This window comes from Astatotilapia calliptera, chromosome 20 (genome assembly GCF_900246225.1).
Source record: "Astatotilapia calliptera chromosome 20, fAstCal1.2, whole genome shotgun sequence".
Classification (NCBI taxonomy): domain Eukaryota; kingdom Metazoa; phylum Chordata; class Actinopteri; order Cichliformes; family Cichlidae; genus Astatotilapia; species Astatotilapia calliptera.
Window position 1 is genome coordinate 19287802 of NC_039321.1, and position 72089 is coordinate 19359890.

Below are 72089 nucleotides of genomic sequence, written 5' to 3' on the forward strand. Positions count from 1 at the left end.
AATACATATAAAAATACAACTAATCCATTAGTCACAGTACAGAAACGAGCACTGCGTATTATTCACAAGGCTGGTTATCTAGATCATACTCACAAATTCTTTCTTCAGGCAAAGTTACTTAAATTCCAGGATCTGGTTAATTACAATACATCCATAATTTTGTATAAAGCTTTTACTAAACTTTTACCGGCAAATTTACAAACTAGATTTGAAATTCGAGAAAAGGTTTATAATGTGAGAGGCTTTGGAGAATTCAAATTACCCAGAACTCGAACAACCCGTAAAGGCTTTTGTGTGTCTGTATGTGGTGTGAAAATCTGGAACAGTCTGAGTTTACAATTGAAACAATGCAAAAATATTCATAGATTTAAATTTCTCTACAAACAGTTGGTCTGGTCACAGTATACTCAATGATGGGTTTTAGTGTGCTCTGTAATGTCTGTCCTCTTACCATTGCTGGTATGGATTCCAAAATAAAAAATAAAAAATAAAGTGTGCGTATGTATGTACATATATGTACTTGTGTGTGTAGATATATATGTATGTATATGTATGTGTGTCTGTTACTTGTAGTTATTACTGCCTGTTACCTGTGGTAATGCAATTTATAATTTATATATTCTGTATTCAGTTATGAAGGCTCTAATTGTTGGTTGCGAGCTGCCGCTTAGATGCTTGTATCTGCCCGGGGCTGTTGATGGGTCTGTATGCAATGATGGGCGTAGCTGCGGGAAGTTTGTTTTTTTTTGTTGATGAGTGAGTATAGGGGTGGGATTTAATAAGTTTTCTTCGTCCCACTCCTTTTTCAGGCAAGTTTTGTTTTTTGTTTTGTGTATTTTATGTTCAATATAGGTATTTGTTGTGCCTGAAAATGAATAAATAAAAAAATAAATAAATAAAAGTGTCCTTAGCAAACTGGCTAAGCCGGGGATTATGCCGAATGATGGCCTCCACCGCGCTCAGCCCCACTGCCATGGTCCTTAAATCCGAGGACTGGGCGATGCGGTCGAGCAGGCTCACCAGCCGCTCCATCTCGCCGCTGAACTCTGAGAAAAAGGAGTCTGCAGGGTCCATGTTCTGGTCGCGATCTTCTGTTAGGTGTGGCTGTGTGCAGACAGGAATAGGACCCAAGGTGCAGACTCCGGAGACAGAACTTAAACCAAAACAGCTTTAATGCTGAACTCAAACATAACATAACTGGGGAAAAAAGGTCAAAAATAAACTAACACCAGCGGATTGACAAAACACACAGCAAAATAAACGGTAGATCGCGACACGGACACAGAGAAACACAGGGCTTAAATACACAGAGGGAGCAATCAGGGAATGGGTAACAGGAGGGAAACACAGCTGGGGCAAATCAGGCCTAACGAGACAAGGGGAAGCAAAACCAGACACATTAACATCAGACATAGACTTTCAAAGTAAAACAGGAAACACATAACACAGACTGAACAAAGACACAGACTCGCACGCACTGCAACAGAGGGAACAGAGACGTGGGACCAGGGCAGACACAAACACTGACTGGACACGGGGATATAGCCACTAAGGACACACAGAGACGCGAACTAGACAAGGGGATACAGCTGACAGGGGAGACAAAGCAGCTAGAGAAGACAGAGACATAAACTATAAGACAGAACTCAAAGAAACCAAAGACTAGAAAGTGTAAATAATATAATAAACTCAAAACCCCTGGGTCAACGACCCAGGCATCCTAACAAGTGGGGGAACACTAGGATCTGTTGTAGTGGCTCAGCGTGGGGAAAATACTAATAGCTCACAATAATAATGGGCTGTGATCAGCTGACCTGCTGTTATTTGTGGATTTACACAAGTGAATTCAACAAAATGTAAGCAGATGTTTCACATCTGGGCTGAGTTCCAACATTTTTCTGTATATTGTCTTTATATCAGACAGTATGAAGTTGGTTAGTTAGTTAGTTCTTTTATGTCAAGACCCAAAAATATCTCAAGCACTGTTGAGGCCATGCCAAAGAAAATGAAGAAACTTCAGTAAAGACAAAGCCCATAAACAATAAAAAATGATGTCAGAAAATGTGATAAAGGTGCAAACATTTCATGTTGCGAGACAAACACTTTTTCTTGTCCATGTGTGAAAAAAGAAACTGAGCTTCTGAAAACCTTTTCAAAATGAAGTTTTTTTTTCCGAATGCTCATTTTTAAATGATCCAAACACTGTTTATGTGATCTGCCATCACCATTTTCTAAGAATGAAACTTAGCATGTTGTCCTTGCGATCCTGCGGGTCCTGCTGCTCCTCCTTCTGAGACGCCCTGAGAATTTGAGGGTAAGATACAAACAGTTAGTAAAGTTAAATAGAAAAGGGTTAGTTTTTATTTTAAAAAAGAAATGAGAAAAAAGCGAGAACCTAGAGAGACTGACCGTGATTGGGTCTCAAAGGCAGGCGCTGTGCATTTCGTGTGTCTGATGGCGGAGAATAAGAAGCGTTTCTGGGGCTCCGATCGGCCGGAGCATCGGGAGTGAGCTCGGAGAGCAAATCTTGCCTGTCCCCGGCGGACAGGCGCAAGTTTTTCCCAGAGGGTTGCGGGAGAGAACAAGCTCCGACGGGAATGGAACTGGGGCCAGACCTAGCGTAGAGAGCAAATGCTGTCTGTCCCGTGTGGAGAGACGAATATTCTTTCCTGTGGATCGCACAAGCACTGGTGGTGAAGAATTCGGGGAACTCGTACCAATAAAGGTGTCCAAGTCAGAGATATCTAGAAAGTTTGATAAAAATGAAAAAAGAGGGTAAATGTTTTGTTTTTTCTTGTACAATTAGCTGTTAAGAAGGGGAACAAGAATGAACCAAACCTACCAATTCGATCGAGAGACTCAAAAAAAGAGGAGTTGAGCAGGTTTATCTCAGAGTCTGAAAAGAAATAACATCGAGTATTTACAAACGGGGAAAAAACAGTAAAAATATAAACATTATATGAACAAGAGTGAGAAAAAATGAGGTACCTGATGAGGCCATGATCGCTGCTATAGTTTAACTTACAAACGCACTTTTTAGCTCTGAGTGTTAGAGGGGAGCTTATATATGTTTTAAAAAGTGTATTCCAAGTGTTACAGAGCCTATTTGCATGGCTTTTTTGAAGATGAAAGGATTGACAGAATGGTAAAAAGGAAAATGCGAAAATGTAGTTAGAGAGGAAGATTAACACTTACCGAGTGATATGCACATAGGGCACGCGAAGGTAGTTGTTGATCCCTGGTTTCATGGCTGTTGAGCTCGCAAGCAGTCTGAGCGGTTCCAGTTGTTGATACGTCTGAAGTCAGATGTCTTCTGGGGGTTCGAAGATAGTCTTAACATCAGCGGGAGATCGTAAAATCAGACCTGGAGCGGATTGGCTAACCGGGGTGCGAAGGGAGCGGTGCAAGGGTTATGTGATTGGCAGCGGGGCGCAGTGAGGCGGAGTTGGTCTAAGGGGGGAATTTTCAAACGAGGTAAGCAGCGCATTAGGGAGCAGAGCGGGGAGCGAACAAGCAGGAAAAAATTGTGCTCTGCAAAAAGTTGTGGATCGGAGATTAAGAGCGAGGTAGAACTTAGAGTGTGGGTTGAATTTTAGAGCTTGCTAGTAAGAGGGAAGTTTTTGAAGGAAAAAAGAATAAGGATTTTCCCTGTTATCGAATATAAGGTTTTTGGGAATAGAGGGGTAGCTAACAAGTTATTCTAGGGGTTTTGGAGAAATCGCGGAGAAATTTTTAAAAGGAGTTTTGGCTTTGTTTGGCTGAGCATGAAGGGAGCCGCGGGGCGCTGAATTTGAGAAAAAAGACTAAGGATTTTTTCAGGATTTCCCCTGTTATCGAATATAAGGTTTTGGGAATAGAGGGGGTACCCTAACAAGTTATTGTAGGGTTTTGGAGAAATCGCGGAGGGTTTTTTAAGGAGTTTTCCCTGCTTATGTATCTAAGGAGGGTTAGGGGATCGCGAGTTTTTTCTGAGTATGAGTTTTATTCTAAATCTACAAATGCATATAAATCGAAATAAAGTTTTCCCCCAAGGCATGCAGCATGTGTTTGTGGCCATACTGAACGTTACAAAAGCACAAGTTTAACTAAACAATTTTAATATGGTTTAATACATTTTTAAACACATGAGCACGGAGCCCGAGAGAGCACAGTCCGGAGACACAGGCGCGCGCGGGCGCGCGCACACACACTGACCCGCCACCAGATGGCGTTTTTTGAGCATAAAAAAAAATAAAAAAAAAATTTAATTGCTTAAAGAAATAAAAGAATGCTATTTTGATATATAAGAAACTTTCTAAATAATCAATTATATTTTTATGAATATCATATTTTTATGAATATCATATTTTTATTACTTAATTACTTCCTACTTCCGGAGCTCATGAATAATTTAATTACTTCCGGACTTCCGGAGCTCATGAATAATTTAATTACTTCCGGAGCTCCGGAAGTAACCTGTCACTTTTTTTGACGAAAGGGGTATAATATCACTCTCTGTGAATAAACAAACAAATGAACAGCAGCATGATCTGAATATGATCATGAAAGCTTAAAGTATTTTACGACGGCAGGTAAGATATGCTGTTAATGCTAATCTTTTAACATTTTACTAATAAATATGATGCAAATCTCATGGTCCACTACATTCCAAAGATGCTCTGTTGGGTTGAGAGCTGGTAACTCTGGAGACCCGAGTACAGAGAACTCAATGTCATTTTAAGGGAACTGCATATTTTCTCTTTTTTGGACTACTCTCTGTAAATCATGCAGATGTTTGTGCTGGAAATTTAAACAGATCAGCAGTTTCTGAAATACTCAGATCAGCCAATGTGGCACCAACACCCACACCATGATCAAAGTGATTTCAATCACCGTCACTGATCGCTATATGCTGAAATGCATGGACTGCTGCCATCTGATTGGCTGATTACATTTTGGATTAAAGAGTAGTTGAACGGGTGTAGTTAACAAAGTGGCCGTAAGTATGTTTACATAGATGCAGTGTTAGGGAGTAACGGCATACATGTACCGGCGTTATGCATTTAAAATACAAAACATGAGTAACTGTATTCCGATATCCATCCATCCATTCGCTTATCCTTTTCAGGGTCGCGGGGGGCGCTGGAGCCTATCCCAGCTGTTATAGGGCGAAAGGTGGGGTACACCCTGGACAGGTCGCCAGTCTGTCGCAGGGCTAACACATAGAGACAGACAACCATTCACACTCACATTCACACCTAGTGGCAATTTGGATTATCCAATTAACCTATCCCCACAAGCTGCATGTCTTTGGACGGTGGGAGGAAGCCGGAGTACCCGGAGAGAACCCACGCAAACACGGGGAGAACATGCAAACTCCACACAGAAAGACCCCGGCCTGATGGTGGAATTGAACTCAGGACTTTCTTGCTGTGAGGCAACAGTGCTAACCACCGTGCTGCCGATAGTTACCGATAATTTGGTAATAATTAGAATACAGTTACTTCTAAATAAATGGATTACACGATGGTCTTTTCCTGTTTCATATGTCAGGCTATACCCTCTCTAATTTTGTTGATTTCACGCATTACCGGAAACCCAAACAAAACACGCAACAAGAAGCTCTAGTGTAAGTGTCTTGGTAATGTTGGTGGTGTCAGTTATACAATGGACCCAGAAACCGAGCTGCTCTCAACTATAAAGACTCCACCCGAAAGAAACATCTGGAAGTACATTCTTTTTTTAAAGACTAACATTAGCTAGGGCTGTGCGACATGACCAAAATCTCATATCCCAATATAAGACGTTTCTCGTCCCGATAATGATATATATGACAAAATAGTGCTTTTTCTGTAAATTCTGTGAATATCGGGCAACTTGACTTTCATGAAGTGTTTTCAGCTGGGTGTCGTGTACCTGGAGTCGAGTATTTTGACCAATGCACTATATATTTTTAGATATATGTTGTAACGGCCGCCATTTTCTTTCTGAGTATTTATTACACGTGGGGGAAAAGCCTGTTCTAACGTATGAGTCTAAGGTTTATTTTGAGCACCTGATGGCTCTTTTTTGCTTCTCATCTATAAACTCTCTCCACAAACTTTCACATGATTCATGCGTAGGTGGTCGAAGAGGTTTGTCGTGTTTGAGTCCGTGGTGGGAACCAGTCTGGGCATAATTTCCATAGTACAGTTTTCTGATCCGTGTCAGACTTTTCATAACCAAACCATGTCCATGCAACAGGGGGAGCCCCTCATTTAGGAATAACATCCTCAATTTGTTTTGACTGGTCCTTCTGTTTGGAGCTACCAGGTTCTGCCTCATCTTTATTGATTGTACAGCCCTAACGTAAGCCTACTACAACTACCTTGTATTAGTTTATGTAGCTATCTAGGTTATGTCTCACTTCAGAATCTTCGATGTACTATTGCTGTGTGACTCATTACTATTACTGAAGGCTGCATTACAACCTGCTACTTGCAAATAATTATGTGCAGTTCTGAAAGCAAACAGAAAGAAAACCTATTACTGATACAGAAATTGTGTTCTACACGAGATCGCTGCAAAAACTGCAGCCTTGCCTAATGTCCACCCTACTGTTACTCATTTTACATCACGATTTAAAAATTTACTTGAGATTGCTTTCAGAACTGCACATGATTGTTTGTAGCTAGCAGGATGTTAATGCTATGAATCAAGTCTAACAGTCTTTAGTCTATGAAATAACTTTAGCTAAAGCCAGCTAACAATGTTAGCTCGGTGGCTAGTAGCCTTCAGTTATAGCAATAATTCACACAGCAATAGTACATTCAAGTAGTTGTAACAAGCAAGTAATAAAGTAATAAAGTAATCCGGACCAAAGTATTCAGAATACGTTATTCACATTGAGTAACTTAATGGAATAGTTACAAACTCCATTTGGGCCATGTATTCTGTAATCTTTCGTGGAAAACATTTTAAAAGTAACCTTCTCAACACTGCACAGATATAACTTCATACACTTTACTGTGGTGTATTACTAGTTCAATGCATTTAGATCATGCCCACGTGAATCACACGATGATCCCGCAACCCTCACACCTCCACACCTGTATTGTGTGACTTTATCCCGGGTCTGATATCAAGCAGTCTTAGCTGACGGATCTCTTCCTCATACCGGACGATCGTTTTTTCAAACTCTGAGAAGATTTCTTCTGCAGCAGAAGTTAATCTCTCCTTGATAAACTCTCTAAGATTCTGAACTGAAGACATTATTGCAACAACAACCGACACGGCCAAACCAACATCTTCAAACTTAATTCAGGATCGCGATGGGATCTCTCAATGGCGCCATTGCTGCTATTCTTCTTCTACTGACTTTACGGTAGGCTGGAGGTATAAAAGGCGTAATACTGCCCTCGTCAGGTCTCCTGATTTCTCTAGTACAGACTCTGCTTTGTCTTTCTACAAAGAGTTGATGACATTAAATACAGATGTTTTAACAGTGCTTGAATGTTTTATTTTGTTTACTCTAGCCTCCAACTCAAACTTTGGTTGCTCCTATGCCCACGTCACTTCCTCCACCAATCAGAATGAGGGTCCGGGTTCAGGAAGACGTCTTCCTGATCCCAGTTCCACAAAGGTCGGTGAAAACTTTTAAGTTTGAGCAGTATATAAAAATAAATCCCAATCTGATTGGTATAGTGTTTTTTTGTTGTTGTTGTTGTTTTGTTTTTAATTTCTGTTTAATCGCCGGTCATTGCTCTGCATCCCAGTGAGGCCAACTCCTGCTCTGTGTCGTGGCTGTGTGAGCAGGCAGCTCAGCGTTACCAGAAATGTGGCCTCCTGCCTTGTCTCTCTCTGCAGAAAGAAGGCGCTCTGCTCTCCCCGCAGGACCAGCTACTGGCCGTCCTGCACACAAATGAAGAGGTGAGGTGACACTGAGGAGAGCCAGAAGTGACCATACTTGGACCACAGACAATTTAAAAGATGCTGAAGACTACCATGATTGGTTGATGAAGTCTGATCACGAGTGTTTAAGACAAATGTTGTCACCGTTGCTATCTTGGATTTAAAAAAAAAAAAACCCACAGTGACAAGAGGATGGCTATGACTGTGAGACAGCTTGCATGTCAGCCAGTGAGCATACTCCTTTTCTTAGGCAAAGTATGGCCCAAATTCATAAAATAGACTTTCTCATAGACACAGAGGTCTTTTTTAAATCACTGATAGAAGGAATGGAGGTTCTAGGTCCTTCCACAATGACTTCATCTTTCATTACCCAGATGAGGCGTGCAGGTTTTAGACTGTATGATTCTGGTAAGAAGGTGAAGGGCTGATTATGTTAAGCTGCCTGAGAAACTACAATCTGAGAAACTGTAAAGATTAGAACCATTTCTATTACCAGACTGGATGCTGACTTGCTTTTGGAGCCAGCTTCCAGAAGACACTGAAGGAATCACAGTTTTTGGGATTGAATCCTTGGCTTCACTTTCCTGCACCAGTGCAGGATAACTGATGGGTTTGTATTGCAGGTTCTGGCTGAAGTTTGCTCGTGCACTCTCAGAAATAGAGGTATGAGAGAAGAACATTTTTGTACCTATAGGTACATTTTTTTAAAATGTTCCCTTAAAAGTACAATACTGGCCTTTAAAAGTCCAGAAATGCCCCTTTAAAGGTACAATTTAAAGTACAAATCTGTACCATTTTGACCTGTACTGCAGTGACAGTGGCAGAATGTGGTAATGGGTCAGCATGGGAAAATCTGGATGGGCCTGGTTAATTGTAAAATTCATATGAGATGTGAGTGTGCTCATAAAAGCTACATGTTATAATCAAATCTGTTGGTCCTCTCCTCTGTACGTAAATTATCCTATGATGCAAAGAATATCTGTAACCTACCTTTGTGTAAGTTATGTTAAATTATATTTTTTAAAAAACACACAATGACATGCAGGCACAACCAAATGATGTTAAAAAAAACTGGTCCATTTCCATTTTATTAAGTTCCAGTTATAATTTTTAATGTTTTAAATCTTGGTTGTAGCCTTCAAAAACGTGAAATCATATTACTGTTATGTTTGGCCATTTACTTTTTCGCTTTTACTACATCCTAGAATTGTTCATTAATTGGGAGGTTTTTATGGAATTTGCAACATCAAGTTAAACCGAGGTTCTTTGGAAGTTAAAATGTCAAGCAGATGTTTATGTTACGGTGACTACACTTTGTAAGTTACAAATATAGTTCGCCAAGACAGCATAACGGTTTCTAAACAACTGCGCATTAATACCACAATGTTGTATTTCCATGTATCAAGTTCGCAACGCGCATTAATCCCAAAGGCTGAAAAGCCAGCAGCGATGAGTGCTCCGCCTCCGCGCTGACTAGCGTTGACGCTGAAAATGACTCTCAGGGGGTTATCGATGGAGGAGCTCCTTATAAAGTTGATGGAAGAAGGCATTGATGTGTCAGACGACGAGGCGCAAAGGTTTAGAGGTAAGTCGGGTGTGATTTTGTGTTGTTATAAAAATTACAACGTGTAATTTTACAGTAGAGTTAGCAAAAGTCCGAAGAGCTAGCTTTAACATGGGTGAATGCTAGCAGTTAGCTAAGTTTTAAACAAAGAAAGGTACAAATGTGGACTATTTAGACTGTTGGTGGAATCGTCAACGTCTGTCTTCCCGCCGTATTCCAGTGCTTTATCAATAAATAGTCACTAACCTTGTACAACAATGTAAAAAAATCAATAATTTCTCAAAACATGCTTGTATGTAAATATAGCTATTAACAAAAACGTTTTCTAAGCAAAATTTATCGCATCTAACTTGTTTCCCGCTCAAAGGGATTTTAAACAATGGAAGGTACACATTTGCACCATTCCACCTATTTAGTGGGATTTGGGATTTTCGAATCTGAGAGCTGTAAGCTCTGCGCAGGGACACTGTCTGCAACCCAAGAATTGTTAAGATGATTGGGGAAACAGCTAATGATTTTTTTTTTGTCTCTAAATCTGATTATTATTATTATTTTCTGTACTAGCTGATTAATCAATCTGTTTATTAGCTTTAGAATTTTTTGATCAAGGGTTAAAGTACTTTACATTTATCTCCAGTCTGTGTCTTTAAACATGTCAAAAGTTTAAATCCTCAATGTAAAATGTCATCCTTTTGTCTATTCTGCTCTTTTCATTTCCAGTTGTGTGATGAGGTTGATTTAATGCATCCCTGCCAAGACAACATCTGTCGCCGCTTTAGCAAAAACTTCACTGCTGTTCTTCAAATGACCAAGGATTTGCCACTGAAGAAGGTCTACATGGAGGGAGAATGCACTGGCTGAAGACATTACAGGTGCTAATTTGACCGCATACAAATAGTAAATTTTGTGACAATTCATTTGCTCTCTCTTCCAAAGATAATTGATGTACCATAGTGTCATGTGAAGAGCATGTTAATGGGAATTTGCATGCTATCAAAATCTAATGAAGTGCATTTGCATCTGTATGACCTAGGAATTGACTTCAAGGGGGTACTTCTCTTGCCATCCATCTTCAAGGAGAAGATAGAAGATTTCATCATCCTTGGAGAGGTAAATGCATGATGCAATGCATAGCCTTTGGCCACAAGTTTCATTCTCGGTGTTTTGTTGGCATGGAGCTGAATTCAGCTGCGGTTCAGCATCACAGCTAAGCTAATGTAGGGGAAACACTGCTGTTAATCCACAGTGCTGCTGTGCTCTTGGGTTTTGTCTGGTGTTTATATAGATAGATAAACCTTTATTGTCCCCTTAGGGAAATTCTTCTTCACAGGTACTGTCACTGTCAGGGGTGATTACTTTTGCCCTTGAATATTATGTCAAACTTTAGCAGCTTATCAAACACTACCACGACAGTCATTGGTCAAGAAGCTTTTTGTTTGGAGTAGGGGCCATGTTTACAGGTTATCAGAATAGACAGTTTTGTTTTGCTGCAAATAAAGAAGGTAATTTGAGGAATCTGTTGAAAATCCACTTGGCACATATTGCTTAAACATACTGTATACTAATGTTTTTCTTCCTCTTCTGCAGAATACTCCCACGAGTCCATACCCAACCATTCGAATGAAGGATAAGAGTTGGACAACTGCCCTCTTAAGACAGTTTCGCTGTGTTGTGACAGTTGAAGGAGTGGATGTTTGCTCGTGCCGCTCGCTGGATGAGGCCTACTTCTCAGCATTCTCCACCTTCTTCGTGTTCAACATGACCTACCCTGCATACTTCAAGAAAACATTTGTCTTTCTTCAGAACTGCATTGTCAACATAGGAGACCAGGGAGACAAACCCCTGCCAGTAAGTGTCACCAGGGTACTTAACCAACTCTATTAAATATGCCCCCACCCAAGTGTCACTACCTTATTCACTACCCAAGGCTGATTTTGATGTATGGTCCTCTTCGCCCTTTGTGGTGTATGGGATATGAAAGCAAGCATCAATATTTCAAAAATCTAGCGAGTAAATGCAAAAACTTTGTAAACATCACTGCAACTCTTAACAATCGTCATCAAATGAAACAGTGCTGGGAGTTTTCTTCAGATAAGTTGCTTGTTGACTTTGAACATTCACTCCAGGTGCCAGGTGACTTACAGAATGCTCTGGAAATGAACAAAAGTTTTACAGATGTGCATTTTCAGGATAAAGTGCTTCAGTGTGTGTCTGCTATATCTGTCAGCAGTAGGGCTGGGCGATATGACCCAAAATTCATATCTCGATATTTTTTAGCTGGATGGCGATATAAGATATATATCTCAAAATTTTTTTTTTTTAAAGCCATAAGTTAAGAACAAAAAGAGAGTTCTTAGTCACACTGTGTCCCAGATGTCACACGGGCACTTTTATTTACATACAGCGTAGATGTACATGAAAAAATTACTCAAAAATAAATTCTCAGCATTTATTAAATAATCATGGTCCATAAATAAAAGAAAACTGTTCTTTTTGTGCATAACAAAAAGCTCACAATTGTGCAGTCAAAATGTAAACTAACAGACGCTGAGCATAATAACAAAGAGACAGATTTCACAGCTGCACCACGTCTCTGAACAGGTGCCATTTGTGGTCCTTATACACACACAGTACGGTAATATTACGTTGAAGCACAGTATGTATCACTCCACGAGGCTCCTCCTCGGTAGCCGTAATCATCCGACAATCCATCAAGCGGTGCAGCTCCGTAGCTTAGCAAAGTCATATTAAAACATTTTTTGACAGATTGCTGAGCGCTGTGTACCACATAAAATCGGTTCGCGGTCAGTAAGCACAACCAGAATTCATACATAGGGCGCACTGTCGAGTTTTGGGAAAATGAAAGGATTTTAGGCCGTGCAGCCCGGTTAGCGCGGTTAGCTCGCTAACACGTTGACGCCGTCCAGCCCCACGCACGGGGCGATCCGCGGTAACTCGCTAACGGAGATTTTCCGCTTTCATCTTGTCATTGCCTGCAGATGAAGCTATGGCGGAGGGGCAGTTGTGTTCAGTGAAGGAGAGGCGAGGCCGAGTAACGCAGCGTAGAGACAAAAGTGGACGAAAGAGAGGCAAACCTGCGGCTCCACAAGTATAATTATAACGTAACATAGACTATATCGATATAAACGATATTGTCGCATCTTATATCTCGCATGAAAATATATCGATATTTTTAAAAAACTCGATATATCGCCCAGCCCTAGTCAGCAGTGTCAAATATGAACTTGAGGATGTTTTTGTAGTTGGCCATACACACACTGAAGCCATACCTATATTCCTTAAAATCAAGTATATTTTGAATGTTGATACTTGTTGGGTATTGTGTGGGAAACTGTTACTTCCTTGCACTTATGAATGTCATTTCCATGCTTACCAAGTTCAGTTGACAATGACTGGATCCTGTTCAATCCAGGAAATGAATTAGACTTTCAAGCTCTAGACACGTATTTAGTAGATGATAGGCTGTTTGTGTCCTTGAGGTATTCTGTGTGACGTGATTGCAAGCACATTTTCCATTGTGTTCAGGTGTTTAATGTCTTTATGTGATTGTTTACTTTTTTTTTTTTTTAAATGAATGTATTTTTCTTGACATGTCCTATGGCAATATACGAAAGTAATCAAGGATGTATTCCTGTGGTTGTTTAAATGCTTTGATGTGATTCTATTATCGAGAATAAATGGTTAAATAACCAAATATTTTGGAATATTGGGGGTACATTTTTGTCTCTTTAGGTACGAAATAGGTTGTCGCTGGGGGGGTACCCTCATAGGTACCCTACTGTACCCTTTTCAAGGGAACATTTCTGTACTATAGTTTCAAGGTACATTTATGTCTTAGGAAAGTACATGATTGTACTTCAGATGGTACAACTTCATAAGGTACAAAAATGTCCTTCAAAAAGGAACACCCCCAGCGACAAGCATTTGTACCCTTTTTGGTACACTTTGGTACCCCTATTTCTGAGAGTGTGGGGATCTCCCTCCTCTCCCTGAGCGATACAAGAAGGCCTGTCAAAGTCTAGCAGTGGGTGAGCAACACAGAGGAAATGCATTATAAAACGGACACATGTGCATTCTTGTATTCTGTTATGAAGTACCATCTCTTTCTACCTGTAGATGAGAACAAGCGTGTCTCCCGGCTATGAGGTTCGGGACCGGGGTTCCTCCGTGTCAGGACTCCAAGTGTCTCGGTTTGGCCGCCTCTTCCCTCGGCCCGCTCCTCCGTGCCCTAAAACTTCAGGCCAGCCTCACGGAGCTGCGAATTTCTGGAAACCGTATGTCTGACGACCTTCTCCCTGAGCTGATTGCCACAACGCTCACATGCCTCGTCTGCAGCTGCTGGACATTTCTGCCAACTGCATTACAGGGGACGGCCTGGAGAAGGCTGTAAATGCTTTAAAGGGACAGAGTGCACCTGCATTCCCGGTAAGGGCCTCAGCTAGCCAATAGTGGCAGCTCCAGGTTTACCATCTAACCTGTATTTAAGTACCTCTGGTCTTAATAACTACCTTAGATCTTAATAACAAGCTAACCTGATTCGTATCAATGATATCTGTCAGAGAGAATTGGCTCTCGTGATCATTTGCTTTTTCTGCTCGTTTCCACTCAAAGTGCCTGGAGGAGCTGGACCTCAGTATGAACCCACTGGGGGACGGCGTGTCTGAGTCTCTGTCCTGTCTGCTGTCCTGCTGCCCTGTGCTAGCCAAGCGGTCTCTGCAGGCCTGCGGCCTCACTGCTCGTTTCCTTCAGCAGCATCGACTGCTGCTAGCCAGCGCGCTCACAGGTGACTCTAACAAGCAGCTGACTGAAGCCTTAAGCTTCACTGAACTCCCACCCATAAGCAAAACTGCAACTAACTTTACATCTTCTGAACGTTCAGGCACAGGCCATTTGAAAGCAGTGTGCCTGTCCCTCAATCCCCTAGGCTCCACCGGCTTTGAGCTGGTGTTAAAAAGACTGCCCCTCCACTGCCTCCCACACGTGGACCTGTCAGCTGTCTGCAGAGGGCCTGCTGATTACCCGGCACTGGAACACCTCGCCAAAGTCCTGTCACAGGTGTGCATGCAAAAATCATGCAATGTCATTTATTGTCGAAAGATATAATTGTGCAATCAGGTTAAGACTTTTGTGTTTTTGCAGGACGAGTGCTCTCTGACCCACCTCAGCCTGGCTGCAAATGGGCTGACAGACAGCAGTGTAGCTACCTTGGCGAGGTGTGCGTGTGTGAGAGTCAAGACCTGGACAGTTTGTCAGAGCTGGTCCAGGATATCCGTCTTTGCTCTCAGGCCCTCAACAAGCTGGACCGACAGACCTTGAAGCAGAGCTGGGACAGGACTCAGTCACACGGACACTTTCTCTGCCACCTCTACTTGAGGGTGGCAGGTGTGTTCATAATAAATAATTAATAATGAATTATTAATTTCCTAATAATTCATAATAAAAGTGGTCATTTTTATAAACATTTTGTTTAATGAGGCTACACCAAAAAGAAACAAGATAAAAACAAAATAAAGTGACATGGCGTCCACCGACAGTCTGTGGATAGCTTGTGTTTTATGCATTTTTGTCTGCCTTATTTATACATGTAAAGCTCTGTATCTGTATAAAGAGTTTGTGTTAGTGTGTGAGAGGTTTTGTGTCACAATGGTCCTGTTTTGGAGGATTTGATTAAAAAAAACCAAACATAATTAAAGTAACCAACGATGCTATACGTTGACATCGTTCTTTCACTGTAAGACAAAGCAGGCTATGGTGAATAATCACAGCGATTTTCAGGTCTCTGAAGAAATCTATCTAGGAGCTATGACAGTGTAAAGACACCCTGCAATTTTAAATGTGTGGCGACATTTGAATGAGGCGCATACCAGTAGAGGGAGCCAACGCACCACGAATGGTACACAGCCACAGATGCGCTAGAAAACTGAGAGAGGCCGACAGTGATCGCTTACTTTTTGTAAGGGGCTTGTTGAGATTAAATAGAACAAGTTACAAAGCATTAAAACATGTTAAAAACACAACAGCCTTATTAAACGCAGAGTAGTTTGGGCCCAGAAGTAGGATTGATCACGTCATCACTTAAAGACCGGATAGACACACGGTGAAGTTACTCATGTTTACTGTTGTTGCCACTTTCTAAATGTAGCAGGATGAATATTATATGTACTGGTTGATCCCACTTTTTTGAGGAGAAATAACTTTGCTCGTTATCAAATTATCAGTATCTCTGGAAACATTTAATACATTGTGATGGTTTAAATGCTCAGTCGTTTTCTCTTGTAGAATTCATATTCATAATAATATTTAGACAGCGGCACTATAGGTGTTGGCAGTTTTTGCAGTTTTACAAGCCCTCACGGTAAAAATATGGAATTAAATGTCACTAATGGGCTCTTCTCAAAAAAATCAGCGTCTGTGTCACACTGATTTTGATTAACTGACTTATTTTATTGTAATCAAACCTATTTTGATATTGTTGTCTTGTTTTTCCTTTAGCGAGGTGGTTTCCTTCCAATTGTAGCAGTACCAGTACGTCTGCCAGCTCCAGGTAGAGCTCCAGTGACCAGGAAGACCTCAGCATTCACCAATTCCTGCTGAATTACCGCAAACAGAAAGAACTGACAGAGGGCATTGGAATAGAGGATGATTATAACACTGAAGACCAAGGTAATAGGTCTGTCTAAGGGCCAGTGGAATATAAGCTATATGTTGTAGTGGTGATTATTTTAGATTAGGGCTGCCACGATTAGTCGACTAGTCACGATTACGTCGACTATCAAAATCGTCGACGACTGATTTAATAGTCGACGCCTCGTTTGAAGCATCACAAAAGACGCAGGAATAAGTAGTAGGATTTAAGAGTGTAATAACGGACTGAAATAGAAGATGGCAGCACTGTATGTACAAGGATGCCAGCTGCCGTTAAACCCCAAAGAAGAAGAAGCTGTATCCCAGAATTCATAGCGCAGCGCAGCTCAGTTTACAACAATGGCGGCAGCTAGTTAGTTTTAATATTACTCTTATTATTCTTTCTGGGTCACAAAATAAACGATTAAAATATTTTCAGGCGAGAATGTAGCTGTGTAAACCTCAAATATTTGCTCAGTTTATCAAGACACCACACGTTTTCGGAGACGTCTGTTACCCACTAGTTCGATAGCTAACTGGGGGCAAGGCTCACTAGGGCTGTATCCCAATTCAGGGTCTGCAGCCAAAGTACGCAGCCTCAACGATCCTCAAGGGCCGCGTACTTAAAGACTGCTAAGGCCGGAAGTGCGAGGCTTGTGAAATGGGACGGTCTAGCCCAGGTTTCCTAGCAACCATGATACTAACAGCTGGAAACGTTTCATACAGCTTTGTTTGACAGAAATGAAGGAGAAAATCTTTTGTTCATTTGTTTGTTTGTTTCTACATGAGCTTTGATCATTCTCTGTAAGATTAAGCTCAGCTATTGAACGGCGTATATTTTAAAGTAAAGGCTTTAAAACCAAGTTAGTACAAACGTCACTAATGTCACATAACTTTGCCGACATGTGGCCAACAGTAATGTTTTAATGTTCTTCGTTATTAAACATTTGCACATAAATAAGTGACATAATATTCAGTACTTAAAGTTTACTCTTCGGGCGCCCCTCATCCGCTGTTTTTTTCGGCAAAATTATCCACACCCACCGCCGCGCTATGCATTCTGGGATATGTTGGGCCAACGAAGTCTACACCGCCACGTCCTTAAAATTCAGGGAAATGAAGGACGCATTTGAGGGCCGCATTTCGAGCAGCCTTCGAATTGGGACAGCCTTCGTCGCGTCGCGGTGACGTAATCGGCCTTAAAATGCGGCCTTTAAGGCTGCAGACCCTGAATTGGGATACAGCCTAGTAGTGATGTGCGATACCACTGATTTCCTTTCCGATCCAATACCAAGTAATATTCAGGGTGGTATCGACGATACTGATCCGATACCGATACTTTATACAAAAACGTATTTTATTTATTGTATCTCAAATTATAGCATCATAATGATTACAGGATATCAGATTACTTGTTCTTATCACTTAATAATGCAGAATTATCATGTAGAAATAAAAAAAACTGAAGTTGTGCGCTATTTGAACACCTTGCCTGCCTGCAGCACTAAAGGACTCCATGAGAGAGGTCTGTCTCGCCCTAGCAGCACCTGTCCCCTCCTCCTCTTCAGTTCGTCTCAACATACGCGCCTCATATTCTGTGATATGATTTACTCTGAGGTGTTTGACAAGGTTAGTGATGTTGCCACAACCATACATGCCAACCCTCCCGATTTTTCCGGGAGAATCCCGGAGCCACCATTCTCCCAAATTTCCACCTGGACAACAACATTGAAAAACCATATTGCAGCATTCATAGCACGGCCCAGCCAATTCCAGTTTACAACAATGGCGGCAGCAACTTAGTTTTAATATTACTCTTATTTCTCTTTCTGGGTCGCAAAAAACAAAAACAAAACTTTTAACATATTTTCAGGTGAGAATGTAGCTGTGTAAACTTCAAATATCTGAGCCGATCGACACATCGTCTTCAAACCCCCGCGATCTTTCACCACTCGGGTTAAACATGATATATAAGTCACTTTGATAACTTAAAAATGTTATTGTTTGGCTTTTTCAGTGTTTTATTTGTTCGTGAGTAAATCGGTTTGGCTGAGATTAAAGTTATTAGATTAGATCAAATTAAATTTAACTTTATTAATCCCTCGGGAGGGTTCCTCCGGGGTTTTCACACAGCTGAATAAACATCAAACAGAAAACTAATTAAACAAAGTGTGAGACGGTCGAGAGTTTACGCCAGCGCCCGGTTATATTTTAGATAGCAAGGAGCAGACGGCAGTTTCACTCCACCGAGGGAACTCATGACGTACCACCCGGCTTTCTTTAGACCGCGAAGGGCGGGTCCTCAGGTGGAAGCAGCCTCTGAATTTCGACACCCCCGCTGTTTCCGGGCCGGCTAATAATAACGGTGACATTTAACGTATTTTATCCGATAAATAAACCCTGTAAAATGTATTTATCACCCCCCCAACAGCCCTTTTGAATGTCTCCCTAATTCTGAGGTCTCAAGGTTGGGAAAGTATAGCCACCACACCTCACTGTTGGAGCACTTTTTTGCCACATGTATTGCAAACCATGTCTCAGCTGTTTGTGGAGGTAAAATACGTCCGCACAATTACGCTCTGCCATTGTTGTGAGTGCGCGCGCCAAGGGGCTGCGAGACATTTATACAGCCGTATTTCGCACATGACTATGAAAGGCGGAAGTAGTTCCTTTGAATGTAGACAATCCGAATGTTATAGTTTCTTTCCACTGTGTTGCTGTTAATGATAAACTACAAATTTACCCTAAATTACTAAAAAATATCGATATTTTAATGTGAGAATCGATTCTAGAACATAAATGACTGGTATCGGAGGAATCGATATTTCAGGATTGATCCGCACATCACTACAGCCTAGAGCCTGTGAGAACACCGGACTCCTGCAAATCGTTTTCAAACCCTTTCGCTACTCAGGTTAAACATGATATATAAGTCACTTAGATAACTTAAACATGTTATTGTTTGGCTTTTTTTGATAATTTTATTTATTCCTGAGTAAGTCGGTTTGGCTGAGATTAAAGTTATAGTTTTTACACAGCTGAATAAACGTCAAGCAGACAACTGATTATCAGAAGTGTGAGATGCTCGAGAATATACTCCAGTGTCCTGTTATATTTTAGATAGCAAGGAGCAGACGGCTGAGTTTATTAAACTTCACCGAAACAATCTGCAAATTTCATTAAAATTTAATAAACTATCATCTTGTCTTTATTTTTAGTTAGCACAGACCTTAAACACTTAAAGCTGTAAGCTAAAGATAGTTATATAAGAGCAGATGCTGCTGGTGGAATAAGCTGTACGTTTTACGTCCAATGGATGCATGATCTGATTAGTCGACTAATCGCAAAAATAATCGGTGACTAGTCGACCATCAAAATAATCGTTTGCGGCAGCCCTATTTTAGATTCAGAGTGTAGAGGAGATGGATCATTGTAATTAAGAGTCATAGAAATCTGAACCTCACTGCTAAACTGGCGGTCTAACTGTACATGTGCTCCATTGCAGAGGTCCTTCCCCTTGAGTGTGAGGATGTTGAAGATACTGGTAGTCCTGATGTGAAAGCAGAGCTTCCCTCCCACCTCAGCATCACTAAGGATGTTATGGAGCGCTGCATTCATCTGCTGTCTGATCCCAGCCTCAGGCTCCGACTCAAGGTACTGTATCAGTAGTTTTATGTAGAGTCAACTGTTGGACTAATAACAAAAATAATCATTCTTGTGAAGGTAGGACCGCCAGCGTTGGTACAATTCATCCTGTCAGAACTGTGTGGAGGACTGTTCAGTGGTGTAATGCTCATCAAGGAAAAACATTCAGTCTGGTCCAGGAGTGAAACAGAAATAAGTCTGTGCTGAAGTCGTGCCTGCTCAGGAGTTTGGGCTCTCAATGAAGACCTCAATAATTAGTTTCAGCTCACATATAATCAGGATCAAAACAGAGATAATTGTTAGGTGTGTTGTGTTTCTTTGTCCTTAGGTACTGGACGTGCTGGAGTTGTGCGTTCAGGTGCTGAATGACAGGGAAAATGAACTGCTGCCTGTGGCTCATCACTGCTGGCCAGCACTCCTGCAGAGACTCACAGCTGATGACCCATTAGCAGTCCTCAGAGCCTTCAGGGTAAGTAAAACAAACCTCTCTTTTCATTACGTGAGTCAAAATTATTCAAGTCGTCTTTAGTTTTAAACTCTTAGTAGTAGTGATGGGCAGATGAAGCTTCATGAAGCACGGAAGCTTTTCATCCAATTGGTTCACCCCAGTGCAAAGCTTCTTGAAGCTTCATTTGCTCTAGTAGGACATCTACTGGATGTAAAAATAATAGTTGGCATGAATTTGAAGAGTGTGGCCTTTTGCACACAGCCTGTAAATGTCAACAACTAAAGGAGTGTGTAAAACATGTATATTGTAGTGATGGCAGCATACTGTGTATATTTATACTGGCAGTATGGAAAATGATCATTTGGAAATGCTTAAAATGGAAATGATCATTTACTGTGAGGTGAGGTGTGGTTGGGGTGTGGACAGTGGTTGTGCTTTTGTAACGTTGAGGTATGGACAGCTACACACTGAGGCTTTGAGCCTCAGTCCTGCCTGTTCACATTTTATTCTGTAAAAACAAAATTTTCACTGCTTTTATGACCTTTTAGTGGGGAGAACATAGCTAGGATTTAATGATTTAACAAATCTTTTGAATCCTTTGTCCTCCACAATGCTAAATGGCTGGGAGTCCTCAATCACCATGCTAACCAGGTCTTCATCTATTTGAGATTGTTCTCCTGAGGAAAGACAATAAAGACAAAGCAGAAATATAAATATCACACACGTAACTTATTACAGTTGTATAATATTGTTATATCATTTAGTAACATTACTGCATCCTATATTATCATTGCATTTGATGGCTCACCTGGTCTTGCTCCACAATCGGTGTTCCCCTTATTCTCATGCAAAGCTCTGTAGTGCCTAAGCATGGATGAGGTGTTGTTGTTATATCCCAGCTCCCTGGCACATAGCAAACACTTCACCTTGTACAAAAGTACAGACAGCTTAACATAAATTGTATTGCACCATCAGTATTATGAAAATACATCTTCTGTGGAAATTTACATACCTTGTTGGGAGGAATAAGATCAAAATGTTCCCACACAGCGGAGGACATCCTCCTCTTCTTAGCTGGCTCCATTCTCTCCTGACTTTCTCTCTAAACCTCCAAACTCTCTCTAACCGCAACTCTCCATCAAACACCTACATTTTGAATGAAGTCTGAGGGGTTTATATCGCTGTCATAGCTCGCGGCAAAGTTCGAACCACTTCATGAACCAGTCACGTGGTACAGCCGGGCAGCGAGGCTTCGGACGTCATCATTTTCAGCTCTTCCCATAAATGAAGCAAGCCTCGATACGCGCATCGCGGAAACGCCCCCTCCATTACTCGACACAAGCTTCGAAGCCTCGATACAGAACGTCACATCACTACTTAGTAGTCAAAAAATGAAAGATGGTGCCCAACAACAGGCTTATTTCATTCAGAAATAGTTCTGTTATTTTCTTTTTTGGGTTGTAATGTGAAGACTCTTTAAACTAACATTTCTTCTATCAGCACAGAAAGATCACTGTGTGGATGCCTTCTTAGAGGCTGCTTTTCAAACTGTCTCAGAGAATCACAAAGTAGGACTTTGTGATAAATGAAGCTGATAGTTTTTTGTGATCTTTGGTGCAAGTGTCAGCTGATTCAACTTGTCGGTGTAAATTAGGCTACTCGTCAGCTCCTGTCATCAGCTGGAATATTTTTAAATTTGTTATTCATATTTTCATTGATGAACTGACAAATACAGACACATTAAGTCTGTAAACAGTCATTTATTCACTCAGAGCTGCTGCTGGGAAATTGTTTCATCAGCTTTTGGATATATACGAGTTTTGTAAATACTACAATTCATCCAGGAGTATACAACGGTAAAGTTTTATTGAATTTTGACAGCTTGCTGCTTTTGTACATTACATTTTTGTACATTACATGCCAGGTGCTGTTTGTGCTGGGTGAAAGATGTGGGGACTTTGTGAGGAGAACTGTACCTGGGCTCTGGCAATGATCAAAGCAGCCACAACATGGACAAATCAGAGCAAGACAACTATTCTTAGTATGACGCCTCACTTTATGGAGATTGGTGCAACAAGAAGCCCATTTATGTAAAACCACATTGAAGATAGATTACCTCTTATCTTATCTTATCAAAGCCTATTTGATTACACGGCTGTAACTTTCTTGTAGGAATAAACTTAATGGTTCTTCTTAAATGAATGAGTTATAGTCAGCTTTCTTCCTGTGATTGAGACAACAGCAATACAAGTTTGTGTCTGTACATTAGTACAGAGATGAAGACGTCTCTATACTAAGGTTAACAATTAGGTTGTTAGCCTGATTTGACATTAAAGCTGTGTGTGGGGAGATGCGTCGTCAGAAAAAGCCAAAAAAGTCAAAGAACTCATTGAAACTCTTTCACCACCAGGTGGAAGTCTTGTATAACAATGAAAATCAACCATTGGTATCATCGTCAGGGCATCTCTGTTTTATTATAAAAACCTTAAACTGTGAAACAGTTTGACATCCTAAATGCATGACGGTGATGTTATTACTAAAAATGCCTCTTCACTGTGGCAGCTCTGTCATTCAACATATTTTAAACATGACTTTGATGATACGGACCACAGCCAGCTGTGCCAGCAGGATGCTGCTCAGGTCCAAACTGCACACACAGCTACGACTGCAAGCAGCTCTTCTTATACCCAACTGAGAAACGTGATTGTTCAATCAGCGAATCATGAGGTGACAGCGAAGGAGGCCGTTTAATTGATAAGATCAGAGAAGTTGTTGTTGTTGTTTTTGTTTACTTTGTGCTCAACATACTCCCATTAGCATGTTGAAAATATTCAAGGCCTGCAGGCTTCTGCCATTACATTCCCAATTATGCAATTATGAGCTGCTTGTGTAATTTTTGGTCACCTGCGCAGTGTATTAACACAACTGATCTGAAATCACAGAAAAACAAAAAATCCGAGTAGTAGTTAGTAGTACCACAGACACGTTTAGTGAATTATTTTCATAACTTGAAATGCAAATATAAATTGTAAATTTTGAAAACTTGTGCACAAACTTTGTAAACAATAAAGTTATATACAACTATTTATCTAAAAATGCAGCCAGTGCATGTAGTGGGTTTTTTTTGGACAACCATTAAAAAGTACTACGATAGCTAAAATGAGAGAACGATCAAGTGTCACAATAAGATGCCACACAAATTATTTGTGCCTGTAAAAAAATAAAAAAATAAAAAAATAGTTTGTCTGCCACAAGACAGAAGAGAACTCCACAGGGATCCAGTTTTCCATTTGGAGACAGTGTTTACATTGCAATCTGCTTTTGTGACATTCATTAGTACCCTCACCGACACTCAAAACAAAGCAACGAACACACAACACACTAACTATAAGCTCCATGCTAAACGTCACAAATCTTTCACATCTCAAAACTCTCTCTCGCTGCCATCACTCCCAAAACTTTCCCCTCTTCCTAAACAACCAAATCTCACGTGTTGCCATTTTTTTTATTGCTCAACATGGTACTTTTTTCCACCAATAGGAAAGAGGTGGCTTTTTTTTTCTTTCTTTACTGTTTCAAGTAATAATTTTACACAGGTAAAACCATTACTTGAAAATGATTACAAACACTGATGTGAAGCTATTGGATGCCTGACAAAGGATAAATGGGGACAAAATACAACACGTGGAAATAAAGACAGAGCCTTTAATGGTAAAATAATGTCTTATCACATTATAATTAAAAATCAGAATAATCAAATAAGTACAGTTGAAGATCACATGAAGTTGTCTAAGGAGCTTTGAAAAGAAAGCAACTAGACTTTGAATAGTGGGTTAAAGACCCTCTTAAGTGACCATCCCCACTAGCGTTTAAATACACGGGACTCTGCACCATTTGGTCTTAGAAGAGAAGAAGCCTTCTGAACCAGGTGAAACATAGAGGAGTCCAGTTGTTGTTTTTTTCATGCTCTTAGACTACTGTGACCTGGATGACTGAGAACCTACACTGACATTACATGAAGCTGTTTGCTGATTACATAAATTTTAGTTTTAACCTTTAGGGCCCTACATGGTCAGGCTCCTCAGTATATGTCTGACCTGCTGAAACCTCATTCATCTTCCCGAGCTCTAAGGTCATCAGGTCAGAGTCTGCTAGCTCGTGGTGATCGGGCCTTTCAGGCAGTGGCACCACGGTTGTGGAATTCTCTTCCACTGTTTTTACACTGCACTGACTCCATTGTTTCTTTTAAAAAGCAGCTAAAGACATTTTTATATACACAAGTTGTCAACTAATTAGTTGTTTTTATGTTGTTTTACATTGTTATTTCTTATATTTTCATTCTTATTCATTTTCATTCTCTGTATTGTGAATCACTTTGTGATTTTTATCTGTGAAGCATGCTATATAAATAGATTTTACTTTACTTTTACTTACTTACTTTGCCTTTGTACATAAAAAAACAAACAAACATCCAAACTCTTGCTAACGATAACCATCTTAGCTCTTATCTCCTCACTTTCAATTTTTGACAATTGTTTTGCTTACACCGAAGTGTTGTATGTAATATAGAATATATACAATACCAGTTATTGAACATGAACTGTTGTGCACATCAATTCATGACACAACAGAATGACAGCAGGAAGCCACATACCAGTTACAATACCAGTTATTGAACATTACAGAACATTACAGAGTAATAAAATCCAGCCTCCAATAAACAGATTATCACAGTATGTTGCTTTAATACCTAATACTCCTCTAAACCTGGCTTGTTAGGACATGTCTTCCATCACCCTAACAATGATTATGTGTAATATGACAGAGGGCTGTCATACAGTCCAGTACAGCGATCAAGAAAGGTAACAAATATGTAGTGTTGTCTCCCTCTAGTGGCAGGAAATAAGTCTTAAAATAGCATGTGCCAAGACCTTTTTGTTTTTTTCCTCTTAGTCTTCATAGGATTAGTTTGCAAGTTCACTGTTTAAGTTTTTATTGTGAAAATGAGATAAATGTTGAAAAATAGTGGCAAATAAAAACTAGTCCCTTTGGCTAAAATAACATCAGTTGGTTGGTGCACAGCAAGAAAAAAAAAGGTGTGTGTGTGCAGGGGTGTAAGGCCCAGGGGCCAAGCAAGGACTAATCCGGCCCAAAGGAAAATGTGAGGGAGAACACAAATGTTGGACATTTAACTGTGTTTTATAAGTTTTGCATTTTCCTCTGCTGATAAAGACCTTCCTCACAGCTATTTAAATTATACCAAAGTAATAAATAAATGATTAAATGATAGAAATCTTCCTGTTATTTCACAACTATAGAAATTTCAGATTTTACAGTGATTAAAAGCTTTCTCTTTTTTAATTATAATGAGATATCTCTACCACATCAAGGCACAAGCAATAGAAAAAGCCTTGTTAAAGGGATACCTGAACTTTTACACGTGTATTTCCTACACTTTATGCCCCCAAAACGACTTAAAATTATCTGTGCACAAGTAGTACACAAGAGCATTGATACATTTGATTTTTAATATTCTTTTATTGTCCGCAACTCATAAACTATACTAAAACATAATGACAGCATAACCTTTTTGTCAGCTTGTGCTCATGTAAATGTGTTCATATACATTCAAGTGGCTTCAAAGTGCTTTCTTCAAACATGACACCTGACATACAAAAAAGTGAAACAATATTTGCACATTTAACAATATCCAGACCACTGCTGTGCTTGTTTTGGCTCAGCCAAACAGTTAAGGTGTGCTTTACATCCATGTCTGTCCACTCATGATATACTATACATATGTAGTTAGTTATGGCTAAAAACTCTCCTTTGATTACTGACTTGCATTCGCTTCATCAATGAATCAGAGTGAACATTTGTCCTAGATTAACACTGTAGGGTCTTTACCTTACAATATGACGTGCCTTGATAAAAGATTTGTTGACAGTGGTGCTATATGAATAAAACTGAACACATCTAAAAGTCTTCCGGAAATTTGGCTTTATTAGAACAGGATGGATTGATGACCACAGCCCTCTCAGCACAGGGCTGACAGGACTTTTCCCCATATAGTAAATAAAACACAAAATAGATTAAGACAGAATACTATACCAAACTTAAAGATAAAAGGGCATTAACTGTTTTATCAGCTCTTGCTTTTCAAAGACAATGAGGAGCAAAGTACAGTTAGAAGTGTTTGTTCTGATGGAGACTTTTAAACTGTAAACAGCGGCTAAGTGAACAAGAATCTGTGTCCACGAATCCTGGGCAGTGACAACACTTAAACACCATCGTCCAAAATCCTCAGTGCAACCCCTTATCAAAAAGTTTGACATATTTTGCAACCATTAAATGTTAGAGAAGCCTCTGAAAAAGAGGTCACAGTTACTACCTGAGCAAAAACCTCTGCTTATGCTCACAGACCCTAAATCGTAACAAATAAGACAATAACAACAACACGAGTGATGACAAAGTGACACCAAAGGTTGGTGAAGAGCAAGCATGAAGTGAGACATTGTGTGCACACTTTCTCTTTTAAAAAGTATAATGCTAACTCTTTTTGGAGCTGGGTAGGTATACTACTGTATATGCTGAATTTACCAAACATGCTCAGCTGCTGGAAATTGATAAGCAAAGTGAGAGTGAAGACGAGGTGAAACCAAAACAATTAGCTGAAAGAATCTAAAATGTCCTCTGGGTTGTTCAACATTTAGAACAACTCCCTAAAATGTTTAGATCACAGATTCTGTGGGTTTAAGATTTGTGATCATTTCTGTGAGGAAAACAGAAGAAAAATGTTTCCCGTGTGAGCTTGGCTACTATTGCCGTGCGAATTGTGAAGACTGTTATTTTTAGATAAACAGTCAAAGTGTCCCAGTGGAGGAAAGCATAGCTGTGACATGTAACATTTTAAAGCTTGTCTTTATTTATTTTTAAGACTGTACATGCCACATTAAAGACCCATGTATTTTGAACATGCGTGTGCCATGTGTGTGCATTCAACCTTTGCGTTTGATAACATTCTCCCATTTCTGTTGTCGGAAATATTTATGGTAAGTCCTCATTTGAGCATGAAGCTCAGACGGACAAGGTACGGCACGTTTTTCTCTTTCTAAACACAGGATCTGGGAGGCCTCCCCGTGCACGCATGATCTGCCTCTCCCCTATACCCTGCCCCAATTTATATGTTTATAATTTAGGCCTGATATTAATTTCCATCACCACCATAGCTTGGAGTTACTTATTTTTAGACAGCAAGGAGCAGCTTGAAGTGAGCTGTGATATGTAAATTGTTGTGATCCATTACAGGTGTCTCAGCGCCCACACACGGGACACATGGTCTGATGTTTAGAGAGAAGAAGATGAAAAGGGTTCAGCCAGTTTGGCAGAAATCTGTGCACACGAGTGTTTATGGAAGCTAAATTTGATAACAATGTATCAGAGCTGGAGGTAATTCAAGTTTTGATATAAATATTTCTTGTCACCACACCAGACAGCAAAGCAAGTTTAGCACAGCCAAGGGTTTTCTTTCTTTTTTTCTTTTTCTTTTTTTGTTAGCTGGGATAAACCCCAGTCAGAGCTTCATGAAGACAGTTTTAGCAATTTGATCCATTCTTTGCATAAAGTGGAAAAACCAAGTGCCACCTTCAGTCAAGAGCAGGGGTGGGAATTTAATTTACCCCAAAGGGAAACTGGGACTGTTGTGGAGGGGCACACCGATAAGCTAAACTCAATTCTGCTAAATACTAATTTTATATCTTTCTAAAACTGCTACCGGTAACTGTAGATGTTACAGTTTAGCAATGGAAAAGTGAAATGGGCATATTAAATGGACATATATATATATATATATATATATATATATATATATATATATATATAAATAAATAAAATAAAAAAAACACCCAGCACGCCCCTGCGGGCGGTTTATCCTTCAAGCTCGGGTCCTCTACCAGAGGCCTGGGAGCTTGAGGGTCCTGCGCAGTATCTTAGCTGTTCCCAGGACTGCGCTCTTCTGGACAGAGATCTCCGATGTTATTCCCGGGATCTGCTGGAGCCACTCGCCTAGCTTGGGAGTCACCGCACCTAGTGCTCCGATTACCACGGGGACCACCGTTACCTTCACCCTCCACATCCTCTCGAGCTCTTCTCTGAGCCCTTGGTATTTCTCCAGCTTCTCGTGTTCCTTCTTCCTGATATTGCTGTCATTCGGAACCGCTACATCGATCACTACGGCCGTCTTCTTCTGTTTGTCTACCACCACTATGTCCGGTTGGTTAGCCACCACCATTTTGTCCGTCTGTATCTGGAAGTCCCACAGGATCTTAGCTCGGTCATTCTCCACCACCCTTGGGGGCATCTCCCATTTTGACCTCGGGACTTCCAGATTATACTCGGCACAGATGTTCCTGTACACTATGCCGGCCACTTGGTTATGGCGTTCCATGTATGCCTTGCCTGCTAGCATCTTGCACCCTGCTGTTATGTGCTGGATTGTCTCTGGGGCATCTTTACACAGCCTGCACCTGGGGTCTTGCCTAGTGTGATAGACCCCAGCCTCTATGGATCTTGTGCTCAGAGCTTGTTCTTGTGCTGCCATGATTAGTGCCTCTGTGCTGTCTTTCAGTCCAGCTTTGTCCAGCCACTGGTAGGATTTCTGGATATCAGCCACCTCCTCTATCTGCCGGTGGTATATACCGTGCAGGGGCCTGTCCTTCCATGATGGTTCCTCGTCTCCCTCCTCTTTCTTGGGTTTCTGCTGCCTGAGGTATTCACTGAGCACTCGGTCAGTTGGGGCCATCTTCCCAATGTATTCTTGGATGTTCGTTGTCTCATCCTGGACTGTGGTGCTGACACTCACCAGTCCCCGGCCCCCTTCCTTGCGCTTAGCGTACAGCCTCAGGGTGCTGGACTTGGGGTGAAACCCTCCATGCATGGTAAGGAGCTTTCTTGTCTTTATGTCAGTGGCTTCTATTTCCTCCTTTGGCCAGCCTATTACCCCAGCAGGGTACCTGATCACGGGCAGGGCGTATGTGTTGATGGCCCGGATCTTGTTCTTACCATTCAGCTGACTCCTCAGGACTTGCCTGACCCTCTGCAGGTACTTGGTGGTTGCAGCTTTTCTAGCGGCCTCTTCATGGTTCCCATTCGCCTGCGGGATCCCCAGGTACTTGTACCTGTCCTCTATGTCTGCAATGTTGCCTTCTGGTAGTTCAATCCCCTCAGTTCTGACTACCTTCCCTCTCTTTGTTACCATCCGACTACACTTCTCCAGTCCGAATGACATTCCAATGTCATTGCTGTATAGCCTGGTAGTGTGGATCAGTGAATCGATGTCTCGTTCACTCTTGGCATACAGCTTGATGTCATCCATGTACAGGAGGTGGCTGACAACTGCTCCGTTCCGTAGTCGGTATCCGTAGCCAGTTTTGTTAATGATCTCACTGAGGGGGTTCAGGCCTATGCAGAACAGCAGTGGGGACAGAGCATCTCCTTGGTAGATCCCGCACTTGATGGTGACTTGTGCTATGGGCTTGGAGTTGGCCTCTAGTGTTGTACGCCACATCCCCATTGAGTTCCTGATGAAGGCTCTTAGGGTCCCATTGATCTTGTACAATTCTAAGCATTCCAGTATCCAGCTGTGGGGCATTGAGTCATAGGCCTTCTTGTAATCAATCCAGGCAGTGCACAGGTTGGTCAGTCTGGTCTTGCAGTCTCGGCTGATTGTTCTGTCTACCAGTAGCTGGTGTTTTGCGCCTCTGGTATTCTTGCCAATCCCTTTCTGTGTCCCGCTCATGTATTGACCCATGTGCCTGTTCATCTTAGCCGATATGATGCCTGACAGGAGCTTCCATGTAGTAGGGGAGAGCGGGGTAAGTTGTCACACGGGTAAGTTGTCACACGGGTAAGTTGTCACACTGTTCATAACTCCAACACTAGAGGCTCTATCTCAAAAATGAAATAGCCACTTTGTGTGACTTCTTCTTCTATAGTCAACCTCCTGTTCACATGTAGTCAAGACTGCTCTAATCTGAGGTGAGCACATCTTTTTTATTTTTTTGACCTAAAAGGAAAAATAAATCACTTTAAATTTTCATCAGTACAACTTTGTTAGGTATAGATGTTACAAATTATTATTTTACACAAAATAGAGGAGACATTAACGTGTCTTTTGATACTTCAGCTGATGTGCTATGTTGAGCTAACCCTGACATTTAGCCAAATTTAGCATAAATGTCAGTTTGGGGCAAGTTGTCTCATTAACTTTGGGGCAAGTCGTCACATGTGACAACTTGCCCCAGTACAAATAAATGCTCCAAAAAATTGATATTGTAATTCATTTGTATTTGTAATAAGGTTTTTGAAGAAAGGAAGGAGAGGCAGGAATTAAGGAAGGAAGGAAGAAAGTAAGATGGTTCGAAATTATCAACGAAAGACAGAGCGTGGCAGAACACCACCTGACATTATGTTAAAGGCAGTCAGGCAGGTAAAGATGCAGAACAAATCAATCAGAAGTACAGCAAAGGATTTTGACATAAATTACCGTACTCTAACTCGGTATTGTCAAAAGATTACCAGAGAAGAAATTGAAAGTCAGACAGCCATGCCAACAACAATGGTTGGTTATACAACGCCAAGGAAGATTTTTTCCCCTGATTTGGAAAAGCAGCTTGTTGAATATATTACTAGGTCAGCTGACATTTATTTTGGTCTGTCACCAAGTGAGGTCAGAAAGCTTGCCTACCAGTTTGCTGTGGCACACGAACTGAAGTTTGTGCCTTTGTGGGCAGAAAAAGAAAAGGCCAGCAAAGAGTGGTTTACAGGCTTTTTAAAGCAGCATACAACATTGTCACTGCGAAAGCCAGAAGCAACTAGTCTTGCCAGGGCAAGTAGCTTCAACAGAGAGAATGTCAGTGCTTTCTTTGACAACTTAGAGAAAGTGTTATGCAAATATGAGTTTGGACCAGGAGACATTTGGAATGTTGATGAAACTGGGGTCACCACTGTACATAAACCAGACAAAGTGTTGGCCAGACGTGGATTCAAACAAGTAGGGTCATTGACCTCTGCTGAAAGGGGAACCCTTGTCACACTGGCCTGTTCTGTCTCAGCCATAGGGAATAGTTTACCTCCATACTTTATTTTCCCACGTGTCCACTTCCGTGACCATTTCCTGATCAACGGGCCACCCGGCAGCAAAGGAGGGGCAAATTCCTCTGGATGGATGAAAGACACACACTTTGTTGACTTCCTGCAACATTTCAATGAACATACAAAGTGTTCAAAGGAGAAGCCCTGTTTACTCCTTTTGGACAACCACGAGTCTCATCTGTCCATTGATGGACTCAATTATGCCAAAGAAAATGGCATAATCATGCTGTCATTCCCACCGCACTGCTCACATCGGCTCCAACCATTAGACAGGTCTGTCTACGGGCCACTAAAGAGGCACATCAACAGCACGTGTGATGCCTGGATGAGGAACAACCCTGGGAAGACAATGTCTATTTATGACATTCCTGGGATTGTGGCAATTGCATATCCTCTGGCTGCAACCCCATTGAACATTCAGGCTGGTTTTAGGGTGGCTGGGATTCAACCTTACAACAGAAATGTATTTCTGGAAGCCGAGTTTGCACCATCCTACATCACAGATCGCCCTATTCCGGACCCTGCCCTGCCAGGCTCCAGCACCAACTCTGCACTGCCAGGCCCCAGCACTACCTCTGCACTGCCAGGCCCCAGCACCAACTCTGCACTGCTAGGCCCCAGCACTACCTCTGCACTGCCAGGCCCCAGCACCAACTCTGCACTGCCAGGCCCCAGCACCAACTCTGCACTGCCAGGCCCCAGCACTACCTCTGCACTGCCAGGCCCCAGCACTACCTCTGCACTGCCAGGCCCCAGCACCAACTCTGCACTGCTAGGCCCCAGCACCAACTCTGAACTGCCAAGCTCCAGCACCATCTCTATCACGAGCTCACCCTTACCCAGCACTGCAATTACTGACAGCGGACTACCAACTCCAGAGGACATCCGGCCATATCCAAAAGCTGGCCGCCGAAAACCATCCAGCAAAGGAAGAAAACAACGCAAATCAGCAATTCTAACCGACACGCCAGTGAAGCAGCAACTAGAAAAAGAAAAGAATAAGGCTGAATCTAGCAAAAAGCTGTTTCAAAAGAGAGGGACGCGAGGGGGGGAAACATCTGGACCTATGAAGAACAACGCAGCTAAAAGAAGAAAAATAATTCAAGAGTCATCATCAGATGATGAAGAGTGCTTCTGCCTTGTCTGTGTGGAGCCATTTTCAAACAGTTGTCCAAAAGAGACCTGGGTAAAATGCGTAAAATGCAACTAATGGGCCCATGATGCTTGCACCTCAGGCCAGGCAATTTATGTGTGCCAGAATTGTGACTCTGAAGTTGAGTCTGATTAATCAGAAATATGGCATCTGTTTTGTTCAGAGGATAAACATGTTAAGTAAAGCAAGTTATTTGCAGCATTCCATTCATTTATGATGGATTTATGTGCAAGCCAGAGAACATTTGAGTTTAAAGTTCAAACTAAAGTTTTCTTTCTACTAACTTCCAAAGACTAGAGAATATGGTGAAGCATGTCTTCCCTTTGGCTTCACCTGCACAAGTGCCAAGGTAGGTCTCCCCTGCAGAATTGGTTTTCCCTTTGTCGGGAGCAGCACTGGGCTCTCCAAATCACAGACAAACAGTATCCCACATTCTTGATTTTTAGTTCACAAACACTTGTTGTAATGACTAACTACTCCTGACATTTTGGAGATGTTAGCTCTTTATACAGTAAAGTTACAGTGGGATACAAATAATATCAGGCTGATTTGTTCCCCCTGTCGAAATCACGGAAAAACGGCATTCCACAGTTGTTTATGTTTTTAAGCCCATTTTGCACAGAGAGGCATTTTTTGATTTGATAGCAATGTTGAATATTATTACACAGGAAAAAAAACAACTATACGTAAAATAATCACACCGTGACGCCTCTGCCTTTCTAAACGGAGTGACAATAGGTGCGTGTGTAAATGTAAGCGCATAAAAACAGAAGATAGTCAGATTAACAGTATTTTGTCTCTATCTGCCATTCTGCAATTCATCTCATGTAAACAATAACGTGGTGCACAGCGTGACGTGAGTTTGGGAACCACTGCATTAGAGGATAAACTTAAAGTAAGAATAATCTATTATTTATGCAGTCTAGTATAGTATATTAGCCTCAAATGAGGCATAGACAAAGCAACCATATTCTAATTAATGAATTAATGACTAAAACTAATAGACACCATTCAAATGTGTTCTAAACTTTCAAAGGTTTATTGACTTTCAGCTGCATCCATGAATACCAGTGAAACAGGACATCTGCCTCACTAAAAAGTACAACAGAGCGGCAAACACAAGCAAGACATAGAAATCTTCAGCCTTAACTAGAAGGTGAGTGATCGTAGGATTGCACACAGCAGAATTACTCACATGCACACATACACACACACAATGATATAGAAGAGAAAGATAGAAGGTGTGTTGGCACAGGAGGACTAGAGGATCATGACACCTTTGTCTTCATGCTCCTACATTGTCATCATATTAATGTTATGCTGGGTAATAATTGTGGGTCCAGATTTAGGTGCTAGCTACATCCTGATGCAAGTTGTCATCATGCAATGCTCTTCCTACTGTCAGTCGATGTTGATCCATTGAACACTTACATCTGTTTAATGGTGTTAAATATCCCAATCTTTGATCTTTGGGCTGAAGGAAGAACAACATAAATGTTCAATCAACAGTCTCTTTATTCCATACAATTCTCATTGTTCCATACAACACTTTTGAGCATTACCATCTGGACGGGAGATATGGAGAGGAGGGTGTCCGCCAGAACTCTTATAGCTTCAGCCCCCCTCCAAAGTCATAAAACCTAAACATCCACATTCTTTCTCTCTCAGTGAGCCTAAGTTATGACCTTGGCTTCCTGTGCAGTATGTTCTGTTCTTTCTAATCAGACAAATAAGGCCATGATTCTCTGAAAACAGTATTTCTTACAAATCAGTAGTATAATGCATCATAAAACAATGTCATTCATTCACAATAAATCAGCAGTCTAATGTAATACAAATCATTCTAATAAATGTAATAGTTATCACCTTCTTCTAAGTCAGGAGAATAATGCAACCTAAAACTACATAATGATTTCACAAGCTTTAATTAGAGGTATAACATGGCATAAAATAGTATAATAATCTCACAATGGACGTATCATACACTATATGGTCAAACATATTCACTCACCCATCCAAACAATTGAAATCAAGTGTTTCAATCACTTCCATGGTCACAGGTGTATAAAATTAAGCACTTAGGCATGCAGACTGCTTCTATAAGCATTTGTGAAAGAATGGGTTGCTCTCAGGATGTCAGTGAACTCTAGCGTGGTATTATGATAGGATGCCACCTGTGCAACAAGTCCAGTCTTGAAATGTCCTCAATATTAAATATTTCAAAAGTGGCACAAAGTGGTAGACCACATTACATCACAGAGCGGGCTCAACAGATACTGTGGCACAGAGGTTGCCAACTTTTTTCAGATTCAGTCAGTACAGACCTCCAAAGTCAAGTCAAGTCAAGTTTATTTATAAAGCACATTTAAAAACAACCGAGGCTGACCAAAGTGCTGTACAATAAAATACAAATATAAAATACAATAAAACACAAGTACATAAAACACCTCACTGATAAAACAATAAATTAAAACAATAAGTTAAACCTTGCTAAAAGCCAATGAGAAGAGGTGAGTTTTAAGAGCAGTTTTAAAAGTTCCTAGGCTTGTGAAGAATCTGATGTGAGGAGGTAAACTGTTCCACAGTCTGGGTGCAGCCACAGCAAAAGCCCTCTCTTCTCTAGTCTTTAGTCTGTACCTGGGAACATCTAAAAGCATCAGGTCTGCTGACCTCAAAGATCTCCTGGGGCGGTAAATGCTAAGAAGCTCTGCCAGGTAAGGAGGTGCAGTACCGTTAAGAACCTTAAAAACCAGCAATAAAATTTTAAAATCAGTCCTAAAAGCAACTGAGAGCCAGTGGAGAGAGCAGAGGACCGGAGTGATGTGGTCTCTCTTTTTGGAACCGGTCAGCATGCGAGCAGCAGCGTTCTGCATCAGTTGGAGGCGATGCAGACAGGAACGATCTAAACCAGCATAAAGGGAGTTACAGTAGTCCAGCCGTGATGTAATAAAAGCATGGACCACCCTTTCTAGATCGTTCCTGCACAGGTAGGACTTGACTTTAGTTAAAATCCGTAGATGATAAAAAGATCCCTTGACTACGGAGCTGATTTGTTTATCAAATTTAAAAGCACTGTCAAAAGTAACACCGAGGCTCTTAATGGAGGAAGTACATTCAGAAGTTAGGGGTCCCACAAAATCAAAGGAAAGGTTGGGGTCTTTAGGAAGCCCAAACACAATGACTTCAGTTTTACTTTCATTTAGATGTAGAAAGTTAAGAGCCATCCAAGTCTTAATGTCAGACAAACAGGAGAATAACGGCTGCAGAGAGTCCTTACAGTCTAACCTCAGAGGGAGGTAGATCTGAATGTCATCAGCAAAGGTGTGGAAGGACACATTATGTTTGCGCCAAACTTCATGTGGCCATTAGATTAGCTAAAGAACAGTGTGTAGAGAACTTGATGGAATGGGTTTCCATGGCCGAGCACAATATAGAGAAGTTTAAACTTTGCTGGAGGGGGTGTGGGGTTGTTTTTCAGAAGTTGGGCTCAGCTCTTTACTTCCAGTGAAAGAAACTGAAAATATTTTGTGCAATTTCATGCTCCCAACTTTGTAGGAACAACTTGGGGATGGCTCCTTCCTGTTCTAGCATGGCTGTGCACGAGTGCACACAAGCAGGGTCCTTAAAGACATGGATGAGTGAGTTTGGTGTGGAAGAATCTGACTGGCCTGCACAGTCCTAAACTCAGCCCGAGAGAAAACCTTTGGGATGAATTAGAGCAGCGGCCCCAACCTTTTTTGCACCACGGACCGGTTTATGCCCGAGAATATTTTCACGGACCGGCCTTTAAGGTGTCACGGATAAATACAACAAAATAAAACTAGTACCGGTACAGAAAAAAAGAAGATTTATTCATAACACACGTGAAAAGACCCTTGAAAACCGAGTTAACGATAAAAACGATAACAAAATAACGCTGAAAACCGATAAAAACCCTGAAAACCATACATTTCACACCTGAGCCTCAACTCTCGCGGCCCGGTACCAAACAACTCACGGACTGGTACCAGTCCGAGGCCCGGGGGTTGGGGACCGCTGAATTAGAGCATACACTTCAAGGCCGGCCTTCTCATCCATCATCAGTGCCTGACCTCACAAATGTCCTTCTGGAGGAATTGTCAAAAATTCCCATAAGCACACTCCTAAACCTTATGGAAAGCCTTCCAATGAGAGTTGAAGCTGTTGTAGCTGCAAAGGGTTGGCCGACACCATATCAAACCCTATGGAATAAGACTGGGATCTCAGTTATATGTGTGTGAAGGCAAAAGGGGAAATACTTCTGGTAACTTTCTTTCTACATAGCACTTTAATTCTTATTGTCTGCACTGAAACACCGCAGCAATTTCCTAATGTTGTAAACCTCAACATCTGGCAATAAACCCATTCTGATTCTGATTCTGATTCTGGTAATATAGTGTATAATAATGTTTCCCATATACTGCCTGGGCAGCTGAAAATGGTCAAAACTAAAATGTGCTCCTTCTACTCAGAGATGAAAGAATGAGTAATGCAGTGCCTCCATGAGACTCACATATATGGTTTTGTATGAAATGACTTATCAGCTAGTTCAGGGGTGTCAATATGCCAGATCTGATCCAGTTCAGTGCACCCTGCTGCATGACTTTGCAATATGTATAACCTGCAGATGAGGTGAGCGCTGTTTGTTGTGTCAGGAGGATCATTACAGGAGGTCAAGGTCAAGGTAACTTTATTTATACCCACAGGCAAGGTAAATCTGCTTTACAGAAAAAATGATAGCATTTAGCATCCCTTCAAAAACACACATACCTAATAAAGATATAAACCTCCCTGTAGCACATATATAGTAATTTAATATTTCGAATCAAAAACAGTTCTTATTTAATTCAGTGAGAGCAACGGGGACAAAGCTATCTCGGAAATAGAAACCTCCATCCTGAGGAAAGAAGCTGAAATTCACCCCTTAGCGGATGGGAACTATTTTTAAGGAATGATAAAGCCATCCTCTGTACCTGCTTGGAGTACAGGGAGGCTAAACAAGACTGTGGCTCACCTATCAGATGACTGGACCATCTCACTAACTGATTTAGAGAGTTTTTCTCTGTGACAGAGGTCTGACCAAACCATGCCACCAAACAAAAGGATAAAACAGACTCAATAAAAGAACGATAAAACAAAGTTAAAATTTTTTGGTCAATGTGGAAATGAGCACGTTTCCTAAGGCAATAAAGGTGCTGGTGACCCTTTTTACAAACTGATTTGCAATTTTGATCAAAGTTCAGTTTTTCATTGATTATGGTCCCAAGATATTTATATGACTGCACTTGCTCTATTTTCTGACCTTTAATTAAAGTGACTCCGTGCCCATTTTGTTGTTTCCTAAAATCAACAACCATATCTTTTGTTTTAGATATGTTCAGCTGGAGATAAGACTCCTCACACCACTGAACAAAGTCATCAATGACTGGACCGTGGTTAGTTTCACCCTCTTTCAGTAAGATGACAATAACAGAGTCATCTGCATATTTAATGATGGCCCTGTTTTCATATCTGCTCTGACACATGTTTGTATAGAGAATGAATAATAAGGGCGATAAGACACACCCTTGAGGAGAACTTGTGGAGGAGAACACTGGGTCAGACAGAATCCCATTTATTCTCACTCTTTGTGACCTGTCAGTTAAAAAATCTAAAACCCAGCCCACCAGGTTTTTCCTGATTTCAAACTGTTCTAAAAGTCTTTTAATTAAAATATGGGGTTGTATTGTATTAAAAGCCGAAGAAAAATCGATGAAAAGAAGTTTTGCAAAAGTCCCTTTACTCTTTACATGTTTAAGAATCAGATTTAGTAAAGTCAAAAGAGTGTCCTCCACTCCTCTATTACAGGAGGCTTAGAATTAGAATTTGTGTCATGAAAATGGTTGTCTGAACTTTTAATTTCATCTGAGACAGAGATCTGACTCATCATTAGTTTCACAGACGTCTTACGTCCTTAATTTACCACAGTACAGTTTAATGACTGAATGTGGAGAAGCACACATATGGTTGAAATTGTAGACATAATCTTCTTGAGAAAAAATCCTCTCAGGATGACGTGTCATCATCTCAATAATCCTTATACTTTTCATATAGTACAACTATCAGGTCCAGTTTTTAACCTTGTTAATGTTAGTCTGCTTTGCAGGTCAGATGACTAAACAGAGGCTGATAAGATTAGGTCTTAAAGCTCTAGGTGTTTGTATTTACTCCATACTCAGCTGCGGGCAGAGAGGGTGACAGGCGAGGATGGCACTGAAGAGAAGATGCTCGGTTTCTGGAGTCTCCTGGTCCTGTCAGTATTAGTAGGATGCATCTGCTGTGTCTTCTCGTGGATGCTCACCTACCTTGACTCGTTCCAGCCTGGTATGGATTTCCCAACACTGTGGACAGTGGCCCACGTCAGAGACGTTTAATATTGATTACATATGTCTGAATTGCTAACCCTAGCTCAACAGACCACAATGCCCTGGACTGTCAGTATAGTTACATGCTGTGAACATAAGTACCTTTGATCACAGTTTGTGTTGTAAAAGAGAAGGAATATTGAAAAGAAAGATCAACATTGTGATATTATTTCTTCCAAACTGACCAGAAACATGCTTGTCAGACTCTCACAGCAAAGGATCAGACTCACTGTGCATGACGGCTCAGGCCAATGATGTCTGTTAAGATTGTCAGTTGTTTAGTGCTTCTGTACAGTTAGGGTCACGTCTCTATTTCAGAATAATTAATATGCGGAAAACACTAAAAGTTGATTGTCTTCCAATATTCTAGCATAATTAAAAAACTTTGACTTTGTAAGTACATATTATTAGTCCTAATGCCAGTATGAGTCTTCATAACTCCTGCTTTGAAATACTGAACTTTGAAATTTACCTGATGAAAGATAGTTTACAGTGGCACTCTGTCAGGATCATTCTGACTATAAGATCACTGTATTAATCTGAATCCTTCTGAAATTTGCTGTGAATGAATGCTGATGCAACTCACTGTGGGAAAGCTGCTAATAAAATGAATCTGTGACACATGCAACACGTTCACAGAGGAAGAGGACTCAAAGGGAGGACACGCAGAGGCTGTGTTGAAGTCAGAAATCCAAATCTTTATTAAAAAAAAACAGGCGGCGGTTACAAACAGGAAGACAAGCAGTCCATCAAACAGTCTACAGGGTCAAACATTCAGAGAATTTAAACAGCAGTAAAAAATAACTGGACACTGAAAAACTTAAAGCAATGTGTGACGCAATAGAAGGAAGCAGTGTGTTACTGTGTTGTGTTGTTTGTTACGTTGTGATGTGTCATATCGTGTTGTGTTATATGTAGTGCCGACGTAGGACAGTTTTTCCAATTTCATTGTACTACTGTACTATGTATGACTGTGCAATGACAATAAAGAGTTATCTTATCTTATCTTATATTCACTGAATTATCATCAATTACAAAAGAGAAAAATGACGATTTCTAAGGATTATTTTCTTAAATGCAATTAGAGTGTGGCTGGTAAAGATGGAAACATACAGAATGTAAACTGTGTGAGTTTGGTGAACTTTGTTAGTAACAAATGAGGTAAAAAAAAAACAACCCCAAAACATACAAAACACAGAAAGAGGCTCTCAGTATTCATTAATAATTAGAAAGAAAAATTCTGGTCGTGGATTTTTACAGTCTTAGTTCCGCTCGCTGTCATCATTATAATCATCATGATAAATGGCGAGGTCCTGAGGTGGGTGGGGCTGTCTCTGTGATGTCACCATGAAGGAACAGCATCTGGCACGTGTTGGTGAAACATCCCAGTACACTGGTGTAGTTTCCTCTCCAGCTGTTTGACATGTGACACTTGAATAGTGTTAGGTCAGGTGACCACATGGTTTCTAAAGTAACTGACAGGAAGTAACCAGGCCGTCAGAAATGGATGGCATGTGTGTAGAGTTACTGGAGTTGGGTAACTCTACTTACCAAAAGCAGAAGCACACAGATGAAGGATCAGATGCTGAATGTTGCAGGAACATGCTCATGTGTGGTGGTCATTCAGTGCTGCTCCGGCAGGTTAGACAGTCCAAGACTGATATGCTGCCCATCTGAGAGTTTGAAAACACACATGGAAAGATTTATTTTGTGTTACAGTCAAAGTTGGATGTTCATTTTTGTCCTTTAAAAATGTTTGTGTATTTGAAAGCACTAACATTTAAGGATGACTTGGATTGTCTCCTTTAAAGGGGAGACAAGTGTATCCACTGATCTACGTCACTTTACCTGGATGATGACTCTTCTCCCCCTCACTCAGAAACACTCCTAATATAACCAAGCAAATAAATAATATTGAAGATTTACTTACATCATTACAAAAACATCAAAAACATCTCCCTTTGATTCTATTTCTCCATTCCTGCTGAACATCAGGCAACAAATATCTCAATAAATCACAGTAAAATGTAAAGCACATGTTTTCTCTGCTTTGTCTAACCTCTGCAGAGCCTCTGTCAAGAAAAACATAACTGTAAGCATAAAACAAATATACATTCATAACACGTCACTGGACAAACCTCGGTCAGTTGATTTCCTCTGTGCAGTGCAGATGAGCATCAGTCAGCAAGTGACTCTGCTGGTTCTTCTGAGGAAACACCACCGTCTCTCCACACCGTCACCATCTGTGAGCACAAACTGCTGCTCTGCCAGCATGTAGGAATCACATATCACACACACAGGGGTGAAGAAACATTAGAGCTCAACTTTGGATACTTTAGATCTAAACAGATCAAACTAGCTCTTAGTTTCAACAATCAGTGAGCAGACAAACAATGATACCATACTGATTCTGTATGAATACAATATGGTATTTTCAATACAGGTATCAAATTAATTTATTAAAACTAATACAGATATATGTATATTTTTTTTTGATAAATTAGTTTGCTAAATTATAAGAATATATATATTTTTTCATTTAACAATTGCAACTAAAAGAAATTAAATATTGAACAAAAATATATTGTCACATTCTTTGCATGCTCAGCACGATGACAGACTTGAAGTTGCTACAGATTTTAAGAAGTGATAATTATAGGGAAGAAACTTCTCTTTTTCATCCGTTTAATCAAACATTTGATGCCTCAGATGTCTCAGTCCTATAGCGTTCTGCAACTACAACTAACCTGAGGCTTGGATTTGGCTGCAGGTGCCCCTGTACATCCTTCTCAGCAGCACACATGTGGGTACCATTTAATCCCACTTCTTCCTGAGCTTTGCTTCATCACAAGACCAAAGGTGGCATCCCGTGTCACAGTCTTATCATCATCCAGAAGAAACATTTGAAGAAACATTTACGCGCCTCCTGGTTTTGTTTTCTGATCCTGCGAAAAGACTGAGGACAACAAAGCCCAGAGAACACGAGATACACAACATCCAACATTCAGACTCAACAGCCTCCATAAATGAAGAGCACCAGGTTGGTTCAGTTATAGTAGATATAAGCATACTTCACATTACTGGGTATGAATAATAATGAGGAGGCAAACTTTGACGATGCAGAGCATGATGTCCCATCATCAGACTGTAAACAAACATCCACCAGGCTTCTTTGTTGCCAAAATTGATGATTCTCCTATCAGGGATCAGTAGCGTGTATTAACCTGTGGTACAAGCAGCAGTCACTGAAATATTACTGTTTCAGATAAGAAATCTAGGACATAAAAGCCAGAGTGGGAGGGATCTCTGCAAACTGACTTAGGTCTGCAAGTGTGAAGCTCAACAAAAATCTGACTCTCCAGTCACAGACAAACAAAAACTCCAGCTGGGAGATAGAAAATGCTGTCTGGAGGACCGCACCCCCCCCCCCCCCCCCCCCCCCCCCCCCCAGTAAGGGGGACTCCCCACAACTATGTATGCATACATGTTTTCAGTTCATTCCAGACTTCCTGATGCATTTTAATCAGTTATCACTGCCTTGTTATTACATTCCTGCTTATTACACAGAAAGTGTCAGAGGTGCTCTGGCCCTTTATTGTCATTTTACATGTACAACGAAATTATGAGTGCTCCATAGCAACTGTGGGGGTATAAGATATAAATAGTAAAACAGCAGGAATAAATAACAAACAGGAGAAATATATACAATCAAGCAAAATATATGAAAGTTACTGAGACCATGGGTCAGATTGGTGAGGTGAGTGGGCAGGGGTGGAGCGTAAGAGGATAGGGTTTGTTAACAGCCTGAATGGCCCAGGCGAACAAGCTGTTTGTGAGGTAAAGACCCTACATTAATAGAGAGAAAACACTGAAAACCCCAACATGATATGACTCCCTATGAGAATGTGCTTTGGCAACAATGGGAAAGAAAAACTTCAATTTATCAGGAAGAACCCTCGTGAAGAACCAGGCTCAGGGAGGAGGAGCCATCTTTCGCTCTACATTATTATATTCCTTTCTTCTGGTATTATTATTATTAATAATATTGTTGTTGTTGATTTTGTTGCTGTTGTTTTTGTTTTTGCACTCATTACAAAACTTAAATAACCACGTGCGGTTATATGCATATTCACTTCTGTAAACACTAGCTAGTCATTTTATTGGAGGGGTCATTCACAAGCAAAAAGAACAGAAACATCCTTGCTTATGATGTTTCTGTTCCATTATGATCTCTCTGTTTGTAGAAAAGTTCAGTTCTCTGTAATGTAATGTTTTTGGTAAATTATTCCTGTCTGTGTGTGTGTGTGTGTGTAGTCAATCCATATGCTGGCCATTATTTTAACTGCGCTACGGCAGCTTCTCTGTACTGTCATAGAGCTAAATTGTGCCTAGTTTTGCCTGTAGGTGTTCTTTTTTTGTTTGTTTTTGTTTTAGTTTACAGCTAAAAAAAAGAAAATACCTTAGTGGTTAATAACCAAAGTAATATGCTTACTTTCTTGCTGAAAGTAAGATGTGAAGATGGCTATCAGCCTAAAATCTGTGTGTTATACAGGCCTCTTCATTGTTATTATTATTTATATAGCACCAAATCACAACAACAGTAGCCTCAAGGTGCTTTACAGGGAGTGCAGAATTATTAGGCAAATGAGTATTTTGTCCACATCATCCTCTTCATGCATGTTGTCTTACTCCAAGCTGTATAGGCTCGAAAGCCTACTACCAATTAAGCATATTAGGTGATGTGCATCTCTGTAATGAGAAGGGGTGTGGTCTAATGACATCAACACCCTATATCAGGTGTGCATAATTATTAGGCAACGTCCTTTCCTTTGGCAAAATGGGTCAAAAGAAGGACTTGACAGGCTCAGAAAAGTCAAAAATAGTGAGATATCTTGCAGAGGGATGCAGCAGTCTCAAAATTGCAAAGCTTCTGAAGCGTGATCATCGAACAATCAAGCATTTCATTCAAAATAGTCAACAGGGTCGCAAGAAGCGTGTGGAAAAACCAAGGCGCAAAATAACTGCCCATGAACTGAGAAAAGTCAAGCGTGCAGCTGCCAAGATGCCACTTGCCACCAGTTTGGCCATATTTCAGAGCTGCAACATCACTGGAGTGCCCAAAAGCACAAGGTGTGCAATACTCAGAGACATGGCCAAGGTAAGAAAGGCTGAAAGACGACCACCACTGAACAAGACACACAAGCTGAAATGTCAAGACTGGGCCAAGAAATATCTCAAGACTGGTTTTTCTAAGGTTTTATGGACTGATGAAATGAGAGTGAGTCTTGATGGGCCAGATGGATGGGCCCGTGGCTGGATTGGTAAAGGGCAGAGAGCTCCAGTCCGACTCAGACGCCAGCAAGGTGGAGGTGGAGTACTGGTTTGGCTTTGGTATTACATATCTTCTCTTCTGGTGGTGCAGTGGCATTAGCTGTGATTAATGAAGTGACCTTCCCTACAGCCTTGGCTGAGATCTAGAAAAATCTATTCCATTTCAAAGTGACCTCCAGGGGGGATGGCTGGTTGGAACACCCATACACTCAGCATCCAAATGCAACAGAACTCACACACACACTCTCACACAACCTCACTCTGAGCGCTGGACGAGCGTGCGGATGCAGAACTTAATGTCACTCATGACGTGATGCGCTTGCTTTTGGATGATTCTGACACATAACGGAGGGTTACTTCACTACATCGTAGAAAACTGAGGGTTGGTTTTTTTTTTACAAAGCCTTAGCACACCATTGGAAGTGGGACAGTAGCAGAAGTGGTGATGATAATGATATTAATGAGAGCCCAGAGACTTTTAAGAAATTTCCATATTTTGTCCCAAGGGCCCGAGCGTGACATTAAAATGTTCATATTGGTACCATTCTCACTAGAAAAGGACAACCGTGTCAGCTTTATTCACACTAGAAAGTATGAAGGCAGAAGTGCGAGTAAACAAGGATTTTACTTGTAAACAAAAGCATCAAGATGGCTAAATGTGGTTACTGTGGTTACTATATACAATATGCTTTTATACTTTACAGACAAGAATTAGCTTTGTTTTCCTATCACGTCTTTTGAAAGTGTGAACAAGTGTCATGTCAAGGCACAAAAAAAATGTGGATAATGGTGAAAGTATCTAGCTTTTACAGCTGCAGCACTTTCGTAGCTACAAACCCTATTATGTTTATTATACTGAAGGAGGTGTTTGGAGAAGATTGCTGGATGTTTTATGCTTTTATATTATAGCCCTTTATGCTTTTGGACTGTACAGTGATACAAAGATTATGTTTTAATAACATTAGAAATATAGTTCATGGCTCACTATCAGATGTATGTAATAGATACAACCTAAAAGCCTACATTAACTCAACCTAATATATACACTTAGAACAGACTGCTGCTCTTATGTAGTTAATATCCCTCTTGAATCAGGGGGTATTAAAGCTTTTAAATACACGTCCAAGCTCAAATTTGGCTGATGGCACTTTGTCATCCTTAAAGCTGCAATAATTTATTTTTGGCAGCAAAAAATGTGAAAACACATCATCTCAGATTCTGTTATCCCTTTACAAAGCCACTATGTCCAGTGTATTTACTATTATTAGCATTCTTTTGGAGTTTCAGGCCATTTGGCAAATTTGCATCCAACAAAAAGTCTACCTTTAGCTCAGTTTTAAGTTTCTGCAAAGAGGGAAATGCCTTGACTATTTAGCTCATTCATTTAGCTGCTAAATGTTTATCTACTAAGAAATCTCATCTGTTTGCAGCTAGCTCAGAGTGCATTTGCAAGTTTTGTTTGTAACAGCCTTTAGCACCTGTGATAGAAATAGAGACCAAAACAATGAGCTAAAGTAGTCTCAGAAGGTCAGTAGAAGTCAGAGAGACTCCGAGGTCATGTCTTGATTCTCTGGGGATTGTCATTGTCATCTAATTCATTGTTAATATAAAAAGTAATGTTCTGGGGTCTTTACTTGTGGAGTTTACTTGTTGTCCCTATGCCTGCGTGGGTTTTCTTCATGCTTCCGGCTACAATCAAAAGACATGAATGTGAGGTTAACTGGCGGTTGTAGATTGTCTGTTTCTCTGGGTAGGTAGGTAGGTTATTTACTATAAATGGCCATTAGGTACTGTAGCATGATAAAATGGTGCAATTACATTTTGGTTTGGCCCTGTAGAGAGCTTTCAATGTGGATCATCAGTCACATTGTCTGTGATGTTTAAAGTCCCAGATGTTTCAGTTGTTCCTCCTTTGGTGTGGTTTAGGATTTGATCAACACCGTTAAAATACCTCTCCAAACCTTTCAGATGCTGGATATGCTTCTTCAACATATTAACATTTGGTAACAGATGGGTAAAACATGTGCATTCACATAAACTGTGCCATCAATATCTAACCAGCTGAGTCTGGTGCATTGCCCAGACAATGACAGCTCCTTGTGCAGTACAGGAAGTCCCTGTGGTGCCACTTTACAGAGCCTTAGAGGCATGCAAGTCATTGTGCCATCATCTCACCCACTCATTAATGATGGTCGCTGGCCAGCACATGACAGACTCCAGCTTTGGCACTGTTTGTCTGCTCAGCCCCGCTGTAGGAAAGTCAGCCAATTCTAATAGTATACATGACATGTAATTGCAACATTTCTGGCAATAACAGACTATAGGAGGGTGTTACATTGGCGACCCTTAACATAATGAGCCGATACAGGCCTTATAAAGTATTCAGGACATTGACTTTTCATTTATGAGTGTAAAACTGGGGGGAAAGGAGATAATAATGAGCATTAGCCAGGCTAGTGTATTCATTTGTAAGAATGATGATCCAAAGAGTGACAGAGGTTACAAAGCCATGTGAGTGACGAGATATAATAAGACAGTTGTTCATGTCTGCAAAATGTCTCTATATTCAACACAGCTTAAATGACTGTTTTATTGCAACAGTGGAACCATGTGATGTTATTAGACCCCTCTAAGGAGAAAAGTGCAGCTAGTGCTGATCAATAAAATTTTACAATTATTCCTAAAGTGCCCTGGTAGCCATTAAAGTGAAGTAAAAATGGAATGTTAGGTTTTCTTGTTCTCTCAGCTAAAGAAGAAGGCTGCAGAAGTTTGGTTAAACTGTCATCTGGATGTGTGCTCTGTTTGGTTTGAAAAGTTTCCAGAGTGAAATGATGAAGGCAAGTGAGATCTGGTCCATGAATTAGAAGATTTGTCATTCCTCCTGTTCCAGAGGCCCACACGTTGATGTGTCTTTGGGGAATATACTGAACCCCAGAACTGCTGCTGTTGTTTCAGCCAGGGTAAGCATGAAAGCAGTGTGTGTGTGTTGAATATGTAAAGGACTTGGAGTGTCTGGTAAAACTAGAAAAACAATAATCTAATTGCTTCATTTTAAATTTGATCTTGTTTTCTCAGATTTGCACCAGTTATAACAATTTAGTTCAATTCAGCTTTATTTATATGGGCCCAATTCACAACAAAAGTCGCCTATGAGCACTTTGAGACACTGGGAAGGAAATACTCCCTTTTAAAAGTAAGAAACCCACGGCAACTCAGGCTCAGGGAGTGACTGGTTGGGGGTGAGGGGAAAGAAAAGAGCACTGATAGTTCACAACAATGGTGATGTCACATGAATGAAAACCTTTCAAAGACAAATGACAGGAAATTCTGGCTCCCTGAAATCAATATATAAAGCAATGTGGGGCTCAAGACTTTTGCACTGTGCTGTATTACTAATTAGACAGTAATTATGTTAAACTGATGGTCCATTAGTCATTAGTGGTCTTAATACAGTCTACTAGTAATAGTGTGCTCACTGACAGATGTTACTGTAGCACAACACAGGACTGTATGTAGTTAAACAACTACACAAGTACGAGCAGGTGCTACTAATCAACACAAACTTGATTAATTGATCATCAGGAAGCCACAATCTTTTCAGGAGGGGACATCCTAACAAATTCACCTGAACGTCAGACTGTTCAACGCTCAAACAAACTGCAAAACCCAAAGAGCTACATCTGAGCTCTAAAGGCCTCAGTTAGCGTATTTGAAATAATTACCAGGAGAAAGCCTTTTGTTTCTTAAAAGAGCATGAGAGCAAAGCTTAGGTTTGCAAATTTGCATCTGAACAACCTTCAAGACTTCTGGACCATTATCCTTTGGACAGGTGAGACCAGAGTGGCTCTAATAAACAATACCAGCACAAACACCTCATGCTAACTATCGAGCATTCAAGTATTCTAGAGTCAAATGTAAAGCCATCTGTCTGACAGCTAAAGCTTGACCCAAAATGGGTCATGCAACAGGGCAATGATGTCAAGATCTGCAATGGGCCAGTCAACATCCAGACCTCATCCTGATTGTGAATGCTGTGGCAGGACCTTAGAAGAGCTGTGCATAAACTAATGCTTGCAAACATCAAAGAATCAAAAGCAACATTGTTAAGAAGAGTGGCCCTAAAAACAGAGAGACTGATAAAGTCACACAGAAAATGAGTATCTAAAGTCAATGCTACTAAAAGTGGTTCTACAAGCTATTTAATCATCATCATCATACTTTTCACAGGACCTCACCTAGTCCTTTCTCACATGACTGTAAAGAGTTAGCATCTCTTTGATGTATAGAGATACATCAGCGTAAACTTGATTTTTATGCTCAAAGCCGATACATTCATAGAAAAAGCTGCAGCCAAAGAGAACAGCAGAGCAACTGTTGTTTTTGCAGTTACAACATACAAAAAGTCAAAAAAAAAAAAAAAAAAGCTCACGGGCTTCAGACTGTCAAAACCCAAATATGGGTTTTCATTTGTTTCATGTGTCTTGGCACATAACAGACTGTGCAAAATTTCAATTAAGAACACCAAAATTATAGTTGTGAGATGGTAACAGCTGCGAGCTCACTTAATCTCCCCACAAACAAATGGCTCATTACTTTGAAAAGTCTGCATTCAACATGAGGAGATTTTACACGCAGCTGTACACAGTCACACACACACACACACTAACACACATACACAATAGCACGTGTGTGCGTTTGTAAAATCCAAATTTTCAAGCTGAACAATGAATTGCTCCCCATGAGCTCCTGCAGTGTCCTAATGTGCATCCTATATGCTTATGTATTGTATGATGCATTGCACATTGCGTATACTGATGCTTTGTGTGTTAGTGCGTGATTTCCCTTCACGAGTTACCAGACCTTTTTAATAATACACATTGACGTCTCAATTATTTGGTAAATCAAGCAACAAGAACAAATTCTATTGGGAAAAAAACCAAATATCATTTGTGGCAAACAATTGAAGTCTCTCACAGGGAAAACATCATAACACTAGAGAATGATACATTGTCCTTTTTATTGAATTTGAAGTATCATTTACCTCAAGTATTTCTAACATGCAGTCAGTCTTAAAGGCTTATTTATTCCAGTAAACACGATCTATAGAATATTATGAAGGACTTTCTTTGCAAAAAAGTCATTTGAGTCAAGCATCCACATGCCTTACATCTTTAAACATCAGTGATTTGAATGGTTGTTTATAGAATGGTTACAAAAAAACTAAATCTTATGCTGGGTTATAAACACAATAGCTCCGGCAGATCCTGTTTTAAAAACTGTTTGTGTGTAACTAATGGATATTTCAAGGCAGAGCAGCAATGTCTGTCTGAACTATATCAATGGACAGCTCTACACATTGGCCCAGAAGAGACAAGGAGGTCCAGACTTATAGCTACTAGCAATGTTTCTGTTTTAAAATCAGTGTTAAAACGTGATACATCAATCAAACATTCACTGATTCCTCCATTAGGTAGGCCAAAATGCAGCACTTGCCGGACATGATCAACAGCTTTTCTTTAAAATTTGGAAATGAGCAGAAAATGCAGGAAGGTTTATCTGATCCAACGAGAACTTTATCACACAAAATTACTCCCATCGCATTTTAAACATCATGGATTAATGATACACGTAACTGTATGAGAGGAAAAGTATTTTCCATAGATTTCTCTGCATTTGCATGATGATAGAGCCCATTAGATCACATTATCTATGTTGATTGAGTTTAACAACAACAAAGCATATAGAGGTTTTTTTCCCCTCTCTCCTAAATTGCGACATGATTAAGAGAAACCGATGACTTATAACATCTTTGTTCTCCAAATACCTCATTTGTCATCTCTGCAAGTGCTCCTACAAACACATGCGAGGCATTGTGCCCAAGACTTCCACAGAAGAAACCGAGAAATATGCCGCAGCACAAAACTGGCTGTACATCTCTGACAAATGTGCAGGAGGCATCATTCCAACAAGTTTCTTCTAAATCACTGTCATTTCAGCGAAAACATTGTGCGATGCCTATAATTAGTGCAGAAGCTGTAAGTGGTGAGTGGGAAGCCTGTGTGTTAGAGAGCATATGTCACAGTGAGTTAGCGTCCAAGCTAAAACGTGTTACTTACGCCTGTCATGGCTGTCCTGACTGCCTGTCAGACCAGCCGTGAGGTGACAGTGATGCGTCTTGTCTGTCCGGCTCAGTGGCCCAGAAGACCTGTAACCTGTCAACAAACACTCACAAACACACACTAATATTGATAGCATATACACATATTTATGTGCCGTGAGCTTGCAAAATTCCAAACTGTGTCATTGAAGCTTCCGCCAATAGTTTTTTAAGGTACACAACCTGGATATCAAAGTTGCATCATCTTTCAGTTCAGTTCAGTTCAATTCAATTCAATTCAATTCAATTTTATTTATATAGCGCCAAATCACAACAACAGTCGCCTCAAGGCGCTTTATATTGTAAGGTAGAGCCTACATTTTTAATCCACTTCATTTAGTTTCCACCTGGTTGTTCTTCATGTTGGTTCCAAAAGTTCATGACGGGCAAACGTGAAATGTTTAAATAGATCATATTCTTCCTGTTTTATGTTTGCTCCCAGCTCACTTGTTGTTTTCTAATACTGTGGCTCACAAAGGCATTACGAAGTTAATGTCATGTGAATCTCTTGTTTTAATTTAATGAAAGCACCGCCCTTTGTCGGGCATGAAGTGAAATATGAGATAAAGTGCAGATGTGTGTAATGACGATGAAAATACAATGCAAGCAATTTTAGGGTTTACACTCTAATAATCTCTAATCACACAATTTAATGGTTGTGATCACTAACAAGCAGCATTCCTGTTCTATTTCTCTATGAGCTTTATCTACGTACAGTATAGTGCAGAGCAGCCTTCTTAAAATCTTAATATTTTGATTTGTATTTTCATATTTTCATGTAATGCAGAGCCCCCGCCTTTCTTTTTGTTTTGTTTTTTGTTTTTGGTCTGTAGCTTCATTGCATCTATCTGCAACAACTTCTCCAGATATGAGTCACTGAGGTCACATCTTATCCTGCTCTTTCTTCTCCATCTTTCCTCTGTCCTTGTGGATGACCCTGGTCAAAACCTCTGCCTTCCATCCTGCAGCACTAACTACACTCAATGCATCTCTCTCTCAACTTGTCCCGTTTTTACCTCGTCCTCACCCTCTCCTTTATCTACTCTCCCTCGTCTAAGTGTGTATTTTGTGTATCTCTCCTTGAGGCTCTGTGTGTTAGTGCCAGATGACCTGAAGCCACCCAAGACCAGTGGACCATGGCTAAAACGATAAGGCAGGGGAGTCCTTTGCTTGCTGTACCCCCTTGATTTCTTTTTTCATTTTCTCTTCTTTCCCTTTCCTTCTCATCCTTCCCCATCATCTGCCTTACCTTGCTGTTGCTGTTCCCTATTAGATATTCAAAAGCAAAAATGTCATTAGTTATCACCAGCATTAATGAGTCACAAACAGATAAATATGATTTCTTTAGCTCAGCACTGAGTCGAACAAAAACAGCAGAATTTAAATTCAAATGGAGGTTGCTTTCCTTTTTGCACAAGTGCATTAGGAGTAAGTATTACATTCATATCCTAAACAAGCTAAGTGAACTTTTCCTGCTCATATTTGCCACTTATTATCCTTTTACAGATGCTGATTGGAAAATCACAAAGCTTTCCTCGGGCCTTGATGACCGATCTTTCAGTGAAGTTTTGAAGAAGCAGTCAATAGCTTCACACATCATGCGAGTCCATGGGAAATCTGTTTATTTTATATTCATATCAAATCCTATGATATCTCTCTAATTGAACAGTTTGCAAATGATTTTGAGAGAAATGGCCCGTGTCCCAATTGACTCGGGCTGCAGCTTTTCAGCCCTGTGCCGGCTTCCAGAAAGCCCGGAGAGTTTTGATTAACCACATCTGGTCGCACTCTTTATCAGGATTCATCACTGCAAACTCTTTGGTAATTAGAAAGACCGTCCTTCATGTCAAATCAAAAACATGAGTGATGGTTATTTGTAATCTTATGGGTGCACGTGTTTGTTTGTGTGTGTGTGTGTGTGTGTGTGTGTGTGTGTGCACGCGTGCGTGTGTGTGTCGGTAGGCCGCAATAGAAAGTCTGATTAATGATGCTCATCTCGGCCTCTTTTGGCTGTCCAAATGTAAACAGAGGACTCAACTGTTTGCGTGCAGTGTAATTAGTCAGCGGTGACAGGTCTTTTCTCTCTTTCTTTCTCCCTCTGTGTCTCTCTGCTCGTCTTGTCAACAGGACAGATACGCACCATGCTGTCAACAAGCCTGATAGCCAGCACTGGGAAAAAGGTTAAGATTTACATAAAATATAGCAATCTGCTTACACACACACTCCACATCAGACAGATTTCCTATTACTGCATTCCCCCCCTCCTGTTCATTCCTTTCTGTCCTCCTTGCCTTTATTATTTCTCTTTTAAAATGCAGACTGTGGCTCAAAAGTACTCCCACTCATATGCAGAGGCAAAAATGCATGCCTGATTGGGTGCGCACACATACACACTGGCAGTCATAAACATTTCTCTTTGTTGAGCAGGTAGACTGCAGAACAACGATCATCTGTCACAATCAGGGTAACGTAATTCTAGTTCATGCTGTCCTACATAAGCCCGTATACAATATATATGTATTTTATTGTTTTATTCTGCAGGCACCGCTATCACTCTGTTATCATCCTTGTCAACAACCAGAAAGAAAGAAAACCGTGAAAGACAGCAATGGATAGAGCAATCTGAGTTTTCATTTTCTAAATCCACATCCAAGGTGATGGAGAGCGAGAAGAAAACTGTACCTGGAGGATGCATGTACCTTTGCCGTCCCCTCCCCTCAAAAAAGACATACCGGTAGGTTTCTTGGTTCTTGTTTAAGGAAGGGAATATGTATAAATGACAAAAATCTGATGAATTCTGGTAAAAGGAGCGAGAGCCAAAAATAATCCTAATGTGATTGGACCCTGGCAGTGGTAAAAAGTTGTATTTGGGGTTGACCGGTCACCGCGTTCCACTAAAATGTCAACTTCAGCATGTGTGCACATGGCTGTTTCATTTTCACATTAAGGCATACTTGCCCTTGACATTTTGCAATGCACTGAGTATCCCCTTTAATAGAGGCACCTCATCACTTATAGTAATGCCCCCCTCCAGTCATCCTGAGTCATACTGAGTGACATGCAAAAGTTTGGTCACCTCTGGTCATTCACAACAAATGAAAAGTGAAAATGACATTTTCTTTTGACTTTTTAAGCAAAATTGTTGAAATTTCATATGAAGGTTCAGGCTCTTCAAGAGATATGAGGTCTAAGGTATCAATGATTACTTTTACCAACATTTCGGAATTTATTAACCTTGCTATCACCCTGGCTTGTTTATAGTCGTCATTATAAAAGCCAAGTGATAGAAAGCTCAGGGCTTTTTCAATACTTCTCAAACCTTGACAGACCAATCAGCTGCCATGGGCTCTTCTAAGCTGCTTAGCACACAATTAAAATATTTGATGGCCATAAAGCAAGAGAAGCCAACATGATGTATTTTTTTCACATATATGTTTAATCAGTAATGTAAGTGAGAAATGGCTGTAAATGGAGGTCCACTTTTCTTTCACCTTCAACCAGCACCCTGAGCTTAATGCTGCTGAAGGTTTATCTCTGTTAGAGAAAGTTTTATGCCCATTCTGGTTCTTAATCCCATAGATGATTGATGGATTATTTATGAATTATTTGTCCTCTAATGCAAAGTGCTTTCATGTAATTATTATTATGATTTGGTGATATATAAATATGAAATAAATCTATGAGAATTGCTCTTTGGCTTGCTAGAAATGCTGTTCAAAGCACCCGCAAACTAGCTTGATGCACTTTGGAAGTTTTCCAGACTTTACGGTTGAAATATACATTTTTAGCCACAGTAGATAAATGGAGAGCTGTTCTTTATATAGAAAGAATAGCTCTCTAAGTGTTAAGCAGGTGTTAGATGGATCATGCCTTGGGCTTGTGTTGTAGCTTGTGGCTACATTCCACTTGCAGAGAAAGAATGGATTCAATTAAATAGCGGCAGATTCTTGAGTCAGACATCATTCCGCGCTAAAGCTGCAGACGAAAAAAGGATGACCTCTACTAAAGGACTGTAAACACATCTCAAAATCCACAACAGACTACTTCATTGAGGCAAAAGCTTAAAGGTTTTTGCTGTGGCCTTCACCACCTAACCGTGTATTTGTGATCAAAAGTTAAAAGTGGATAAAGCTCAAAAGAGAAGTATATCCCAGAATATCAGACAACAGCAGAATCAGTCAGGGCCGGAGGTTTTCCAAAAATGCCTTTTTATCACATGCAGCACATAGCAGGAGTTCTGACTTTTCAAAATACTCACTGTTGTTTAGACGAGTGTGCTGACTGAGCAGCGCATGCGGGAGGCAAGTCACAGGATGACCACCCGCTAGCGAAGAATTTACAGACAAGTGCTTTTTTATTCTCACATCAGAAGAATTGGACCACATATAGACTTTGTATTACAGAGCTGGTTAGTTAAAGATTGTTGGAGGTCCAATCTGACCACCTGCGTCGGACTTCTCACACACATTACCTAACGCCTTGAAAAGCTCCGGCTGCAGTGCATGTATGAAAATGGTTAACCAGAAGCCATCACATAACACAATATTGCCCAAAATTATGCATGCATTGTATGAATAATATAGATAGAATAATTTTAAATTCCCAGCACTATTGTAAACATGAAGATTAGGGGAAGTAATACTGGGTGGACTAGTCACTACTGTGACAGGTTTTTGACAGAATCAGGCTATAACACAAAGCGCATAAATCCTGTCTTTTGCCAGTAATAAAGAGGGTTGTTGATGCTGAATACAGTGCAGTGCCTTCCACTGCGGGAAAGCAATAAATACAGTTAATGAGCTATGAATCTTCTGAAACCAAAACTTCTCTTCAGTTATACAGTATATGTATCGTAGAGTCGTAGAATGTAAGGTCTCTAAGCGCTCAAAAGTACTTGTGGCCACACTCCAAACAGGAGCCTTTGGTTGTTTTGGGGATTAACGATTTTCCCATAATGATTTTACTCTGCAAGAGAGAAGCAGAATTATTAGGAAATGTTATGTATACCCAGTAAATGAACAGGGGTTAAAGTGGCCCAGAACGGCGTCCAGACACCTTAAATTAATGAGCATTTAAATCTGATTAATGCATATTACTGTCCAATGAGCCCAGTTTTTTGTGTGCTGTAGGTCGGTGTTGCTTCCAGTGGCGACACTTGCTCAGTAATAAGAAAACAATTAAAATAATGACATCCCACGGCACGCTCGTGCCCTTCTCGTTCCTGTGATGCGTTCATAGTGCAGATGTAAATAAAGCTGGGGTACTTTAGCATCTAGCACAGAAGACGAGCGAGCAAATTTAACTTTTCAATCAACTCAAAAAATCTCCAAACACACAAATTGTTTCTGCACAGCTTGTCACAAAATATGTGTATTAGCTAAAGATACAGCTGCTGTGTTGTCCATTGAAAGACAAACATTTTCAAACATAGCTCAGGATGTGAATTTTGATAAACAGGAAGTGTCAAGCTTACATAGAATGTCTGCATTTCTATTGAGAGCTTTTAAACCAGATATTGGATATACATTGTATATACACAATGTGTTGCTGAATTATGTCTCTGTGAAACGTCTTGCAAGAGAAACTGAGGATTGTTTTGAGCAGGCTACAGTGGTTAGTTTGCAGCACCGTGGTGAAGTTTACAGTGTGATTCAGTATGCTGGACTGCTACAAAGCAGCCTCTTCATGGTCAGTGTTAGTGTACATTAAGAGTTGTTATGAATTTATATATTATCAGTTATAATATTTAATGATTATCTCATCTTTTTATTCATTTCACTCACCTAATTCTACCTTTTATACTAGCATTATACTGTATAGGAGTTGAAATCAGCCATAAAAAGCATGAAACATCTGCTTATACCTTATTGAAATCAGTTGGAACCCTAAATCCACCCCACCAATATTAAAACATTTAATATTGGCGTAGCAGCACTACTCTTGTTTTTTGAAATATAGTTTTAAAAAAACAAACCAAAATTAAATTTACTGTGTAATCCTTTGCCCCTTGATATTAGAATTCCCCCACCTGCCAAATCCACTTTAACCTTTGATAGTGAATAATGATGAAAATCAGGTCCATTATCGACAGTAGTCATTCCAGTAGAAATGACAATAAAGGACAATATAGGAAACACTATATAAAACTTGGAAGCTATAAAGAGAGGCACTGTTACGACACCAAAAGAATATGAGGAGCGTAATTTTGTCATGCATTTTCATCTACACTTGGAAGAATCACAAGTAGTTTCACTTGATATTAAAAATACAAGCATGCACATGCGTGAAATGCCAGAACAGAATTTAAGTGCAGCCATAATACATAATTCATGAGCCTTGTAACTGCTTGGAAAAATCCAAATCAAACAAAATAATATTTACTCAGCACATAAACAAAAATGGAGAGCAACCAATGATAAAAACATTTTTTAGCGAGTTTACAATCACTTAGTTGGCTAAATTTGAAGTGTGGGAACTGTAAAAATGGTTAAAACATAAATTAGTTCAAATGTAATAAAACTCAGACTGTTATGAAATTTAATGTCTTCGTGATATAGCAAAACACATCATTTAATAAGAATGAGAATGAATTATTTTATGAGTAGATCAAACAAATTCAGAATATCCTTTAGCAGGTTGAAATCAATACCAGCAACACCCACAGGACAACTTTTTAACTTGACTGTGGCATTATGGGACATCGTGGATTATTCTTGCTTTAGCCTCATGGAATAATCTATGAGGATCCCATGGGATCAAGTGTACACTTGTAATGAAGGAGGAAGCTATCTATAGAGGCGAAAACCATTTCTGTAAACACGCTTTATGATTTTAAGTTTTTACATTGGAGTCTATGGGGCTGACTCATTTAAGTAGCTATTAGAGGATGTGCACTTTGGGCACTTCGCTTTGGCCCCAGAAGTTTCATCTTGATTCAGATGGAGTAATTAGATTGCACGTGTTGTGAAGGATCCTCCAGCATCTCATTTCTTCAGGTGATCCATATAATTCACATCAGGTTTAAAAAGTGAGGCATTTTTTTAAAACGTCCTTGGGGATTAAAACAACAGAAGGCAGCTGCTCCTTGCTTGTCATCATGGCACAGTGAGAGACTGGATGTGTATATTTGCTGCTTCTCTCCCCTGGTGAGTGCATCTCTCAACTACAGAATAACGCTGGAGTAGTAGTTTTTGGCGCAACGTCACCAGATTTCACGGTAGATGGAGAGGTGGATCAAATCTGAGGGGTCAAAATCTAAGCAACACTTTAGAAATGTAGAACAACTTCACTGCTCGATGAAAGTGCACTAACAGGTATTTCTGGAGACATAACTAAAATTTAACTAACAACGAAAACTTAGTTAACTAAAACAAACGTTTAAAAACACAAAAGCTGACAAACGAGCTGTGAAAATGAACTAAAATAAAATAATACATATAGAGGAAGTAGCCTTTGTTTATTGTAATGACACACCTTCAGATGCCAAGCTATGGTACATCCTCTGTGGTGTGTCCTGAGGTCATCGGGTGTTTTGGGTCTCTCGAACATCAGACACCTTCACTCAGGTGACCCAGCTGATCAAGCCTTTGCTTGCTCTCTTTATCCAGAGCCACCTGACGCCTTTTTTCCACTGCCTCTATGCTGTTAGAGATGGCCCTTCTCCTTCAGTGAAGACCCTGCAGTGTTTTAGTATTTGTTAATTAAGCAAAATGATCCCAACTTGCCTTATGAAGCGTATATAGGACATATTTATTGAGACTTTGGATCTCTACAAGACTGCGAGTCAACTAATATTTCAAAATCTTGCCTCTGGCATATCCCCGTAAACATAATGAGACTAAAACTACCCACTAAAAATTCATAAGAAACAAAAGTAAAACTAAACATTCTGAAACATTAAAAACTAACCCTGGTAACTAACTGGAACGAAATTGAATTAAAACAAAAACTGAAAAAAAGACATAAAAATAAAAACTAATTACAAAATGACAAACTTTAATAACTGTAACTCTGTTTTGGAGTTGTAGTCTCATATGAAAGCAGCAGAAATAAAGCATGGACAATAATTAATCTCAGTCGGAAAACATTAATACACTAGCACTAAACTAATGTACTACTGAACGTTTTCCTTTTTATACTTCTTTACACTTCTACTCTTATTATATGCCATCTTTCATTTATTTACATATATTTTATGCACATTGGGCTACTCTGCAGTTTAAAAGCCCAGCACACCTACACAGGTGTTTTCACTTAGACCTCTATTCTGGTGTAAATTGAGTGAAGCTGTACTGGGAATTAGCGATATCGCTGAATGTCAATCAAGCACATCACTTATTAGGTAACATAAGTGAAAATGCCTGTGTGGGCAGACTGTGGGCGTGCAGGGCCTTTGAGATCACACATGTAAATGATGTAATATTTTTATATAACCAAACAAATTGCAATTACGCGACTAAACTCCTAAGCAGGGTAACAAATCATTTGCATTATCTCCATCTCATTCAGCTAAAATGTCAAAAATCATTAAGCAACAGCAAATCACATGAAACACTGAGATCCACTTTGTAAAAAAGTGATTTTATGCTGGATATCTAAAGTACATTTTAATCATATGGGATATGGTTTCCATGCAGTATTGTTACATTAAATAAACTTTCTAAATATGTTCTTCTGCCACTCTCTCAGCTCTGCGAGATCACAGCAGCAGACAAAGATACAGTCGTGTGAAAAGGAAACTCTGTGAAGTCTGTGGAAGTACACCCCTTCCATAGGAATTAGGAGGGTAAGTAGCAGCCAGGAATTGCTAATCAAATGCACACTTGATTAAATGATCACCAAAAGGTGTGAACACCTCTTTAAAAGCAGAAATATATGCGCACATCAGCACAAATACCTCATAACAATGATAAAGCAATGTGGTGGAGCAGTGATGATTTGGGCTTGTTTTGCAGCCACAGGACCTTGATTCCTTGCAGCCATTGAGTCGACGATGAACTCCTCTGTATAAATATTCTAGAGTCAGATGTGAGGCGATCTCCCCAACAGCTGAAGCTTGGATGAAACTGAGTCATGCAACAAAACAATTATCCTAAGAATGGCTGAAAAAAACAGAACCATGTGCTGAAAGCCCCGGCCAAAGTCCAAACCTCAACCTGGTTGAAGTGCTGAACTATAAGAGAGCTTCCATACGTGAATGCCTGCAATGAACTCAATGCTGTAAAAAAGATGTGAGATGCTGATAAAGTCACACGGAAATGAGTACTTAAAGTTATTACTGCTAAATGCTTCGAAAGGAGTGTAATTAGTTTTAGACAGTAACACCGTGTAACACTACCTGCTACCCAGGAGTGCACTGACCTGATAAAGAGGCAGTTTCTTCTGCCGGGGTTACCTCAGGAGTGCACTGCATCTGCCATGTCTGTTTCTGCATCTGTGTAACAGAGTTTTGTGCTGCTCTTTGAAGGATTTCATATCACACCAGGAGCATTTCAAAAGTGGAGCATGAGGTCTTTTATTCAGAAAAAAAAAAAGGTGTTAGTGACGAGTTCCATTGCTCCAGATAAATGTTTATCATTTTATCATCATCTTTATGAAATATAAGAAGTAAACACAATGCTAAGCCATAACACAAGCCATTTCAATGAATGAAACACAGACAATTAGAATATTTTCACATATTTTTATCAGCACCATATCAGCACTTGCCTTCTTGGACTTAATAGTAAGCATGTCATACATGATTTGATTGATTTTTTATTATTGACTATTACTGATGAGTGAATGTGCAAACCGCTTTCTAGTCTTGGATAAGGTGAAGTTCACTTTGTTTACATTATACATTGTAAAAATTGTATTTTAAAATTTTCCTTGCCATGTGATTCACAAAGTAACTGTGACCCACACATAAATATAATTCATATTTAGTTCAATATTACCTTCAACATAGTAAGCAGGAAGAGATAAATACATATAATTTGGCATAACATCATAGTACCCAACTTACTTGACAGTAAACTTTTATAAGTAAATGTTACAGAGCAACTTAAACTAATCACAGGGCACGTTTGACTTTCAAGCCAAGTATCTCCCAGGCCTCCACCCATGATGAAACCATATGGAGGCTAGTGGTGGTGAGGTTTGCAGGGGGGGGGGGTGGGGTTACGCAGCAGCGTAAATGACTTCTTAGCAGTGCAGCGAGATGTGAAGGACAGACTGACGTGAGACGGTGTGGCGAGCAAACTAATGAGCTACACATTTCACGCCGAGAAAGAAAAGGAAAGAGGAGAGGGAGGGGGAGCGTGGTGAGAGAGAGAGAGAGGAGCGATGGAGCAAGAGGGGTGAGATGATGACAGAGATAGAGGGAGATGCAAGGAGGAGGAGAAGGAGGGAGGAGAAGGTGGGAGAGGGGTGGAGGAGGAATGATGGGGGGAAAACGAGAGAGGGCGAAGCCTTACATTTGCAAAGTTGGCAGAAAAAAAGAGGGAGACAAAAGAAAGACAGCGAGGAAGTACGAGAGGGGAGAGGATAAAGAGTGACATGAAAAATGACCTTTCCCTGCCAGCTTCTCTCATCTATCCTTGCCATGACGATCAACAATAAAGTTAGCATCACTGAAATATTACAAGGATACACAATCTCACAGGCTGCTCATACCTTTCATCTTTTTTCATTTTGACTTTCAGAGATTTCCATTTCATTTGACTGCAAATGAAATTTGTGTTTCATGCAGAAAAAGTTCCAAAGCGATGCATAGTGGGCTATTAGTGTAGCGCTGATATATTGCTCCCAGATGGACTTAAAGATCAGATACCAGCTAGTCAGCAAATTCCACATCTAATGAGATACAGTGCTTCATTGTAGGTAATTAATCAACAATACATTTGTTGTCTGTGAGACAAATGAAACATCACGGAGCATTACTTTTGCATATGAGAATGAAATCTCCAAAATTTAATTTCCCTGCAGATGAAGAAGGTAAAGTTTCCATTATGAACAATCCACACAATATATTAGTTGTAAAACTATACTCACAGGCTCATGTAGAATCCAGTTACATTTACTTTGAGAGCACAGAATAAGGTGATCATGTGCTTTACTAGCACAGAGTTTAAAATAAACACCAATCCTCTGCACCAGCTCTTGAAACTTGATCATTTTCAAAGGAATGCAAGTAGCAGCAAGATTCAGCAGCACATTTTGGGGCTTTTTCGTCTTCTACACTGGACAAAACTTCCTTGTCCCTTCTCTCCTTCATGGCTTTCTGTAGTGCCAGTCATTCAGTATCTGGTGAGATGGCTTTATGAAGATGCCTGTGGTCCTCTGCTGAATGCAGGCTTGCATCCAGCTCATCTGAGTCACTTCCAGTGTTTGTTCTGGGCCAGCCCTCCCACCACTCTACAGTCCCTCAGCGCATCAAAATTTAAAGCACAGAGCACAGATAAAATATACTAAAACAAAAATACAGAGTGAGAGTCCAGCCTATTCTTGGAGTGAGCTAACAGAAGGCTGTGTAAGAAAACAAAGCCAGAAAGGCTTGAGGATCACAGTCTTTCTAATGAAAGAGAAATGTAGCAAGTTAGCATAATGCTGAGGATGTACGATGTAAAATAATCACAAGGGTAACATCTGCATTACTTTATTCACCCCACATGGTCAGAGAAAAATCAGAAAATGATATGACTTATTGTATAATTTCAGTCACAAAAGCAACATACCCAAAAGTAAACATCTTCACATGCTAAACAGTTTCCACAGCTTCACAGAACTGCCAGCAACTGTAGTCTTGCTAACTTGTAGTCTTGGCCACGAGTTGAATGCTGAGGTATGTTAGTGCGTAAGTAATACAGTACCAACAGCACCCAACTGTGTTTGCAGCACGATCAGTACATTTTGGGGCTCAGCAGTGGTTAACACGTTTAAATATACAGGTGTCTGAGTAAAACCAGGCTCACATTTATCATCAGTGAAGCAGAGCTTGATTTTTGATTGTGATGATGTTCACGTTCATGCTTCCCATGTAAGGAATACATAGGCTTCATATATCAGTGTGATTGACTTCTCACACTTATACCTTTTAATTGTCATCATGATAATGAGCTGTAACTTAGGCCCTGTTGATCAGCTATGTGTTTTCAGGTGCTCTGTTACCATCGCTGTCTCCATAGTATAATTGGTTCATCCTAACTAGAGGTTAAAAAGGGCTAATGTGTGAATAATCAGCTTTTCCTCTCTCTCTGTCTCTATTTATCTCTCTCTACCCCCCTGTGCTATGCTGATATATTATGCCATTTAAGTCTGCCTCTTTTCCTCTTTTAGTTGAGATAAGAGTTCATTTCCACTGCCTCTTCTGCTTCTCTCATTATTGTAAAAGTCCTTCTTTTCATGCCAAGGAGCCTGGCTAAGAAGCAAATTGCTTGTCCTGCTAATACTTTATTAGTGGCTTCTAGTGTGCACGTACTCCTTCAAACTCAGTCGGACTCAGTCATTCACTCAATCAATCACACTTGCTCCCTTCAGCTCGCCCAACTATCTGGTGACCACTTGCGCTAAAAATGGACACACACAATCAGGCCTGAGCAAAAAAACAAGCTGCAAAAAACTGCCGCTATAGCTCCATACCATTTGTTCAGGTTTGCATATGCATAACCAACTAACCACATGATGTTAGCTTGTCTACTATTTTGAATCATGGTGACGATGCAAGATCGGGTGAATAAGGCCTCAGTCACACAAACATAGAGACTGGTCCGTGAGCATCTGATGACTACTAATCTTAACAAAGTTGTGCATTCCCTAACAGGTTGGCAAAAACCTACTTGTGATTGCTTGGGTTGCTAGCTGATTGCCGAAGCCATAGTTTAGAAGGAAGTAATGAGCTTGTGTACAAACACTTGTAGTGAAGCTGTAAAAAGGGTGACACAAACTGAAAGTGGAAACCATACACCTTCAAAAAGTTGCGCCTCAGTTGCAGCCAATGTGGTTTTTTTTAAAGTGCAACTTTTACTTTGAAGGCAGACCTTCTCCATTTCCAGTCTGTGTCACATTTTTTTTTAATACCGCTTGGCTAGTAGCTAGAGACTGCTTAGAGGGAAACGTTAAAAAGTAGAAGCAACAGTGGAAATCTGCTAGCAACCACAGCAAACCTATACTTGTGCCTTTAACCTGGGTGCCGGACACCAAAGCTAAGTCTTGTCAGAAGATTCGACAGGATAGGAAAAAGTAACAGATTTTATTGAATTAAGAAGTATTATGGGATTGTATTAAGTTGTGACAGGATCTCACTTCTTTGAATTTCAGCTGGTAGATGAACATCAGCTTCTTGAGGGAAACATGTAGTTTGTCCTTTTTCCATTTTCTCTCAGCGTTTCTGCATTGCCTCTTTAAACCAAGGAAACCAAGAAAATGTAGTAGTTTTCAGTTTTCAAGCTACAGTATTCAGAAATTTCGAGCATAAGCTATTAAAAGTGCCTACAAAGACATCCACAGCGACATCACATTTGCTGCTTATGAAAGCTGTTGCGTAAATGCGGAAAATTATACAAAAATGAGCAACAAAGCTACATTTTAGTGTTTGGGAGCGAATCACTGTAGATGGGTTGGATCTGGAGCAGCACAGCATTGTGGTCTGAGACAACAAAGTCCATTAAGCTTACAATCATGCACATATATATGACGGTGCTCCACATGTTGATTCAGACTGAAAGACTCCAAAATTTTGATAAAGTCAGAAGCAAATACAGAGAATAAGGCATAACAGACATGAAAGTTGAAGTCACCCAGAAAAAGCTCTCTCTTATAATTTCTCATGATAGTTGATAAGAGACTTGAAAATTCTTGCATAAAACCAAAAGACTAATGACTGCTTCAAGTAGAAAAACATGTCATATCACAAAGCTCTCAACCTGAACATGAAACGACCTCCACACACCTCAATCCAATAGAGCATGTTTGGGGTGTGGTGGTGATTCAGCACCTACACTTGTCCAATATATCCACTATCCTTCCTCTGCATGTGTCTTAAAACTACTCAACCTGAGCTGTCCCTGCTGTCTCTGCCACCTCCAGTCTTTTTGTTATTGCCAACGTCTTCAAGCCATACATCACAGGAGGTCTCACTACCATCTTGTAAATCTTCCCTTTGACATTTGCTGCTATCCTTCTGTTACAAATCACCCGTGCCATTCATCTCCACCTACTCCACCCTGCCTGCACTCTCTTCTCCACCTCTCTCGTGCACCGTCCATTGATTTGGACAGTGCACAAGAGAGGACACTGTTGCTGAATGAATGCCATAAGGATTAAGGCAGTTTGAAGCCAAAGATGTAGTAGCAAGGTGTACCACATTAAGTGTTCAGTGAGTGTCATTTTGATTTGAATTTGGGTTTGGTTCAGGTACCAAAACTACTTACTTAGGTTTAGGTATAAATACTACTTGGTTAGGCTTAGCCAAAGATTTTGATTGGAGTAAAACACACATTTAACATGTTGCAAATCTCATTAATTTTCAGTTGCCATGGAGCTGAGTTCTGCCCCATGTAAATTGATAACATTTATTCACACAGCTGCTGGAAGTCACTTAACATTAAAACACAACAGCAGGTCTTAATGCGTACACAAATGACTTATGGGCTGCTTTCCTGTGTACGGCAGTCTTGCTCATTCAGGTATGCCTTTCCAAAGCAGCTCTCTGGGGTTTCAGAGGCACTGTTGTTGTTGTGCAATCCTGGCACCTTCACTCAGGCGCTCGGGACGTTCACTTCTTCTTGAGTTAGAGAGAGGTAGGTCACTTTGCAAGAAGGGCTCATTCTTATGAAGTAAATGTAGAAAGTTAAAGGCAGTGTTGTGGTTTTGGAGGCACTTAATGCATATGTAATACAAATATTCAATTTACGTTAAAATACAAGTTGTAAAGTTGTGCTATGAGGAATACAATGAGCATTTGAGGATACTTTTCGGCGTACAGCTCACACAGACTTGAACACTTTTGTGCTCACACTTGAATGCACCCTGAGTACCACACACAAACATCACATCACATAACCTCATGTAGATGAAAACACTGAGCAACAGGAAGCTTGTCTGAGTCTGGAGGAAGACGAAGACCTGCTATGACTGCTGGGGGCTTCAGCCAGCATCTGACAGGAGGAGGTGAACCATCTCATCTAATTGACTATAGACAGGATCTCTGCGCTCAGGACTGCCGCTGCGGCCTCCAAGACGCAGCATTGATCTGATGGAGAACACTGTCTGCCTCTTTGTTACTTACTTTTTTTTTTTCTCATTCATTTGTCCTCTATTCCTCTCGCTTCATTTCCTTTCTCTCTCTTTCATCCAGTGCCCCTCCTCCTCTCCTCCTTTCACTCTGCTAATCACTCCTTCCTCCTCTCTCCCTCGCCGCTGCTTCTTTCCTCCTTATCAACATATTTCACTACAAGGGATCTGAGCCAAGCCTTTAAGACAGATGGATGATGATGAATGGTGAGGCAAACCAGATCTCTCTCTCCCTCTTTGTCTTTTCCTTCCCCTCTTTCTTCCTTTCTTTTACATGGTCTTGACTTTGTTTTCTTTGATGCACTTTCGAAGCTAATGAGAATTTGCCTTCGGGAGGAAGATGATGTGCTTTCAAATGATCGGGGCCAAAAGCTACTTCCTTGGCCATCTAACATCAATAAAAGAAAAGCCAGTTGGACACAAGATTGAAAAAAAGAAAAAGGAGAAAGAAGAACCACTTCTATTAAGAATTCGGTTAAGGATCCTCTTAAACCAATGAGGATTGTCGCCGACTTGTTAGAGCTTGTACCCTTCTAGACTTCTTGACTTCCCCACGAATCCTCTATGGGATTCAACTGCTGTTGAGGATAAAAATGTGTGAGAAAAGTTACATGCAGCTTTTGCCTTTGAAGAAACACAGATGAGGCCTTTAGGAAAATTCCCCGTGGACCCACGATGGACTCCCCTTGGCCTCAATTATGCCAGCCTCCACTGGCGTTGCAGCGTTCCATCTATATCTAGTCTACGTCTCTCTCAGCGTGACACCTCTTCTTGTCTTGCAGCACTACAGGACAGTTTTGTCCTTCACCTTTAGATCCAGACCAGATCAAACACTGCCTGCTCTTTGATGATAGCACTGACGGTGGTAGCGCTAAGGATCCTAGGGCATTGGATCCCATTCAATTTATCACCAGAAAACCCTAACAACCTGTAGCAGCAGGCCTGCAGTTATGCTGCTGAAGGCTCATAGCAGGAGGTACCATAAATAATGGCTGTCTGGCTGTGGTGATGCAAGATGTGGGTGTAGATTTTGCTGGCTGTCACTGCTCAGGGAGTGTTTGAGGAGCTGCTGTAGTGGGGAACATAGTGGTGTAGATTGTGGAGCCAAGAACTGTGTGATACATAATAAGTGACACTATCAAATATCAATGCTCACAGCTGGAGGATCAGACTACTGCAGCAATGCTAAAAAGTCCTGTGTCTTTTGTGGGAAACAACGATTTCATGTGCGCACTTAATAAACCATAAATTACAAGCGATGTAAATAACGTATTAACGTCGGTTGTCTGATGAATAACAGCTGAGAGGGGAAAACAAATTAATTATCAATAAATTAGTGAATTTAAAAAAACATAAGTGAGGGTGATGTCAGCAGGTTGGCTGGTCAGTAAATCTATTGTTGTGATTCATGCTGACCACTGAAAGGATTTGGGAATTTTTGTACAGATATTCATTTTTCCCCATGGGTGGAAATTTCTCTCGGTCAGTGAACTATCAGAAGATTAGACATAATTTATGCATGCTTAAGCCTTTCATGATCACCTGATTTTTCTTCTTTTGCCACCAACTTTGATGTTTTTGAGCCAGCTGTTCCTGGATCACTTACACAAAAGTTGTCCAAACATTATCAGTTACTGTGTGGATGAATTAGAGCTTTTCACGATCGCGCCGGCACTTAAAGGCTTTAAAAGTTGTATTGCCTAACCATAATGTAGGTGAGAGGCTTACCAAAGTCAGCAGGCAGTGCCATTCATCACTAAAATCCACAGGATAACAACCTTGCAGTCTACTGTTTGACTCTGATGAGCCTTCAAGAACACAGTTGGTATTCTGCATTCAGTGCAGTTCAGCATTTTCAGAAAGTCTTAAGAGCAGTATGACACCTTTTGAAAGAAGGAAAAAACAAAAAAAATGAAATGTTATCAGCTGAATTGAGTCTCAGATTTGTAGGACTGATTAGCCTATAAAGCACAGCAACAAGCACGTACAGCCACATCAAGCTCCTCAAGCAGGGCGTTGGTGACCCAGGATGAATTTATAATAGCCTTAGCGAGCCTTGTTTTTTTTATCATCATGTCTTACTTGAAGAAAACGAAATGTTCCCACGAAGTGCTCAAGTTTTTATCAGTGGAATTTAGTCTGGTAGCATTTATAATAAAAGTAAACTTTCAGTAGGGAACTTTCCAAACAGGAGCTTATGACTGTTACACGTAGGCAGCACGTACCAGGTTGTACAGAGACAACTAAAAAGAACAACAACAGCATTTTCATTGTGCATGTGGACATGTTTGAGTGGTGATATTTTGCCAGAATCAGCCATGTGCCTAAATGCAGCATATCTGTAGTCTCTTAGTCTTAATTACATAATTGATTTAGTCATTTTGCCTATAAAATGTCAGATAGGTAGAGAATCATTTAATAGAAACACAACTCACAGCTGTTTTTTGTATTTTCCCAGGCCAATGGGGAAAAGAAAACCCAACAAAACAAGGCTCCTCTGAAATAATTAAAGGAGCCATATTTAGCACAGGCTGCCCTAAAACTGTAAAAATATCCATTTGTAGATCAGTGTGTGACTAGAAACATTTTTAACCCTGCAAACTAAGGAAGTCGGGGCCATTTTCATAATCCGCTTTGGCTCAGATCTTGTGACACAATGTACCTTCTCCATACTCTAATAAATCTCAGAGCATAGTGACACCTGATATTCTGCATTTATGTATCACCTTTAATGCTGTAGGAAACCATCAATCATCCAAATTACAACAAATTAAACCAATCTACAAATTGAGGAAAAGATTAGAATGAGCAGTGTGACTCTTTAACACAACACATTGGGAGATTTATTGCAATCATTACCATCTATTCAGACCTTTTCATCACCTCAGGTGCTTACCTTCTCAAGTCCCGAGTAATACAGCTCTAGATGGTGATATAAAACGATTAAGGCTGATATGGACATTTACGGAGCCCACATTCATACAGAGAACAGATACAGATACCTGAAGGTCAAGTGAAAGGGGGGAGCAGTCAATTTCAAAGAAGCTTTTGTCAAATCCTTATTGAAATTCATCAATAAAAATGGGTTGCCCTAAGCCTTTTCAGAAATAAAATTGTCATGCTAATTCATTTTGATTGCCACATTGGAATAGCTAAACAAAATGAATGGCGGGGGCCAGATGCACCCACTGAAGCGTAACTTTGGATATTTCATAGTGAATTACACTTGATCGACTTGCCGCATGATCTCGGTGCAAATTCTGATCAAATGCCAACACGTAAGGAAATCCAATCATTGGTTTTCTAACTCATTGATTTGCATGTCAAAGAAGTACCCGTTAAAAACTTAAATGAAAAGCAGTAGTGCTGAGTGGGACTTTTATTTTTTCTAAAACTGAAGAATGAAGAGAGTTTAGGTGTTGATCCCAAGAGTGCCCACCATGATGGTCCTAGAAAATAATTCTTTAGCTGTTTTTATTTTTTTTAAATCAAACAATAAACATTATGCTGAAACCTTCAAACACTTGCAGAGAGCAGTGTGCTTCCTTAAGTGTTTATCAGAGTTGACATTTGTGCTAACACATAAATTATACGGGAACACACCAAAGTTCCCGTAGAGTATATACTATTCTGGTTGGGATTATGGGTTGATGCTAGGATCAAATACATGATGGGTCATATAGATTAAAGTCTGCAGACCATGAAACTGTGAAAAATAACAAGGCCTCTGTGTTGCATGAGAGACAGGACTCTTGTGCATGAGGGGGGAGGATAGTTTCCAATGAGCCATCTGGACATGGGCCTCCCCAGGGGAGACAGAGCAAAACATGCTTAATCTGTCTCCTTTTCCCCTGTTTCTTCATCTATCTATCTATCTATCTATCTATCTATCTATCTATCTATCTATCTATCTATCTATCTATCTATCTATCTATCTATCTATCTATCTATCTATCTATCTATCTATCTATCTATCTATCTATCTATCTATCTATCTATCTATCTATCTATCCATCCATCCATCCATCCATCCATCCATCCATCCATCCATCTGATTTTTCAATGAAAATATAAATGATAGATAAAGGATAGATATTCCTTAGTATGTTTTTCTTTCTCCACTGTGTAGACACATTCAAACCAAAAACTTCAACTTTGGATTCATCGCTCTGTAAGACATGTCGTCACTGATTTTCAGTGCAGTTCTTGAGTAATTAGGCATACCTCAGACTTTTTTCCTTCCCTGTTTCCATTACTTAAGAACATCTGAAGAAGTATTTTTTAGTTGTTTATAGACAGATTCAGATTTAATTTATTTAAACCAGCATATTTTGGTTGGTTACCTCAGGACAAGATTGTGCAGTTAGGACACCTTTCTTCAGGCAATAATGGTAAAGCAGTGGACTAGAATTTAGAACCACCTTCTTTTAGGTTTTCAGGTGTTTCCCCACTCCAAAACACCTGATTCAAATGATCAGTCTGTTATCCGACAGTTCATGCACATAAGTTGGTCATTTGAATCAAGTATGTTGGAGCAGGGATTGAGATCAGTTTTGATAGGATTGAGCGATGGGATGTGTGAGCAATCAAATCATGCACTAAAATGATCATGTAAAAAGTTGGAGGAAATGAGGACACAAAGAATTTGATTGGACATTTAGGGTCATAAGGTCACTCCCTCAGTGAGGACAGTGAACTGGATGAAAGTGACAGCGAGTACAAGAGGATCCCAGAATTAGGTCTGAGGAACAGTTAGGAAATCATGGGTCAGTTAAAGGCTATACATATCTGATGTGTGTGTGTAAGCATTGGCAGGTGCATGTACATAATGGTGTGTGTGTGTGTGTCTGTGTGGGTGTCTGTAGCTTTTATGAAGGTAGATGTAAGACACCAGGACGTGATGGTAATCCAAATGTCAAATGACGGAAATGTGACATCCACCTCTGATTCATAAAGTTCCACACAGCGCAATTAAGCGCATTCAGACACACGGAAACACACACAATTGCACATGCAGACCCATGCATCATGCATGGTATTCCACATTCGTCCTAGGCCATAACCACCCCCAAGTAATTCATAAAATTCATACAACTCAACTACTGATTGGAAGGCTTGATCTCTGGCTGCTCCAGTCTCTATGCCAAAGTACCCTTGGGCAAGGTACTGAACCCAAGTTACTCCCACTGTGTTCATCAGAGTTTGAATCTGTGTGTGGATGTTAGACAGAAAGCACTTGGATGTAGAAAAGGTGCTTGTATGAATGTGTATTAGAATGGGTGAATGAGGCGTGTTGTATAAAACCCTTTGAGTAGAAAAGCGCTACATAAACGGCAGTCCAGTTAGCATTTATTCAGTTGTTGCATTAAACACTTAAAAACTAAAATTCATGCCATAGAGGGTTCAAAGTATGCAAAGGATTGCTTCAGGTCCTGCAGAGATGAAGTATTTCTGTTTGAATAACAGATCCATGGGTTTTCGTGACAGCTACTGTTTAATTTAGAGTTGCATTAATGAGTTATTTATATTTCAAAGCATGTCACCAGAATTGTGGATTTGCGTGTACTACTCCTGGCCATGGGAGTGTTTGGGATGCCATCCAGCCAAGTTAAGAAAAACATGTTTGGTTAAGTGTGTGCGTGTGTATGTGCATGGGGGGGGGGGGGGGGGGTGCTTTTGGGGTTTGTTTTGGTTTTTTGCTTTGGAGATTTGATGCAAAAAAAATGAATGGGAAGACTATATTTCTGTCATGCACATTTGGCGATGGTCTGAATTCACTTTGTGTGGGTGTGGCTACCTTCATTTATTCTAGAAGAGAAAGTCTCAGCCAATCTGCTGTGGAAAGTGGGTTTTTTTTTTTCAGTCTGATTAGTTTTACTGCAGCCAGCAGATAAAGAGAATTTTTTTCAGCATCTCAGAAAAAAAATAATGGTGCTCCATTTTTGCCAAGAATAGAGCTCTGGGGTTTCTCAGATTACTTTTTTGTAAGTTTTCATATACTTTGTCGTCTTTAATTTCTTCGTTATAAAATCTGTAGTTCTACCAACAAAAAGTAATTACACCCCTATATAAAAAGCAATTTTTTCCTCTTAGTTATGTGTCCCAAATGTAGGAAGATAAATGAGATAAAGAACAATTTAGCTGCAAAGTAAACATAGGCTTGAAGTCTTATCCATCACTTTGCAAGTCATTTCTCCAATACACTATCTCCCCTTCTCACCCTTTCTTAGTCACCCTCTAGTGTGTCTGTCTCTCTGTGTGTGTCACTGAGTTGCAGCAATTGGAGGCCCTCGGGGTATTGATTGGGCTCGACTTAATGCTGTCAGACTGATGGGAGACATGTGATTCACAGATGAGATCTTGGCCCTGTACACTCAGCCTCCAACCACAGTGTCACACACACACATTTTACACAGCACGTGCAGTCACGC

The 72089-nt window shown here is 40.3% G+C and overlaps 2 long non-coding RNA genes and 1 pseudogene across 4 annotated transcripts; 2 read left to right on the forward strand and 1 right to left on the reverse strand.

Annotated features, from left to right (window-relative positions):
* Positions 1-7429: 7429 nt before the first annotated feature.
* Positions 7430-14894, forward strand: LOC113013991 (tonsoku-like protein; annotated as a pseudogene).
* A 1056-nt stretch (positions 14895-15950) lies between these two features.
* Positions 15951-20115, forward strand: LOC113012846 (uncharacterized). The gene is made up of 3 exons (XR_003270760.1): positions 15951-16117; positions 19584-19732; positions 20052-20115. It is a non-coding gene; the product is annotated as an uncharacterized LOC113012846 (long non-coding RNA).
* A 19814-nt stretch (positions 20116-39929) lies between these two features.
* Positions 39930-42300, reverse strand: LOC113012845 (uncharacterized). 3 transcript variants are annotated; one of them, XR_003270759.1, is made up of 6 exons: positions 42216-42300; positions 41645-42121; positions 41036-41161; positions 40746-40784; positions 40449-40570; positions 39930-40328 (listed from the first exon to the last, which is right to left on the reverse strand). It is a non-coding gene; the product is annotated as an uncharacterized LOC113012845 (long non-coding RNA). The 3 variants fall into 3 exon arrangements; XR_003270758.1 differs by having other exon boundaries at positions 41645-42300; XR_003270757.1 differs by lacking the exons at positions 40746-40784; positions 41036-41161; positions 41645-42121; positions 42216-42300 and adding an exon at positions 40676-40739.
* Positions 42301-72089: the final 29789 nt, after the last annotated feature.